This window comes from Nicotiana tabacum, chromosome 12, assembly GCF_000715075.1.
Source record: "Nicotiana tabacum cultivar K326 chromosome 12, ASM71507v2, whole genome shotgun sequence".
NCBI classification, from domain to species: domain Eukaryota; kingdom Viridiplantae; phylum Streptophyta; class Magnoliopsida; order Solanales; family Solanaceae; genus Nicotiana; species Nicotiana tabacum.
The window spans coordinates 125,350,112-125,422,200 of record NC_134091.1 but is presented as its reverse complement, the minus strand read 5'-3'; the positions used below and the strand labels follow the sequence as shown (position 1 = coordinate 125,422,200).

Below are 72,089 nucleotides of genomic sequence, written 5' to 3'. Positions count from 1 at the left end.
TCTTGGCTTTATCATACATGTCCTTAATCAATTCTAATGTAGGCTACTGGGACCCCTTTAGCCTCCAAGCGTCGCTAGAGCACCTCTATCAAGACTTTGCCATATGCTTTCTCTATATCAATGAACACCATGTGCAAGTCATTCTTCATCTCCCTATACCGCTTCACCAATCTCCTCACAATGTGAATGGCTTCCATAGTCGAACGCCCCGGCATGAAACCGAACTAGTTCTCAGAAATGTATACACTGGTCCTCACCCTCACTTCAACCACCCTCTCCCAAACTTTCATAGTATAGCTTAGCAGCTTAATCCCCTTATAATTATTGCAATTTTGAATATCACCCTTATTTTTATACAGAGGAATCATCGTACTCCACCTCTAATCATCAGCCTAAAAATGACGTTGAATAGCCCAGTGAGCCACTCCAAACCTGCCCTACCCGTATTCTTCCAAAACTCCACAGGTATTTCATCAGGCCCGGTAGCTCTACCCCTGTGCATCTTATGCATAGCCCCATCGACCTCCACTACTCTTATACGCCTACAATACCCGAAATCACGATGCATCTTGGAGTGCTCCAAGTCGCCCAGCTCAATGTCCCTATCACCCTCTTCGTTCAGGAGTTTATGAAAATATGTCTGCCATCTTCGTCTAATTTGAGCCTCTTCCATCAAAACTCTACCCTCCTAATCTTTGATATACTTAACTTGATCCAGATCACGAGCCTTCCTCTCTCTCACTTTGGCTAGCCTGTATAGATTCTTGTCCCTACTTTTGGCCCCAAGCTCTTCATACAAACGCCCAAACGCCGCAGTCTTAGCCGTAGTAACCACTAACTTCGCCTCCTTCTTAGCCCTCGTATACCCTTCCATGTTCATCCTCTTCGCCTCCTCGCCCATGCTCTCTATAAACGTCAAGTACGCCGCTTGCTTGGCTTCTATTTTCTCTTGTACTTCCTCACTCCACCACCAGTCACCTTTGTGACCGCCGGAGAAACCCTTCGAGCCCCCCTAACACTTCTCTCGCAGCTACTCTAATACACTCAGTTGTCGTGGTCCACATACAACTCGCATCCCTACTGCTCTTCTAGGCTCCCATAGCCAACAACTTCTCCCTCAACTCCTGCGCTTTTTCACTAGTCAAAGCACCCCACCTGATCCTGTGTTGACCATACATGACCCTCTTCCTCCTCTTCCTCACAATCTCTAAGTCCATCACCAATAATTTATGCTGAGTCGTGAGATTCTCGTTTGGTATAACCTTGAAATCCATGCACAGACTCCCTATCACACTTTCGGAGGAGTAGATAATCAATTTGAGTCTTGGCCAATTAACTCCGGAATGTAACCAAGTGCTCCTCCCTCTTCAGAAAACACGAGTTGACAATCGCCAAATCAAAGGCTTTATCACAGTCCAACAATGAAGTACCTCATCCGTTCCTAACTCCAAAGCCAAGTCTCCATGCACACCGTCATACCCCCCAGATGTTGCCCCAATGTGACCATTGAAGTCACATCCTAAGAATAACTTCTCGGTGAGCGGAATGCCATGTACCAACCCGTCAAATTATTCCCAGAAACGCCTCTTAATCTCCTCGTCCAAACCCACTTAAGGTGCGTAAGCACTAAACATATTTAAAGTAGACCCTCTCACAACCAGCTTAATAGACATCAGTCTGTCGTTCACCGTCCTAACTTCTACCACTAGCTCCCTACGATCTCTGTCAACCAAGATACCTACCCCATTCTTACCATGCCGCGTCCTGAGACCCACAATTTAAACCCATCAACATCTCGAGCCTTCGACCCCATCCATCTAGTCTCCTGGACACAAGCTATGTTGATCTTCCTCTTCTGGAGGATCTTCGCTAACTCTATAGACTTCCCCGTCGAAGTTCCTATATTCCAGGACCCCACTCTCAGCCCAGAGACCCCCGAACCGACCTTTGTCCCCCCCTCCCCCCCCCACTCACCCCATCCACTATAATCTACAAAAAATTACGCTAAAACTGTCGCTAAAACAGACAAAGGATTAAACTAAATGAGACATGTCTAACACTTGCAACTCTAACCACTAGAAATGTATATAGATAAGACAAACAGACAAGCAAGAATTAAACTAGTGATAACAATAGATATCTAAAAGAAGGCCAACAGAACAGCTACAAAGAAATCAAATTACAGTCTAAAAATTCCTAAACAGTCACTAGCAAGAAAAATATCCAGGCAGATGCACTAAAATAATTATAGGCAATCAAGAATTAGGCTTAAACTAATGCAAACTAATTGGATACTAACAAGGGAGACAGAGATATTAAACGATGAACAGGAAGTACCAACTCTCGGTTAGTGCGAAACCTGGGTGAATCGTCGTAAATGTCAAGGTCGCGCTTCCGTAGTAACCTTAGTCAATTTTCCGCTACCTCCAACCGATTTTGACGTTAAATCCAAAGAGGCCTTAAATTTATTTAATAATAAAATTTTATATATTATCTTAAGTTTATTCTTATGGATTTTTAAAATATAAAATAAAGTATTTTATTAATATTTTTGTAGTCAATATATTTGTAAGTTGATAATAATCAATTCTTGTAATCTTCCTTGAGATATTCTATATCTTAGGTAAGATTTTGTTAAATTTATCTTAGTTTATTAATATTTTTAGAAGAATTAACCCAAATAGCCGCCCACCCTACCATTTAAACTAAAAATAGCGGTGAATATATAATATATACATAATTTATGTATTACATGTGTATAATTAATGTATAATCTATGTAATGGCTAGAAAACGTAAATAATTAATCTGGCTGCTATTTGTGTAAAGATCCCATATTTTTGTAGTCAATTTATTTTTAAATTGACAATATAATCAATTCATGTAATCTTCCTTGAGATATTCCTTATCTTAGGTAAGATTTTGTTAAATTGATTTTGAAAACTTCTTTTTTTCAACTGAGACAGCTACGATAAAAACTATTAAAATTATTCTATAAGCAATATAAGTATTTAGAAAAGGAATTAAGACTTTACGTGATTAAGTATGCGAAATATAATTGTTCTTAGCGCATAAATTCCAATAATTAAGCTATAACCATCAATGTCATGGTTACAAATGGCCTTTAGAAAATATTCAAGGTTGAGACAATGCTTTAACAAATCATCGCTTAATAATCTAATTAGCGCGAGCTTGGAAAATATCTACAAAAGGCACTCAAAGAATGAAGAAAATATTATAAAATCAAACTTGTTAACAAGATTTATTCAATTTAGAGTGAATCAGACAAAAAGATAGGAAGTAACTGTAATTTTAATTGCCTACCATAATTACTTTAGTCATATTTCAAAATAACATAAATTTTAAAAATATATGCTTAATGATTGGTGAAAATTGGCAACAAATGATTAAAAAGATTTCATTTATCACAAGTACATAATTTCATACATATTATAGTAATATGAATAATATTGAGGCCTAAAATATATGCTTAGGGGTTATGTTATCCTGGCAATCATGGGTTAATTTTTTTTAAATATAAAAATGAGTGTATCAAATACTGATTTTTTTTCAGGCCAATTTAAAATTTTAAGGCGATATAAAAATCAAGAAAACTTAAAAAAGAAAGAAGAAATGCATAAAAAGAAGAAATAAACTTTGATTGTATAAGAGAATTCAATCGTCAAGTTATCTATAATACACACTTACAATTGTTATTGCAACATTAGAAAGAAATCTAAACGCGATCATTTTACGTTTCTTTATAATAGATTGAAGATCTAAACCAAACATGATTAAAAATTCCTAAAAAGTAATACAATAACTGTTATTGAAAGTTTTATCAGAACAAACTTAATTTCAAATCAATATTTATTAAAAAGAAACTTATTACAATTATGAAATATTGAATGATAAAGCTAGCCTAAACATCGTCGTCATAATTTAAAAAGAAAAAAAGAAAATTGAAATGTTTAGAGGTAGTAGAAGGGAAGAAGCACGTGAATGGCACGTTTCATAATTTATGATGCCACGGTTTTAAATCAAACGGTGAAATTCATCTTCGTTCAGTTCGGAACAGAAGAAAAGGCAAAACATAAACAATAAAGCTTTCAGTTGAGCCTCTGATATGGCAAACTTACCTCAGTCTTTCTCAATCGGCGTTGGCGGTTTCGGCAGCGGCGGAGCGGCAGCATCCTCTTCCCCTTCAGTCGGAGCTCCGGCCGATAAGGATCGCAAAATGCAATCCGCTGAACAGCTTGTGCTTGATCTCAGCAATCCTGATCTTCGAGAAAATGCTCTTCTAGAACTTTCCAAGGTTTATTTTTTTCCTCTCTTAAAAGTTTTTGCTTTCATGTTTTCGTTTTACCGACATATCGCGTGATTCTATCGACTCCGTGGGCATGATTTTTGTGTAATTCAGTTCTGGAACACCGTAAAATTTTATATAACTTAAGAGCTTAGGAGTTTTTTTTTTGATGTCCTAGGGCTAAAGTTTGAGAATTGTAGGAGAATGGAGATACTAGGTTTTGATGACTGCTTGTCTCTTCAGTGAGTTGAATTGTAAAAAGGAAAAAAAAAAGAGCAACTGGAATTTTTGGATTCACCGAGAATTGGGATGGAAAAGATGTTGATGACTACCAAATTTACCTATTAGATGTTTGTTGGGAATAGTAGGAGAAAGGAAATGGTAGGTTTTGATGAGTATACGCGGTGGCAGAGCGAGGAATTTATATACGGAGAAAAAATTACTAGTTGGGATTTGAATATGTAACCTAAAGCAACTTTTGAAACCCCCTTCACCACTACACTAGAACTTTATTTATAACCAAAATAAATTATTTTTACCCTATTTGCACGGTATAATTTTTCGCCGAAAGGATTCAATTGAACCCCTTTCTCTCTTACTAGCTCCACCCCTGAATGTATATGCTTGTTGCCTCATAAAGTTGAATTTTAAAACGTGGAAATTGGTATTTAAGTTTTTTGGCTTCTGGAAATTTGGGATGGGAAATGATGTCGCCCACTGCCAAATGTACCTATTAGATGCCTGTTAAGAATAGTAGCTGAAGGAGGAATATTGTAGGTTTTGGTAACTAATAGACGCTTGCCGCTTCAGAGAATTGAATTCTAAAATGAGCTTGGATTCGTTTAGATTCGGGAAATTTGGGATAGGGACTGATGTCGCTGACTGTCAATTCTACCTATTAGATGCCTGTTAAGGATAGTAGCTGAAGGATGAATATTGTAGGTTTTAGTAACTAATAGACACTTGTCGCTTCAGAGAATTGAATTCAATTATGAGCCATTGGTCTTCTGGATTCCGGAAATTTGGGATAGTAACTAATGTCGACAACTGCCAAATGTACTTATTAGATGCTTGTTGAGAATATTAGTAGAACAAAAATAGTAGGTTTTGATAACTTTTAGATACTTGGTCGAATTGTAAAAAGTGAGCAATTTGGATTCGGAAAATTTCTGATGCCAAATGACCCAGCGACTGCCAAATGTACCTTAAGGCATTTTTTTGTGTGCAAGCTGTTAGATTTTTTGTTTAACTTTATATGTTTCTTTCACAGCTCAAATAGCATCTACATGGCTGCTAGCTTCAGTAGCACAATTTGACAGTTGTCAGGCTAACAAGTTTGGGGTCATGAGTATTGTTGGAATTTTCCAATTGATAGATTTCTTGATTTGTTTGTTAGTAGGGGTTAGCAGCTAAACTATCCCACTTTGTATATTCTTGTCTTTGATTCAGATGATAGTCATTGCACACTTTCTCTAAAAGTAGTTTCTATTTTGGTAGTTTAAGATTCCAGATCAAGTGAGTGCTAATTAGGGCTATTACAGTCATTTCAACAGCTATCTAATGAGTTTAACTCAGTGAATGTTGATTCAAGTTGAGGGAACTCACTCATTCATAAGGAATAACGATACAAATCTGATGTTATGTATGGCCGTGCCTAAGGGCATACATAAATCTTTTTAAGGTTTACCTAAAAAGATTTGTTATTTTTCTTTTCTTTTTCCAGAAGAGGGAACTGTTCCAGGATTTGGCTCCCTTGTTGTGGAATTCATTTGGTACTATCGCTGCACTCCTACAGGTACTCCGAGAAATGTTCCATCATAATTCTAGAGTTGATCTCATTTCTCAGATGCACCTGCATGCTAAAAGTAACATTCCGTACTGTAATTCCAGATTTCTTCTCTGTTTGTGCACGTTTCTTCGGTGGTTACAAATGCTTCACACTGTGCACTATTAAAAGCGAGGACTGATGGAAACATCTGAATGACTTTTTACAGCAAAGCTGTCAATAAAACATCTTAATGACCTTTGATTGGGGTTTAGTGAGGAATTCAAATTGTTAAAATTTAAAGTATCCTGTAAAATCCTAGGCGCTTAGTTAAAAAGAAAGGGGGGGGGGGGGGGTTGTAGAGTCTTACGATGTTTGTGAAATTTTTCTGGCTGAGGAGGCGGTGGGAGCTAGTTCTTCATCGGCCCATGGGTTTCTTCCCCATTGTATTTGGACTCAGCTCATAGCAATTTCTGAAACTAGACAATGTATGACATTTTCTTTGTGCATGTTGGATTGGCTTATTATTGGTAGCTAAGTTGCGCAGACTCTTCGATTTTAGTGCCGTCCCGTCCCGATACGAGACGGGGACGGGATAAGTCCCGGATTCGGTCAACTGACTTCGGACACTTTGACCGGAGTCCATCGACAAATTTGGGAGAAAAATTGAGAATTTGATTTCTCAAAATCAAAAATAAAACAGATTTAGGATAATGAAAGAATAATGTCCATCTTGGAGAATGAAAGACTGAATTCTACAATATTCATGTAAGTTTTTCACAGAATATCTCTCAAAATTTACAATATTTTTGTAGCTCTATTTTTTATTAGCCGAATTCCTGCACCCGTATCCATATCCAGATCCGCACCCCCGAATCTTAAAATTTAGATTTTGCCGAATCCGATACTCGGATCCGTCCCCGTATCGGATACCCACACCCGAGTCCGTGCAACTTAGATTGGTAGGAATAGATATAAATGAAAATGATTGTGGGCTAAAAAATTGGAAATGAATATACAGGGGGGTTTAAAACTAGAATCCTAACGTGCTTTTCCTTGTTTGTTGTGGAGGTAGATGGAGAAGAGGGAGCCGAAACACCACTAGAAGGAGCCCCCTCCCCCCAAAAAATGCACCACTAGGAGGAGAAACTATTCTGTCTTGTGCTGGGATGTCATTTCAATTTACTCTCTATTTAACTGTTTTTGTACCTATGCCCAACCACATTATTGGTTCAGTTAAATTAGCTCTTTTACCATGGCGAGAAACCAGACTTGTATTCTCTGTCCAACCATTTAATTATTATTTGTTAAACTTCTGTTGTGGAATTTTTCAATCCAACTATTTGATTCTTATTTCTTAAACTTCTTTTGTGGAAGTCTCTAGCTTTTTCTATATCTTTTTTAAATGTTATTTTGCATGTTTGCAGGAGATAGTTTCCATCTACCCTGTTTTGTCACCACCAAACCTGTCTCCTGCTCAATCCAATAGAGTTTGTAATGCACTAGCACTTCTTCAGGTATAGAAACTTCTTTTCCTTGTGGTTTTTTTTCTTGATACTGTTTCTATTATTCATTCTTGTTGGTGATCTTTAAAGTAATGAGTTATTATCATTATATGATTTCTTAATAATGATTAGATCTCAGCAGTAGGATATAGAAAATTGTATAGGTGTGGGATTGTGGTTTATGTATCAAGAAAGGTGAAGGAGTGGTTATGCACTGGACTGGAAGGTGCTCAAATTTTCATTTTATTGACATGCTATAAATATTAGTTGGCAATACCTGTTAATAGTGAAGTAGTTTTAAGTTTTTATTATTTACCTGATCAAAGAAAAAGTTTTGAGTTTTATTATTATTACATGGAGCAAATTGCATGTCAAAGATCAGGTTTTAATAGTAGTGTAACTGCTTTTTCAGGGTAATCTTATTCACAGTATGCCTCCATTATTTAGTTTTTTTGCAAGTCAAATCTTATACTGTTTCCTAATGAAACTGCCTTCAATTGCTTTGTATTTTGCAGTGTGTAGCCTCTCACCCTGACACCAGAATGTTGTTCCTCAATGGTAAAGATTCTGTTTCTTCTTTTCTTTTTTCTTTTTTCTTTTAAATTGTTGTAGCTGTTTCTCAATTGCAATCAGCTTGGCCTTTTTGATATACAAAAAAAGCCTTTTCTGGCTGCTCTTTTAGGTGGAATGTCATTGGAGAGAAGATGACAATATCCATAAACATCCTATTGTATATGGATACATGATTGGCCTGTCTTTGCTTGATACGGATCATTAACCTGTTCAGTTGATATAATTCCTTGACAGCATTGTTATTGTCTTGTTTCTTATATTTGTTCAAGTGCAGGAACGCTAGAAGTTGTTTTATGTTGTTATGTAAATCGTTACTTCTGTTGATTTGCAGTTGTTCATGAATGCAAAGTGTTTCTCTTAACAATGTCACAGATACAATTCTTAAAACCCCTCATTTACCTTATCCCAAAACAAAAAAAAATATTCTTAAAACCCCTCATTTACCTTATCCCAAAACAAAAAAAAATATTCTTAAAACCCCTCATTTACCTTATCCCAAAACAAAAAAAAATATTCTTAAAACCCCTCATAGTTACATCTCTTATACACAGGCACTTGCTTCGTGCTTTTCACTTAATAAAATTCTTATTTACTTGTCAAACACAGACAGTCAAAAAATAAAACCCAAATAGTATCAAATTAGTATCACTTGACATTCACTTGATAAGTCTTTAGAGGAGAACTGGAATTTGATTTTCACATGAAAACACTATACTTGGATGTATGTTATCCATTACTCAGGAAAAAAATTATACATTTTTCTTGGAATTCACAGCTGTCAAGTTATAGAGACTGTCCTGCCTCGGCAGTCGCTGATGTCCATAAAGAGGAGGAAAATTACATGTTTGTGGCCTTAGGTTCATTGAAGCACTGGGTAGTGCAACACAGTCCTAGATATACTATCCCGGCCCCCATATTATTCATGTAAAATGCTTTGTAACCTTCAAAAACTAATACATATTGTAAAAAAGAACCAAATAGATGGAGTTTATATTGTTGATGTGTTTCCGAGATCTGGATCGACCTCAGTTCGATGATAATCATAATTGTGATCCATCATAGTTGTGATCTTTTGTTGCTTTCCTTGATAAATCCTTCTGACTGTTTCCTACTTTGCAGCGCATATTCCGTTGTATTTGTACCCTTTTCTTAATACAACAAGCAAGTCAAGACCTTTTGAATATCTGAGGCTTACTAGCTTAGGTGTCATTGGTGCCCTGGTGAAGGTAATAAGTCTGCTGAATTTCATGCATCTTTTTCTCTTTCAGTGTTAGTGTTATTAAGGTTTTGTTCATGATCATATCTACTGGGAATGACAGTCTATGAGAAGGAAACCGTGATTAGTTATAATTTCAGGAGCTCAAGATGCTGTTTATGGAATCTTTCCCTGCCTTAATCCATTATTGTTCTAAAGTTCAGGGTACTCTGTTTCTTTTGATTTTTTCTGTGCAGGTTGATGACACTGAAGTTATCAGCTTTCTCCTATCGACAGAGATAATTCCCCTGTGCTTGCGTACGATGGAGATGGGGAGTGAACTGTCAAAAACAGTGAGTGCTTCCTCAATGACAGTTTCCGACCATATCCTCCCTTGTTGATCAGATTTTCATGCATCTAATTTGCGCATGCTGACAGGTTGCAACTTTCATAGTGCAAAAAATCCTTCTAGATGATGTGGGTCTGGATTACATCTGTGCCACAGCTCAGAGGTTTTTTGCAGTAGCCCAAGTTTTAGGGAATATGGTTGGTGCACTCGCTGAACAGCCTTCATCAAGACTGCTGAAACACATAATTAGGTGCTATCTTCGCTTGTCAGATAATGTTAGGTTAGTTTTCTGTATATCACCATCCCAGTTTTCCTTTCAGCTTGCTTATGTGTAATATATCACAGCCCTCTCGTGTCTGCCCTTTTTTATGGGCTAAAACTGATATGCACTGGTTATGGTAGGGCATGTGATGCACTGAGAAATTGTCTTCCGGATATGCTTAGAGATACCACCTTCAGCAGTTGTCTTCGTGTACGTAATGCTTGTAATCTAAGTAGCTTCCCACCCCCAACCTGCTTCTCCCATAAAACATGAAGCATTCTTTTTCTGGTGTTAGACCTTTTCTTTTTCCTCGTATCGTTGATTGAGTGTGCCCATTGTGCTTGTCAGGAGGATCCAACAACGAGGAGGTGGCTACAGCAGTTGATCCATAATGTTAGTGTGTCTCGGGTTTCTTTGCAGGCTGGAGGTTTTGATCATATGCTGGTGAATTCACTGAGTTCACACAACTAGAACTTAATTGAGACTTCCTTGGATCTTTCACTGAGTCCCACATTGGTGGCTTGGTTGGAGTATTTAAGGTGTATAATAGGAATGCCTATCTTTACGCGTATTGCCATAGCGTATTTTGTGAATTTTGGAGATTGGCAACTTTATTATTTGCTACAAATAGGAGACCAACAATGTTATTAGACAATCTAGCAAACTTTATTTATGCAGATATGGATTTTATCCTCCTTGATGAGATATAAAGGTGAGAGAGCTCAGTGCATTTACTGAGTAGACTTCCCTGATTAAATTAATGAATTCCTTTCATTTAGCTCTAAGGGTGTATTTTGAAAAATATTTTCCAATTTTCTCATGTTTGGTTGGCTTAAATATTTTGAAAAATATTTTCCTCATGCACTCATTTTTGGGCCGAGGGTTTGTCGAAAACAACCTCTCTACCTTACAAACGTAGGGGTAAAATTACATACGCACTACCCTCTTCAGACCCCCCTTGTGTAATTTTATTGGATATGTTGTGTTGTTAAGCTTAGCAACAAAAGGTGGGGAATATCACCAGAGACGGAACTACGGAACTAGGATTTGATGTTTATGAGTTCTGAATTTATTACCGAACCCATAGTTTGTTTTAGTTATTGGATTTGCAATTAAATATTTATACATATTTTATGAATTTTCTAATACAAATATAAGATTTAAGCAAAAATTATTGGGTTCGTCCGAATCCGCAACTAATTCTCTCCCTCCGCCCCTGAATGTCATAGTACATAGTATAAAAACATGCCAACTCCATTCCTTACCTCGATGACCTTCAGGATAGACCAAATGTTTTTACTTACACTCGAGACTTAGATTATGTTTGTATTGCTATGTGGTCAAAATGGATTTCAACCTGATCTTAAATTGAAACTTAATTTTTTTTCTTAATCTTAGCTCTGTGCTATAAATTACTATAATACTATCAAATATATAAATAAAATTATTTGTTAACATATAAATTACCTCTTTTGTAGAAATTCAGAGGGAGAAGAAGATGCAATTTATGAAAAGTTACACTATCAAATATATAAATAAAATTATTTGTTAACATATAAATTACCTCTTTTGTAGAAATTCAGAGGGAGAAGAAGATGCAATTTATGAAAAGTTACAATTCCCACCACAAAATAGTATACCTATATTCCTTCATTTATATTATTTTTTTATCGGAAGACCGAGAACTAATTATCGATACTTTGGACTATTTGCACACATTCTTTGTGAAATGGTTCATGCATATTTGTTGTCAGGAACAACAAGATCAAGTTGACAAGTACAAAATTGACAAAGCTTCCATAACTTCAATTTCATAAACTAAGGTCGTTCAGTTGCAAAACGAGATATCTAGGAATTAAAAATCTCAAGATTATAATCTGGAGGTAGTTAATCCCACATCTAATATGTAATAGTTAATACCACTATATTGGTATAAAATTTTCACCGGTATTAGGTAATACCCATAACCAAACAATAGTATTAAAACAAAAAAAACAAAAAGCAGTTGCTATTACATTTCAGCTGTGACAGTCAATACTTGCGATCGCCGGAAAATTGCGCGATGATGACGGAAGCAAATAGGCTACCGGCGGAAGAAATCACAAACACGGCGACATACGTAACGGCAGTAGAGGAACTATTGAAGTATCGATTCAAGAACACGAAGCTTCTAGAAGAAGCTCTAACTCACACTTCCTGTAATTCTTCTTCAGCTTCTAATAATTACCAGCGGCTCGCTTTCGTCGGCGACGCAGCTCTCGGCTTAGCCATTTCCAGTTATTTCTTCTCGATTTACCCGGACGTCGACTGCGGTAAGCTCACTGACCTCCGCGCCGCCAACGTCAGCACCGAAAAGCTCGCTAGAGTCGCCGTCCGCCACGGTCTCTACAACTACCTCCGCCGCAATTCACCGATCCTCGATGAAAAGGTACATAAATACTCATTTTAAAAGTGTTTATTCCCTTTATTTTCATTTTATTTATTATTATTCTTAGTTTGATTGGGCATAGCGTTTAAAAATGTTAAAAAGTTTTTGAATCTTATGGTCTTAAACAAGACGTGTACAGGTCATTTCATTCCACAAGGAGTGTCATTAAGGAAATGAGAATATTGGAATTTAAAACTTATAAACTACTATATATAGAAATGTGATATTCTTTTCCAAACAGACTAAAAGGAAAGTACTACACGAAACAAAAAGAATAACTTATATGCATAATGTAGCAGATAGCCTGGAGTTATCTATTAAGCATCTTATAAAGAGTTAGAGTGTATAGAAATTAAAACTTTTTAAAAAACTTTTAACAAATCCACCTACTGATCAGACATTGTTTAGGGGGTAATTTATGTATGTCCCATAAAAACTTAAATACATGAAGGAAGGGAACATGACACTTTACCACTTCATATTATAAAAGAAGGGGAGACATGCCTTCCCCTTTTCGCTTTAAGGTCTTTAGATATATATATATACACACACACTCATCTAGATGAGTGCTCAAAGTACAGTTTAACCATCTAAGCTGTGAGGACTCCTCCACTTTACAAAGTAACTAGCTTTACAAAAGTAAAACAAAGTAGAAAACTAATAACTTGGGGGAACTCCTCCCAATTACTATATGGATATAAAACCAAGTTTCCGAAAATTTAAGTCCTTTGGTTTGGATTGTCTAGTTTTAAAATTGGGCTGTTGCATCTTGTCCAATATGTATGGCCCTTTTGCTTCCTTGTGCAAGTCTTCAAACTTTGAAAGCCGTACTTGTTTAAGATAGTGAAAATTCCAGTTAGCCATAGCATATGGCACTTCATTTGCCTTCAGTAACAGTGTGTCATTGCGCATTTCCTTGGCACAAGATCCATCGAACTAAGTACAATAGTTCTTTTGCGGAATTGTAATAGAGGGACTTTGAATTTGGGCATAGGTGAAAGAATTCGTGATAGCAGTGCAACATGAGGCGGAGATGGAGTTCTATGGAGGAGTGATGAAAGCGCCAAAAAATCTTGCAGACATTGTGGAGTCGGTCATGGGAGCTGTATATGTGGATTGTGGCTTCGATGTCAATGCTTTCTGGGTGGTCAGTCTCTTTCTTACTATTTAAGTTTGTGTTGGCCATGGATCTTGTAAAAGCTCTCTTTTCTTTTTCCTTTCTGTATGTAAAGTATTAACGAATTAATCAACTATGCCTAAAACCGAAATAGTTAGGTTGGCTATGCTCATTCTCTATATTTATTTCTCTGGATTTCTAATATAGCTTGAAAATGTAATTATGTGGAATTAAAGAGTTGAGTCTCACAGGCTTGTTGGCTATTAGCAAGTGCTTACGATTTACAGGCTCAATGTTAGTATACAAGGGGTTTTAACTGTTATTTATCGAACATGTTTTCACAAACACCTAGTTATCTTTGTAAACTTTGCATCGAACTGACTCAAGCCATACTCCTGTTTAATATTTGGTAATTTTGCTGCAGGCAGGAGTGATATTTGGTAATGCTTTTTATGTGTCATTCTCCAATGTTGAAAGAAACGATTAAGATGTATTCCTAAAACAAGAATTTTAATTGTAATTCTTTTGGGTGTTTTACTGAAACTCTTATCCGTGCAATTAAATGTTGTGCTGGTATTTGGAATGTCGTTTTATGTTTGTTCTGATGTATGATTACTCATTTGAATTAGCAAGGTTTTAAAGGGGTGTGTGTGTGTGTGTGTGAGAGAGAGAGAGAGAGAGAGAGCAAACAAGGTTACAAGTTGAAATTTGAATTTATACAGATATTGAGAAATAAAAAGTGAGTTTGCATGAAGAAAGGCTTCTCATATTTTGGGTTTGTATCATTGGAAATCAAATGGGGAAGGGAAGAAATAATGAGGTATTACATTGTGGAAATTTGGCAATTAATTCAAAATGAAAAATCATGAAAGCCAATTCGAAATTTGAGCGGTTAACGTTTTAGCTTCCACCTGACCCCACATCAGTAAACAGATGTAGCATTTCTTTCTGTCCTCCAATAGTAGACTTATTTCAGAGATTTCATCAAGGTCTTAGGAATTCAGTTTTATTTTCTTTACCTAAAAATGGTCCATTCTTGCCTTTCAAATAGAAATGATTTCGTGATGTTTAGATTTTTTAGTTGCCTTTTTGTGTTAGATCTTTAGAGGCCTACTCGAGCCTATCATCATGCTGAATATGTTGAAAGAACAACCACAGCCTGTAACAATGCTATTTGGACTTTGCAATAAGGATGGAAAACAAGTTGAGGTAGAACATCGGAAAGAGGGAGATAAAAACATTGCTAGCGTCTATGTTGATGGACAATTTATTGCATCAGCTTCTTCTGAGCACAAAGAGAATGCAAAGCTTCAAGTTGCAAAGGCTGCTCTTAAAGAGTTGTTCTATGACCCTTATGATAAGATGGACGTTGAACTTGTTCCATCTCAGAAAAAAAAGACAAATGTTGACTTTTCTCCATTTCAGAAAATAAAGATGGATGTCGAATTTGACCCAACAAAAGAGAGTGAAGGAGCAAAGCAGAAACTGAATGAGCTTTGTGGAAGAAAGAAATGGTCCAAACCAAGTTACAGGTTAACCTTTTACTTTGAGTGTAGTTGTTCTCATGAGTAAACTTAGTGCCATTTTTATCAGATATCTGTCCAGTGGAAAAAGTTAGTGCTCGTTGCACTTGTACTGAATCTGTAGCTGCAAGCACAAATTATATTATCAAGTTTAACATGCTTAACATGTTGTACCAGGGAATCCTAGTATTATATTCTTAATGTTGTCTGTATATCTGTTTGTCACTTCAGTATTGGAAATTAGGGCAAGAGATTGTTGCCGCAAGATCAAACTGTGACTTGATATTGAGCTGTGAAACTACCAATTTTCTCTACTAGAAATAACTTTAAGGTTTGATTGCATCTTGCATGGAATGGGTTAATAGATAAATAAGAGCACTAAGACAGATTTAGAATTACGTCATTCATCGACGTACACATATATGCTGCTTATACTTTTTGGACGGACAGCATAAAATGAATTTATTCAAGTATTGCTTTCTAAATATACCTTGAAATGTCTGAGGTTTAATATTTTGAGAAAATTTTTCTTTTGAGACCACTCCATATAAAATGGATTGTTTGGACTAGCAACAGGGTGTGCTTTTACAGCTATGAGCTATATAAAATGAAATGTAATCACCTAACAGAATATGCGTGCCGTTTCGTACAGGAAAGATCTTCATTTGGCAATTCTTTCTGAGGTTGTTTGTCTCAGTATCCAGCTGCCATGTTTTTCTGTTTCTGTTGCAGTCACATATAAATGTATGAATTTGGTCTCGTTAATATTTGCTTTCTGATGGTTGCAGAATAGAGAAAGAGATAGGTCCTGCTCACAATAGGAGCTTTACATGCTCTGTGCAAGTTTCAATTGGTGAAAGTGTGCTTTCTGTGACGGGAAACGAGAAGTCACGAGTAAAAGATGCAGAGAATTCAGCAGCTTTAGCAATGATTCAGGGTTTGCAAGAATCCAAGGTCAGTTAATTATAAATATCCCATGTTCCATTTCTGGATGAAGCAGACAGCACAAAGAGGAATGTATAGCTTATTCAGGTTCTATGTCGATGGTGGAATAGTCATCTTTGGTTGCTGCAAAGTGAATATATATTCAGGTTCTCTGTCGATGGTGCAATAATCATCTCTGGTTGCTGCAAAGTGAATATATATCCAGGTTCTTTGCCGATGTTGCAATAATCATCTTTGGTTGCCGCAAAGTGAATATATATATCAATCCATTTTGACCTGCCCAAAATTGACCCAACCCGCCCATTTGACATCCCTAGTTGAAATATTGTCATAAGTCTACCTGGAAAATATACAACAGTAGAGAGTGCATCACTTATTACGTGATAATGCAAAAGACATCAGCACCTACCACATCAGACTGAACTCTGGCCAATTCAGTGTCCATCTCCGAAGTAAGGCGGCGCTCTTACGTCCGTGGTTAGATCTTGTTCCCAAGAAATGCAGTATACATTCCTAATTTCCTATTTGCAGTGGGATTCCATGACCTATTAGGTGGAAAAGTTTTCCCATGTTAATATATATAGAAAACCATGCTGATCTATTCAATCTATCATTTGGAAATAAGGACAAATATGAACCATTAATGGCAAAGACACATCTGACCTAAACACTAAAACTTAAACCATGAAAATTTTCATATAATTCAACAGCAATTTTGACCTTTTTTCCATATGTAATATGATTTGGTGTAAAGATTCGGTAAGAACTAAAAACCAGTATATATAAAGTCATATTTTATGTATTCATTGAGTAACGTAGACACCAAATGTGAGCCAACTCAATTGATTCGGTCTAAAATGTGGATTAGTCCAAAGCAAAAAAAAGTTGTTCAACTTTTACAATGAAAAGAACATTCAGAGAGGAATATGACAATAACATTCCAATCAAATAGTCTAAAAGTGAATTAGTCCAATGGCAGGTGGGGCTACCTTTGATATGATATGTACAAATTACTACCAAAAGTTGACGATGTTCTGTTGCTATCAGTATTTGGATCATTCATTTTACACTTTGCGATAGATACCTTATCTTATCGTACTAATATAGAATTAAAGATTATTGTCAATCAACTTATTAAGAACCAGATTTAAAATTTTGAAGTTATAAATGCAAAGTACTATTGTAATCACCACTGTTTTGTTACAATGATTGCATACAAACGTGGAAAAAAGTAAACACGTATTTTCCTTTCTTTTATAATATGGTAGTGTTGTAGGAGAAACAAATAACAAAGTAAATATCAACACTATATTTTACTACATAAACACACATTCATGAAGTAATTAATTTGTATAACGATATCGACACGCCAAAAATGAACACCAGGCGTATTAAAATTCTATTATTACATATGCCAAGCTAACAAGCTTAATAAAATACATTAAATAATCACAAAATGAAGCATCCAAATTTCGGAAACAGCCTCTCTACCTTGATAAGATAGGGATAAAGTTTGCGTACACACTACCCTCCGCAGACCCCCTTGTAGAATTATACTGGGTTTGTTGTTGTAGTAAACACCTATTATACTTGGCGAGTCTTTGATGGATTGTCTGCCAGCCTTTTGCATGTAAAAATCACGACTATGCTTGTCCTTCCAAAATGGATAGAAGTCTCATCTTCAAATATAATGAGACTCGAATCTAAGATCTCTAGTTGCTTCGATATCATGTTGAAGATGTGATCATCTCAACTAAAACTTTAAGTTATTAAAGAGAGCATATTTTTATTTACTTAATTATTACTTCAACACTATATTCGCTGCTTAACAAGCTGTTTTGTGATAGAAATCATAAAGTCTTTTCCATGAATCTTCTCTCTGCATCTTCAACTGTTTGTAGAAGTTGCCAATAAATGTCTCTGCTTTATAAAATAGCTCCTCCTTACTAATCTCCCCCTTTATAACCTCCTCCTTTTCTTCACCTTTTTCTTCTTTAATTACAACCCCTTCCATTTCATTAATCTCCTCCCCACCCCCTATGAAAAACAAACTTGGTGTTGAAGGGCATTTCTTCACTCCAACTTCTTGCATTACAACATCAACAGTTTTCTCTGAAACACATTTTTCAACCGCTTTATTAAAATCAGTAATATTATTGGTCATAACACTAAGATTTTTATTGTTAGGGACAGTTTCTTGTTCATGACTAGTGGTTATGTTTGTGGCTGAAGGTAATTTCTTGTGATTTGGAGATTTGGAGAAGGAAATGAGTGCAATGATGAGAAGGTGAACAATGAAAGAGAGGTATGTAGTTCTTAGTGATGTGGATAACAGAGGGGTGATGATAAGAAGGGTAGCAATGAGCAAAAGCTTTAGAGCTTGGGAGATTTTGGTCATCATGTCCATAAACATCTCAATAGCTACAGGAAAAGAAAGCAAAAGCGATTCCCGTAATAGCAACAAGCAAAATAGGAGCAGCTTAAACCGTGAAAATGGAATTGTGGCAGAGAAATATAAGAGATTCTTTTGATCCTCTATTTGATGAATATAAAGATGTTGGGAGAGGGCTTGAGGGGAAGATAAATGGTAGGAATAGGAGTGATGATGTTCAAGCAGAGAAGTGGTAGTGGAGTTTTAGAACAATGGGGGCCAATTAATTCATATTTATAGATGAAAAGAGAAAAGTATGTGTATGTGGTAAATTGGTTGTCTTTATGTAACTAACAATATAAAAATATTTTTAGTGTAATTTATAAGGAAGATAATGAGATGCTTAAGTTGGTTATCTTCGGAAGCGGATCTTGGATTTAAATTTGATGGGTTGTTAATTAGCATTCAAAGACGGGATCCAGGAACTTTATGGGTTCGAGTTCAGGATTCTACCACAGCCCTCTTGATTTACTGGGTTAGAGATATATTATTTTTACTTATTTAGTGATTTTTTTAAACACATACAGGATCTGAGCCAAAGGTATTGGGTTTAGATGAATATAGAACTTATCCTCTATATTCACCCATATTGGCGCTGAACTTATTGTATCTTTAAAATTGTGGGTTCAAATTTAATATTTACTTAAATATTAGTGAATTGTCACATATATATTTATGTTTCACATGTGGTTTAAGAATTGTAAACCGCCACTAGTTGTCTTTATCCTATTCATTCGTACACCTACTAACAAAGATAATATTTATCAGCTACTCCTAAACCCTAAATTAACAAAACTATAAAAGAATAAACCAAATAAGAAAGCAAGAAAAATAGGAGTTGAAAATTATGGTAGACCAGTCGAATTTTGCTACCTTAATTTTCACTTAATAGTAAAAGTTCGACACCGAACCTTGTAATAGCACTTGTATGTAATGGTAAGTTGGTCTGTCTCAAGTTGCCTATTGTTTCATTGCATTGGCTGTGGCAGATTAATATAGCTTCTCGCAATATGCATAGGGACAGCCCAGTGCATTAAGCTCCCGCTATGCGCGGGTCTGGGAAAGGACCGAATTACAATGGGTCTATACTTTGTTTTATTGTTTATGAATGTCAATTAACAGAGGCGGATGTAGCTCACTGGCTACGGGTTCAAATGAACCCATAACTTTCGAAGCGGAGTAAAAATTTGTATGTAAAAATTCATTAAAATTGTAAAAATAGTAGATATGAACCCATAACTTTAAAAATATAATGGGTTCAATGTTAAAAATGTTAAAATTGAACCCATAAGATTTAAATTCTGAATCCGCCTCTGTCAATTAATAGATTTTGCTTGAGAAATCAGATTATTCAATGCGGCGGAAACAACAATAATTATGTCGCTGTCCCAAATAAGTTGAAATTGGCTATATGAATTCTTTATTAATTTAAGCTCAACTCATTTAATAATCTTACCAACTAACTACGCCTTTTGAGTTTTGATATATACATGTCATGGGGTGCTTGATTTCATGCTCTGAGTGTAGGAATGAAACTTGTGTTATCATATGATTTGGATATATATTAATACAAGAGAAGATGTTTAAAACCTCTTTGGACATAAATTATATCTTTCTCTTCTTCGAAAATCGAATTGAAATCGACCGAATATTATTTCGTTCCTTGGCCTAAATAATTCAACATAAAATTGTAACAGTCCAAGTCCAAGAAGTCAAGAGATCACAATTCGAATCATGTTTTGAAAATGTTCTACTCTATATAGATATCACAATTGTTTACTTGAACTTTCTCTTTCCCATAATTATATGTAGTGGTGGCAAAATGGTTAAAAGAAAATAGTTATCCATCCATATTATCCATTAAAAAATAAGTTGGATAAAGAACTTTTTAAAATAAGTCAAATATGGATAAGAACTATATTATCCACTTAGAAAATGAATAACGAATGGATAACTAATTAGTTTAACTTTTACATTTATAAAGTTTCAAATTGAGGGTTTCTCAAGTTTAGGAGACTAAAAATTCTCTCAAGATCATATTCAAGAAGTCATAGATAATATGGTTACCTATATTATTCGCCAGTTAACTCATTTTTTATCCGTATTAAATATGAATCGGGTCGGATAATTTATTCGTTTTTGCATTACCCATTTTAACCCGTCCATATCCGACACGCCCGTTTGCCCCCTAACTATACGTAAGCAAAATTCACACATAATAAAAAATACTTAAGCATGGCAAGTTTGTCATAAAGTACTAGTAGAGTCTAGCCAAAAAGACTTTGGATAATATAAATAAATTAATAAAAAAGAAACTTACACTATAAATTTTAATTGGACAAGTTGTGATAAGGTCGGTGGAGAAGACGATCCATCACATCTTTTCCCCTCATTTTTTCGTTTTGGAGAAAGCAACTGTGGCTGCTTCCTTTTAGGAATTTACGGCTGAACTACGCAAATATCCTCTTTTTAGGTTTTAGAAAGTTGTTTAACATAATAACTCTTGGGAAATTATTTTTTTAGACAATGTAGCTCTTGAGAAATTTTCCGGCTATTGTTTAAATAGGAGTCCTAAAACGGTTATTTGTGCACTCGCCGGTTCTTCTTGGTCGATTAGAACACGTACGATAGTTCGTGCTTGTTTCGCTTTTGCTGTTGTTTATGAAATTTTAGACAAGAGTGAGTTGCTTTAGTGGTGAGCACCCTCCACTTCCAATCAAGAGGTTGTGAGTTCGAGTCACCCCAAGAGCAAGGTGGGTAGTTCTTGGAGGGAAGAAGTCGAGGGTCTATCGGAAACAGTCTTTCTACCCTTGGGTAGGGGTAAGGTCTGTGTACACACTACCCTCCTTAGACACCACTAGTGGGATTATAATGGGTTGTTGTTGTTGTTTATGAAATTATTTTTATATAGCAAAAAACAGTAAAAAATAGTACGGACTAGCCAGTTTTCGGGCTGGTAATTGAAAAATAACCAGCATTTGTAAAGTCATTAAAAAATAGTCACTATTTTGCTGCAACACGGAAAGTTTCAGCATAATATACTGGAGATTGGTGCACCTGTGTATGAACTTCCAGCACATTATGCTAGAACTCTACCACATGGAAAGTTCAAGCATAATATACTGGAAGTTTACATGTAAAAAATTCGAATTCCAATATATTATGTTGGAATATTTTTCGAATTTTGAACAGTATTTTCGTTCAGATTTATCTTTACATGAAAAATGATTAAATTTCGATTACTTTTGAAACTATGGTTATTTTCCAACCACCACTTATAAATCTGGCTATTTTTTAATTTCACATGGTAGAAAAGGACTAAATTGTAATTTAGTATGCATGGTGATGTCGTTAAGATTAAAACTCGTGAAACTGTAACTTCAATTTTAATCGCTTCGTTCTTGGATTATTTCCTAGGAGGCATATTTTAGTTTTTGGCCAAAATAATATGCGGGCCCTAAACTTGTCCCGATTTTCCTCTCAAACACCTTATCAAAGGCATGTTTCAATTGAACACCTGTACTACTCAAGATTGTTCCTATTAGAGGAAAATTAACATTGAACGACTAAATTTTCCAGATTTTTCACGAGGAAAAAAAAAAATCAAAAGGGGAAAGGGACACATTTATTAGCTCCTCTTGTAGACCGTCTAAGCACATTTCATTCGTCTTGATCAATCAAGCGAATCGCTGTCACTCCTTGACGTTGTATGTCGTAATATACATTTCTTGAATACAGTCCAATGCTTCGTACCTCCTATTTCTTCTTAAGGTAAGATAAGGGCAAGTATGATGAGGTAGGAGCATTCCGTCAACACTCTTTTTGGCGTAATCAAGAAGTCTTATATCCTCCAAATCGCAAAGAATTTAAACTGAAAGAATCATCAGATGACAATGGTCATCATTGTTCGACTGATTTGGTGCTGGTCTACAGTAGTGGAGCTAGGGAGCGAAAGGGGATTCACCAAAAAAAATTATACGGTATATATTAGATTTTGAATTCCCTTAACTTCTTCACGAATTTACTTTTTTTATTTTTTCCTATTCATGACAATCCTGCCTCCCTACTGCTGGTCTATAGTACTACCATTCTCTAGCCTTTTCTAGTTGTCATCTTGTGGTCACACTAATTCTCAAATCTTATCAAGTTTATGATTTATTCGACTCACTCATGATTTAGTATAGACAATACAAACTCCAATTGAACAAATAATAGCAGATTGCGTGGACGAATGACACTTTCGACTTTTCACTTCAAGGACTCAGACGATGACTTTAGATTATTCACTACAAGGATTGGAATCGCTACCCAACTCTACCTATATAAAAGAAAAGGAATCGACCACTAGGTCCCGAGCAATTCTACCTTCTTTCAATTATCCATCGCTCATATCACTTTGTCTCTTGGACTCTTCAACCTGATTTCTACATTTATAGCTTGAAAAAAGCAAAAGAAGCCCTCTTTTAATGACTATTCTCAGCTTCCTTGCTTTGGTAGTAGGATAGATTCGACTATATGTATCTCCACTTTTCGCGTCACTCCATCTAAGCTCATCTTAGTCCAACATTATATAATAACTACAACAAGCCCTTTTATTCATTTGAAGTTACAAAATCATCAACTTGTCGAAAACAATCTTCAATTGTCTCAGCTTCATTTGATTTTACAAGTTCACTTGCTTTTCCTATTCACAAAAACGAATTCAATATTTGTCCTTCCTGTTCGAGATCTGAACACAATATATTGACACGGAAGACATGAAAGTTGTGGACAGGGGCAGAGCTACAATTCTTCTTATGGGTTCGGCACCAGTAGCTTTAGCCCAAATGATGTATTTGTATTTCAAAATCTACTTAACATGTATAAGTAACTTAACCAGAATCTAGTAAGCTTGACTTTTCTAGAATGCAGAACCCACAAACTCAAAATTCTAGCTCCGTCTCTGATTGTGAAATGTATCGAATGTGCAATTGTTTTCGTCTCAGATCCTAATTCATTTTAAAGATTGATTCATAAGTAAGCAAAACTATTCAACAAATAGAAAAAAATGGTTTGCAAGTTTCAATATAAATCAATAAAGTACAAGTAATTAATCGAGTCGCAATCACGAACAATCTACACCATTTCCCCACCACCCGACTTTTCCCTTTCATCCTTTTTTTCCCCTTTTACCAACGGGTTGAAGAAAGGATAAATCCACATGTAATTCTCCATAGTTACCTGGTGTGGCTTCGTAGTGACGTTGATTCCCGCTTTAATAGCTTGAAAGCTTTTGATATTTACTGTTTGAAGGGAAATAATAAAGATTACTCTAGATTGAGCTTCTCAACAGATATGGCACTATACATCCCAGCAAAGCACCAGCAAGAACCTGCATTCATCTCAATAACAATAACTTCCAGTTAAGGAAAACATAATTTACTCTGTTAACTTCCAGTCAAGGAATACATAGTTTACTTTGTTATCACACTAGTTTATTTTATTTGAATGGTTTTATCATGTTAGTTTCTCCCACGGCATTAAGTGACATATTGGTTGTAGATGTGTCCAAAAATGAGGTACATAAAAAATGCTATCTTTTCTCAGATTATTGCCGTCACCAAATGGAAATGAAGAATGGTAATCCTCAATTTCTTAAACTGCAAAAGAAAAGTATAAACCAGAATATCATGGCAATCATACCTGAAAGGGAGTGTGTCCAAGTGAATCTCGGAGAGGTCTAACATTGGCAACAGGGTGCTCAGGAGGCAATTCACAGACTATCTGATTCAACAACTGCATCAAACCACCAATTTTAACACTTATTGTGCATAAGTAGAAACTTCAAAGCAATTTTACTGCAAACCAGCAAGTGCCAATATCGACTACCACAACTATTTTACAACCACATAGTTGTAAAATACGGAAAAATCATCAGACGGTACCAACCAAATTGTTTAAGCATAGAATGAAGAATAACTTTGAAATACCGAGGCTGATTTAAAGAAAAAGTTCTTTCTAATCGGATAAATCATCCATCAGTAAAATAATAAAAACATGATAAACAAGGTGGGAAAGAAAAATTACTTCAGCTTGGCGACCAGCATGAAGCCTAACACCAGTAGCATCATACATTACCTGTAATAAAGGAAATTCATATAGGTTAATGAGGGAAAACTAAAAGTTCATTATGCAAAATATAAAGAAGAAAAACTGATACAAGAAGCGGCATCTGGATAAAGTTGTAGACATCTAAGGGCAATATACATAAATCCTTTATTTCGCTCTCTCCCACCCCCAGATAACACACATTTAAAGGCTAGGCGCTCTCTTCTGAAGAAGCATGCATGTTACACGTATATGTATGTATGCACGTGCATATGAATTCCCAGGCTATGCGCTCTCTTCCGAAGAAGCAAATAACCAGGATGTATGACATTTCATCTGCTTTCTTCTGTTCATACATCAAAATATTTAAGTAGCATTCAGATGCAAAAGAAGCTAATCAAGACAAGGAAGTTGCCAAAGGTAACAATAATTATGTGAAACAGGAATTTTTACTTGGATAAACAGAAAAAACTGTAACAGAAAATCATGTGATTCATCAAGATCAGGACAAAGTGTCAGCAAATAAAAAGCAAGTGAACACTGACTGTCTTTTTCTTTTTCTCCTTGTTCTCGTGTTGAGGTAAAATTGACTCATGTCTCTATAAGGAAAACATCAGCAGAGAAAATTTGAAAAAAAAAAAACAGGACAAAACCTGGTTAAGAATTACTCACAACACATGCCAAAACCACCGCAATTGCGAAGACAGATCCTCCAGCTCCTTCTTGTAAATAAACTGCCATTACCAGAGCAGTAACAGTTGCTGAATGTGATGATGGCATTCCACCTGAGCTAAGCATCCTTTTTGAATCCCATCTCCTCTCCTTGTACCTGCAAAATCTAACAGGGCATATTCAAAAATTAACCAAGAAATAGAAAGAAAAGGTAAGAGAAAACATGGTAATCATGAATAAGTAAGCTCTTGAAATTCAAAGCTCAATCCACACAAAGTCCATGTTTCTCTACTTTTTTTGTCAATAACAACCACCTGAATGAACATCTATCATAAGATCCGAGTACATGCTATCATGCACCTTCAATCTATGTTGTCATAACAAATAAAACTACGACTCACTCCACCCTTCATTTAGCTAGTTTAACATTATGTTTGTTTTGACGAAAGGGAAGCATAAGGGGCCTTGTTGATCTAATTTCCAAGGAAGTAGTTAACCTCCAACTAGCCTCAACAACAACAACCACCCAGTGGAATCCCACAAGTGGGGTTTTGGGAGGATAGTGTGTACGCAGACCTTACCCCTACCTATGAAGGTAGAGAGGTTGTTTCCGAAAAACCCTCGGGGCTCAAGAACGTTAAAAAAAAAAAAAAAAAAAAAGGTCCTTAGCCAATTAAAGGATAATAGTCCTTAGCGCTCTCTCTTACATCTTTCGTTTTTTCTTTTTCTGAAAGAACCACTCTCTTTTACATTTCTTCCAGGAACCCATCCTCTCACTCCAAGCAAAGACAGCTACAATAATTTTCAGTTTTACACATTAAAGATTGTGTTACATAATTTCAGCTTCTCCTACAACTGAGAAGAAGCTGTATTCTGAACCTAGACATCGATAAAACAGTAATTAAGTATCCCAGTTCAATTAGAAACAGACCAAAAATGACATTTAGATTTCACAGATATCCTCTTTTGCAGTTCTGCAATGTTAATTCAGATTACAAACTACTCTATCGTACTTCAACTATGTATTAGCAATTCAAATTTTTCCTTTAACAAAAAGAAGAGAACAGGGGGACTAGTCAACATTTTCTTTTGCAGTTATGTTCAGTAAAGTGACGTTATTCAACCAGTAATTCTCCACCCTCCTAATGGACCTTGATATATAATGATATGGGCTGCCATTGGCCCATATCACTTAATTTTTACGTTGAACATGCAATTCATCCCATGTGAGCCAATTTTCAGCATATCAATACTCATATAGACAACAAACATGCAAGTAGATTATTCACATACTTCCGCTGCAATTCCGTAAATCTTCATTATTGCATTTTGCACTGGAAGATCATCAGAGTTCCTTCTTTTCTATATAGGTTGTGTGGATGGTGAAGTTTAAAAGACACCTCCCTATTGTATTAAGTAAGCTAAAAGTCCTACTGTGACATTTGAAATTTTATCCTTCAGTTTCCCCAACCTATTCAACCGTTAAAATGTGAAACAAATGCACTTATAATTCTTACTAAGATAATAGGTGGAAAAATTAATCTCACAGTGCGCATAACAGTTCTTTTGTTCATGTAACATACACAATGGTGCTTTTATTTTGGTTAGGTCATGCCGTATTTTAAGTTCTGGGATACATGGTCCGCTGGCATTATCCTGCTCCTCCCCTTTTAAATATGACTTGTATATTTATCACTCTACTGCTTTTACAATACCAAAAGAAACTCAATATCGTTGGTATTGGCATATTAAGTGTTATGGAACTTTACCTTTAGCATTTGAAAGTTGATAGTAAAAGCAAATATTAGAATTATGTAGATCATGATGAGACTAGGTGATTTTAGCATGACAGAGAGGGAAATAAATATAATTAAGCCATGATCGCATAAAGGACCTGAATATAGGATCAGACACCTTTTCCAGCAGAGAAAAAGACCAGAAGTTTCGAAAAACACAAGTGGATCTTAACCTATTTCAACACTATAGGGAGGTAATCAAAATTCATCACCATGTGAAGGTAAAGGAAGAAATGTAACACTCCGTAAATTCGGACTAGGTGCGGACATGTTAAATGAGTATTAATGTTATATTTTAGACATATGAAGCCCTATCGGGATGAGTATGGGTGAAAATAGTCGTTTGGAATCAAGACGGAGAGTGAGGTGCATAAGATTCGATAAAATCGATTAAGTTTATGGAAGGTCTGTCTTTCAGCCTGATATCATGGATTTATGTTAGGAATTGGAGAAAACTCAAAACATGAAAGTTGTAGCCCTTTGAAATAGCTTTCCAACGATATATTGTGGAGCCCGAACGGATCCCTGTGCAAAAAGTTATGTGCATTTTACTAGACAAAGCGAAGTATGCGCGCCCAGATGGTCCCGTGCACAGCCGCGCACTTGTGGCAGTGCTACTTCCCTGTTGCGCGTCCAGGTGCGCGAGAGCGCACCCGGGGGGTCATTTTATAAGCCCTTCTTCGTCCCCCACACCCCAAAACACAAAAACTTGCTCTAGAAAGGGAAGCTCTCAAAAACCTAACTCCTAAGGTCCCTCCATCATCCAAGGTAAGTTCTAATGGTGATTCTAAGTTAATTCCAATTCTCCAATACCTTATTAACATGGGTAAACCCTTCAAATCATTAGATATTCGATTGGAACATCATGGTTGAGAAAAGAAACCCTAAAACTCGAATTCAAGAGGATTGAACGTCAAAAGGTAATATCTTCACCCTCTAATTGATTATAGCATTTGCTAAATGATTATGGACTCTAAGTTCATGAGATATGAGTTGATGGGTTTGATAGAAAAGCATAAACGGTTATAGATTTGGGTTGTTGGTTGTTGATTATTGATTAAGAGTGTTGTTTATCTTATGGGTGATGAACAATGATATTGATTATAACAATTTGAGATTTTAGAATTTAAAGAGAATGGGTTGTTAGGTATAGAAACACCATTAATGAGGGCTATGGAGCTTTATACCCACCAAGTGTTTGATAAAATGCTTAAGTGACCAAAACATGAGTATTATTGCTAATATGAAATCCCTTGGACTTGTATTGATATAGATTAAAGTTGAAAGGGTTGACGAATGTTGTATTACGCTCAAGAGTGGGAAGTTAAGGTATGTGAGGCTAACTCTCTATGTTTGGGAATGTTAATGATTCTCCCTACACTACGTTTCTTTTACAACATTACTAATTGCCTCTAAAATATAGCCAAGCTTAGTGCCTTGAATAGTTGCAGAACTTCTATTCTCTAGCTTCATAATTCATTCATGACTTTCATTCCAAACGTTGCGAGCTCATTGCGTAATCAATATAGACTTGTGTTTGATACCCATGAGTCTCAGTCTAGATTACTAAGCATGTCATAACCAGTTGAAACTTCAGTTCTCATAATCAGTTCATGAATACATGTCTCATTCTAGTTCTATTCAGCATTCCAGTATCATGTAACTCAGTATGGTTCAGTATTTCAGTATCATGTATTGCAGTATGATTCTCAATTCCTGATTTTAAATCCCTGAATGTTGAACACCTGTATTTGGGCCTGAGGCCGCAGTTTATGCTTTATGCATCTTTGGGCCTGAGGCCGCAGTTATGTATACGTATACTTGGGCCTGAGGCCGCAACTTGTGCACATATATATTGGGCCTGAAACCGCAGTTTATTTATTCACATTAAGGGTGGCATGTGGGCCGGTTAGGACCGGGACCAGCCCAGGACCGCAAGCCCACATGGGCGGTGGGCCTAAACGGTCCTAACCGGATAGGACCGGAACCGTGGGGTGGTGGGCCGGTCTCATAAGTGAGGCCCGCGAGACCGGGACCGGCTGAGAAGTGGGTCGGGCTGAGAAGTGGGCCGGTTCAAACGGTCCTAAACGGTCCTATCCGGGCCCAACGGATAATTTTTTTTAAAAAAAAATTTGACCGTTTGGCCATTTAAAAACTAGCCGTTTGGTCTGCCAAAATAGCCGTTGGCTATTTGCAAAATAGCCATTTAACCCCCCAAATTTTGTTTTAACCCCAAACTTTTTATAATTACACTTTTTCCCTATTTTCAACTATAAATACCCCCCCGTTCTTTCATTTTTCTCACAAAATCATCAATCTCTCTAATATTCTTCTATAATTGCTTACATAATTATTTTTCAACAAGTTGTTCGTCAATTCGGTAAACTCGTTCCAACTCTTAAGTTTTAATATTATAGTTTTGTTTGTTTTATTTACTTTGCTTGATTAATTAAGATGGCTTATTCCTTAAAAAAAATGTTTAGTAAAAATAAGGAAAAATCCAAGAGTGGTGAATCTAGTAGCCAATCTGTTCCTCCTCCACTTCCCCCGGCTCCCCGGCCCAAACGTGTTACCCGTCCTACACCTCCTATTCTTGATAGCGATAATAGTTTATTACAATTTACCAAGAGTCAATTTTGCCATAATATTGCACCCGGTGAACAATTAAACCATAAATATATGAATGCTCTTTATGGTAATCCAACTATTGATGAAAATGATGATGAAGAAATAGATTTTGATGAAACGCAACCGGATGACGATACACCCACTAGTCCTACTCCTGAAGTTAACCCAACTAATAATAATCCAAATGATCCCCGTCTGACCCTCCTATTACTGCCCCTACTTTTTCTAGACAACCTTCTAAACGGACAGAAACATCTCTTGTTTGGCCATTTTTTACTCAACTAAGAGAAAAAAATAGGGCTAAGTGTAAAACTTGTGGCAAAGAGTTAGTTTTTAAATATGTTGGAAGTCGGGGAGGGACGGGAAGTTTGACTAGACACATATTGCTACACCCTCAAGATAAAGCTAGATATTTTCGTATGAAAGCTTTGGCCGAGGGGACAAGTGCACCTAGTCAGGCTGACTTTAGTACCGGGTCAAATCAATTTCAACCGGGAATTAACACTGTTACCGGTGGTATTTTATATTATGATCCAAAAAAAAATCGGGAAGAATTGGCAAAAATGGTTACTGTTATGTGCTTACCTTATAGTTTTCCTTCTTACCCTCACTTTGTGCATTATATTAGAAAAGTTTATAATCCTACTTATAAAGGTTTTCCTCGCACAACTGTAAAGAGTGATATTTATAAATATAAACATGAATATGAACAATATTTGCGCTATTTATTTACTCATATAAATTGTCGTGTTGCTATTACAACTGATATTGGTAGAAGTGGTAATGACTGTGATTACCTTACTGTTACCAGTCATTGGATTGATGAGGATTGGATAATGCAAAAGCGCATTATTGCTTATAGAATAATTAATTCACGTCACACAGGGCAGTTTATTTCTAGCACGATTACGGATATTTGTAGATATTTTTGCATTAGTGATAAAATAATGTCAGTTTCAATGGATAATGCTATTAGTAACACAAATGTTGTAGCCTTGCTTACCACTACACTAAGTCTTGCATTTAGTAACATTTTTCATGTTAGATGTATTTGTCATATTTACCATTTAATTGTGGGTGATGGTATGTGAATTTTAAATGTTGAAATTGAAAAGGTTAAAATGGCTCTTAATTAGTTTTTTTATTCAAACCGTAGAAGTAGACTTAGAGAATATTTTAAAAGATGCGATGAATTTGGCCTAAGAGAAAGAAAGGTTCTTAAACCTTGTCCAACTAGATGGAATTACATGTATGAAAGTTTAGTTGTTGCATATGAATATAGAAACCCCATAAACTCAACGTTTAATGCTCATGTAAGTGATGATGATGAGCACCTTACAAATGCGGATTAGGCTAATGTTAAAATGCTTGTAGATTTTTTAGAAAAATTTCATATTGCTACAAATGAATTTTCTGGGCAATATTATCCTACTATTTCTAACTTTTTAGTTTATATTGCAGAACTTGCAAATTTGTTTGATCATTTTTCAGAGGGTGATAAAATTTATCAACTTGCTATTGATTCCATGAGAAAAAAATTTAAAAAATATTTTTTCCCTATTCCCCCTATTTATGGTGTTGCTGCATTGTTAAATCCTACTATGAAATTAGGAGGTCCTCAATTTTGGTATGAAACTGTTTATAATGGTTTAGCACTTGAAGATGAGGAGTTGTCTAAACTTGCGGACGCAATAGCCTCAATTAAAATAAATGTTCAAACTATTTATAATGCTTATCAAGTTGCATTAGATCATGCTAGACCAAATATTCCAACTCCTTCTTCTAGTTCTCAATCATCTAAAAGAACTGCGGGAGTAAGAGCACTTAGTGCTTGGGCAGGGTTCAGGGGTTCTCAAGGTTCTAGTACTAGTGATTTTTCACAACTAAATGAGCTTGAAGTTTATTTGTCACAGGGAATTGAGGAAGGGAATCCCGACGGCTCCTTTAATATTTTGGAATGGTAGAAGGACAAAGAAAAACACTTTCTGATTCTTTCAAGGATGGCCCGAGATATTTTAACTATTCAAGCTTCAACAGTGGCATCAGAGAGCGCTTTCAGTCAAGCAAGATTTCAACTCGATGATTATAAAGCGTCTATGAGGGAGAGCTTGGAAAAATCAATACTTTTCAGAGATTGGATCCGTTCGGAAAGAAGAAATTTTGGACTTGCTGAATCACAACCAGAGGTAGACGAAGCTTACGAAGAAATGCTAGCTGAACTTGCAGAGGATGATGCTTCGCCTGGAAGCGGTGATGACCAAGCTTCATTTCCGCCACCACCAACGGAAATTCCTCCGGACCTTGAAGGATTTATGAAATTTGTAAGAGATACCATGTAAATTAATATGTAACTTGTATTTTGGCACATCTTGATTAGTTTCTTTTTCTTCTCAATGGTGGTATTAGCACCTTGTTGTGCTCATTCCATAGGGGGAGGAAGACTAAGAAAGATATTGCCATGATTTTTTAATGCTATAATAAAAATATAACGCATTGCTTTGAATATCTCTTTACAATATTTTTGTCTTTTTATATATCTTAAGCTATACATATAGTATAATATAGTATATACTATACTATACTATATATATATATATATATATATCTTAAGCCATATTCGATAGTATATAAATATATATATCGAATATAGCTTATATATATACTATACTATATATACATCTTAAGATATATATATATATATATCCATAATTTTTAATGCTATAATAAAAATATAACACATTGATTTGAATATCTCTTTACAATATTTTTGTCTTTTTATATATCTTAAGCTATACATATAGTATAATATAGTATATACTATACTATACTATATATATATATATATATATATATATATATATACATCTTACTATATACATAGTATATAAGCCATATTCGATAGTATACATCTTACGATATACTATATATACATCTTAATATAGTAAGATGTATATATAGTATAGTATAGTATAGTATAGTATATATATATATATAAGCTTATATATATATATATATCGAATATAGCTTATATATATATATACTATATTATACTATATATACATTTTAAGATATATATATATATATATATATATATATATATATATATTATAACGCATTGCTTTGAATATCTCTTTACAATATTTTTGTCTTTAAATTTGAATTAAAAAATTTAAGTGACAATTCTATAATATAATTTACTAGGAATTGCCTTAGATATTTTTATTACCATTTTTTTCTCTAACTTGTATAAAAATAATTTAAAAAATAGAAAGTATCCACTTGGGCCCGCTTAGGACCGTTTGGGCCCAGGACCGGCCCACTTAACACGGGACCGTTAGTTCGTGGTCCCGGTCCCGGACCGGTTCCAACAAGAAGCCCGCGAAGCCCGGGCCCGCCTAGGACCGGCCTACTTAGGACCGGGCCTGTGCAGCCCACTTAGGACCGGGACCGGCCCACATGCCACCCCTAATTCATATAAACAGGTTGTTCATCATTCAGAAGAGGGAGTATTCATATCCTTACTTCCTTTGTTCAGTTCAGTTATCAGTTCCTTTATCATTTTAGTTATCAGGTATCATTTCAGTTTTTAGTTATCAGGTATCATTTCAGTTTCATTTTCAACAGTTATCGTTTCAGTTATCAGATATTAGTTATCACTTCAATTATCAGTACTCAATTTAGTTTCAGTTTCAGCATTTATAGTTCTTTCTTTCAGTTGTTTTACATACCAGTGCAATTCAAATGTACTGACGTCCCGTTTTGCCCGGGGCCCGATGCAGGTAATGATTTACAGGTTGACGATTTAGAGCGTTAGGATTCAAGCTATTTGGTGAGCCCCAGTTCTTTCGGTGCATTATCATTACTTTACAGTATTTTAGAAATTTACGAACAGTCAGTGTTTTCATTACTTCATTAGAGGCTTCATAGACTAGAGTAACAGTTAGACAGAGTCACAGGCTTTTCATGTTAAGCAATGTTGGCTACAATATACTTCAGACTTATGTTAGTGTTTCCGCATATTGATTTATATCATTCAGACTTTCAGTATATCAGCATTTGTTAATTTATCTTCCGTAATCAGTATGTTATGATATCACATGTTGATTCAGCCAGCCAGTTGGTTCGCCCGGCTGCATGTAGTCAGGCACCGGGTGTCGTGCTACGTCCAGGCCCAGATTCGGGGCGTGACAAGAAAAAACCAATTGTTTATATTTGAGTCAGGGGAGATGTATCCACCAAGCTAAAAGCTTTACTAAAGCTTAAACACTGAAATAACAACATACTAGATACAAAAGGATCATTATCACCAAGGGGATGGCTAGTGATTAAGACATAGGATAAAAACTTAGAGATCCCAACCCTGCTTCAATACTCAATGTGAGCCCATCCGCCCCAACTTAGATGGGCAAGTTTATCCAGCACCTATGCTTGCACACTCTAGCATGCTGTGCAGTGTATTAGTAGAGGTGTGCGTATTGATTGGACACCTACATCATTGGAAAAAAGATATGGAGGGGTCATTATCCTTTTATCTACCGTTCTTTTAACTGATTGTGTTAGCAGGTTTCAAAACCTTCCTATAAATTTTATTTTGATCTTCTCAAACAATCAATATCTTCGAACTTTCTTGAGGATCAGTATTTCACTATATCCTATTTTCTCTAGAAATTCAACAACCTAAACCTCAATCGCTCGCCCAGTCGGCGTCAATTTGCAGCAACTTCCAGTTTCAAAGGCAGTTTAAACAATATAATGACTGCTATAATATCAACAACTTTTTTTGAACATATCCACAGACAACAATATGAAAGGCATCATCTTTCTTTCTTTAATGAAACCTCATCTACTAACTCTTCCACTACATTTGATACTAGTCATTATGCCTAGAAATAAAATTTAAGAAGAAAGGCCGAATTAAAAGGCATAAGCAGCTAAAGACTAAAAAGACAATGCTCGACTTTGTCACTAAAGGCGATACACAGGCGAATCCAAGATTTGAACTTAATAGGTTCAAGTTCCGGATTTTACCACACCTCATTTAATTTACTGGGTTAGAGATCTATTACTCCTGCATCCCAATTTATGTGGTGCATTTTAACTGGACAACTGGTTTAAGAGAAAAAGAAAGACTTTAGAAACTTGTGGTCTAAAACAAGTCAGAAATATTTGGGAGGCTATAATTCATCTCATTAAGGGAAAATTAGGAAGTTTAAAGTTAAATTGTTTCTAAATATAGAAATATTTCTTTTCTGGAACACACTAAAAGGGAGATTATCACATAAATTGGAACAGAGTTTTAACGCATATACAACCGCTGAGCCAAAGCTACTGAGTTATAATGAAGCATAAGCAGATAAAGACTAAAAAGACAACCTTGATTCTGTCAATACAAGGCGGACAAAGGTTGAACTTTATAGGCTCGAGACCAGGATTTTACGACAGTTCGTTTAATTTACTAGGTTAGAGATCTATTATTCGTACTTATTAAATGAATTTTTTAACAGATATATTTTGAGCCAAAGCTACTAGGTTCCGACGAACTCATAAAATTAGCATTACATATCATAAGAAGTAAAAATATGACGGGCGTTTTTACCAGGTGGTGAAGAGCTTGAGGAACTGAGCAATAGCACAGGCAAGGAATGCTGAAACGAGGGGGACATTAGCAGGTGAAATCGACGGCTGCGATGAATACGACCGCGCACTCGAAGATGCATCAGCGGCTGTTAGCACTTCGTTCATTTGATGAGCTAATTTGAGATACAGAGACGAACGAAGATTGATAATTTTCAGGAAGCTTCTAGAACCAAAAAAAAAGGAGACAAATTTGCAAATTTGTGCAGAGGAAGCTTTGGTTTGGTGGATCTAAGGGGAGAAGGAATGGACCCCGTCGTCGACGTCGTCGGCGATCGGAGATTCGGAAGTTTACGACTTTGATAGGTTGCTGTGATTGGTGATTGTGGACGGCGAAGGCGTCGGCGGTGGACCCACTCGGGCTGTAAAGATCAGAACTTTGTGTACGAAATGGGTATTCTCATAAAAGCGGTATACATTTGGTGGGACCCACTTGACTTATTGCCTTGGGCTATCTCCAACTTGTTTTTTTGTTTTTTTTTTTTTTGATGAATTAATTGTCTGTACCTAACTAATTTATGGGATACACATTCAGCCATCATAGTTTGGGTAGATAAAAGAGAAGGAAAAATTATTAAATCTGTTATTGTATTATTCTAAATTAGGTTACTTTATCTTTCGTTAAAGTTCGATTCTAGTATTACTATTATACATTAGGAAATAGGACTTGATTGATATCATGTCTTATTTCATGTTTTAATTATATTTTTATATGCTTGAGCTGATAGTAAGTGTTAGTATCGATACTCGTTACTATTTCTTTGAGGTTAGACTTGAAACTTACTAAGTTAGGGAGGGATGCGAGGCTAGGCTTGATACTTACTAAGTCAGGGAGGAATGCACGTGGAACGAAGCAGTGTCGTTGGAAATTTTTACGAGATATATGTAGTAATATTATATGAAAATAATAAGGTAAAGTAAATGATACCACTTAACATATTTTGTTGTTTGACATGCTAGTTAAGTTCCTAATTTTGTTGCAAGAGGTCGGAGGTTCAAACCTCAACTAGATCATTTTTTTTGCTCAAATATTTGAGAGAGCCTCCATTGTTAACAATTGTAGATAGGTAGAATTGAACTCGTGACCTCTTCTAACTTAAAAGTCAATAGAATCAATGGACTAAGGCTATTTCTTGTTAGGTAATATGATAAATAATATTATTTATTCTTCGCACTTTTATAAATATTGACACCGCTTAAAAAAATCTTGTTTACGCCCCTATACTAAAATACTGTGCTCATACTACTCTTCAAGACATTCTTGTGAAGGTTTTGAGGCTATATTAGCAATACCCTTTGAGCTGAGTAGGAGTATTTTGTTGGAGATTTCGTGGTGAGTTGCATTACTCGCTTCAACCCGCAGCACATAGAGTCTCTCTTTCCTACTCGTTTATATCTGTCTATGTATTTTAATTTTCGAACAAATGTTGTTATTTGGTTGAGTTTACTTACTCTTGATAGATGCTCGTGACAATGCGACACTAGGTTTTGGGCGTTGTTTAGAAGTTGTGGTAGTAATTAGACCATGTCTTTGATTTATGTATATTGATTTTGATTTGAGGTTTATTCCGCGTTGTCATTTATGTCATGAATCAGTCAATGAATTAATAATTGGATCAAATTGTTGTTGTTGACTGATAGCTTGTCTAGCAAGCAAGTTGGGCGCCATCACGACCATTGGTAGAATTTTGGGCCGTGACAAAAGCATAAAAAGTGAATTTAGAGCAATTTATTGAGCGACATGCTTTGCAAGTAAGTCTGTTGCACGATTCTGCTCTATGTATATATATATATGGTAAGGATCACCTAGTTGCCCGAGCAAGTACCTCTCGAAAGGATCAAAGGTGAGTATAATCCACAAGGCATGCAATATATTATGAAAAAAAAATTGTAAAATTAATTTTCAATATTTTCAAGCTGGACGGATAAGTCTAGTACTAAGAAATATTTAAATTATCTCATACATATATGAGAAAAAATATATTAAATTATTTATTAAATTTTAATAAGTAGTAATGCATCTCTTTTGTATTTTGGTGTACTGGTGCATGTCCTGTTAGTATCAGCACCCCTAAAAGTCCTTGAAATTGTGATCCACGATAACTATATTAAATATTTGTATATCAATTATTTCACGTGGTACTGATCCTTTCATCAACCAGTATTCGATCAAACCAATAATCTTTAAATTTGTCGACACGTGATACGACATTAATTATCTTTTCGTAATTATCCAAGATAGTGACACTATTATATTTTTCACTATATTGTACAAATTGTGCATGTAGATGACAAATATAGCCAAACTGCAATCTGCATAAGTGAATGGATATAGTAATACCACATCTTTCTTAAAATCATGAATGACAAATTTAGCCAAACTGCAATTTGCATAAGTGAGCTGATCCTTCTTAAAATCATGATTTGCAAGGTATTCTAGTAAGTGTTGCATGTCTTTCATTTAATTATCGGCTCCAACAAACTCCTTTATTATAGTTATCAAACTGCATGTGGCAACATTCTAAGCATAGGCCGAGTACCAGACTAGGGTTACATTAGTTGTCAATGTCAATACAGTACGAAGCTTTATCTCGATTGAATAACTTGAAAAAGTATCTTATGATTTCACGAAGTACAATTCTTGCTTGCGAAGCAAGCCAATATTCAGTTGAAATTGTATCGCGCACTTTATGTATGTGTTTCACATGACCAATGATAGAACCGGTGGCAGGACGCCACTTCCTTGTGGAGGTGCTTCTTTTTTCTTGGAGATTTATTTCCCAACCCGAAAATCTCTTATATATTGCTATTGAAATACATTTTTGGTCCCAATAACCCTAGAAATTGATATGGTATATACAATTGAATAACTAGAAACTTACGTGTGAGCTTTTTGGCATTTATATTGATTTTTTAACGTTAGATTAGCTTTTTAAAAACTCATTAAGTGATAAGTATAAATGTATTTGATTATGTAATATTTTATGAGTCTAAAACATTTCGAAATCAATAGAGAGGAAGGACTTCTGCCTAAACCTAAATCAAATTTTACTTTGACGAAATCATTTTTTTTTGGATGAATTTAGTTTGCCTACACCTAACTCATTTATGGGATAAAAATCATTCTACATATAGATTTAGTAAAAAAAAGATTGAATCTATTATTGTAGTATTTAAAATTAATTAACTTTGTCTTTGGTTAAAGCTTGACTCTAACGTTACTATTATATGTTAGGCAATAGACCTCTAATAGTGCTCCAATTTAAGGTTAAATTTAACCATAGTTAAAACTTAAAACTTAGAACCTAAGAATAAATGTGGACCTCTTTTCACACTCGAGTTTCATTAGTAGAGCTCCAATTTAAGGTTAAATTTAATCATAGTTAAAACTTCCCCTAATTTGTTTCAAGGCCTTAAGTATATGCTGATCTACATGAGAATGTGGCAACAGTAAATGGCGCTCATATAGTAATAGTAACACTGATATAGTAATAGTACACTGATATGCACTTATATCAATGGTTACAGAATTTGCAGGAAAAAGCATATCATAACATTGGCCAAACCGTTGGCTTAATTTCAGTCAACACAGCTTCCACCCGGTCGGATGCGGATTCAGAACTTAATTTTTATGGGTTCAAATTTACAATTTTATTGCATTTTATCTAATTTAATGAGTTTAAAATTTATTATCTGTACATATTTGATAATCTTTTTGGCAAAAACATAAGGTACGAACGAAAGCTATGGGTTCAATTACATAGCTTCTGCATTAGATACGCCTCTGCATAATGTAGTGTTCTACTACACTAAGTAGACATTTATATATGATGGGATTTTACAAATGAGGGAGAAACTTGTTGCCTAGACGGTTAAAGGGGTGAAATTTAAAAATAGTCAGATTTATATGTGGTAATTGAAAAATAGCTACAGTTTCAAAAGTAATCGAAATTTCGCCACTTTTCATGTAAAGATAAATCTGAACAAAAACATTATACAAAATGCGAAAAATATTCCAGCATAATATGCTGGAGTTCGAATTTTTTACATGTGACCTTCCAACATAACATGCTGTTTCATAATGTGCTGGAGTTCCAACATAATATGTTGTAAGTTCATACACAGGTGTTCCAATCTCCAGTATATTATGCTGGAACTTTCCGTCTGCTGGATTTCCAGCATAATATGCCGGAAGTTCATACATAGATGCCCCAATCTCCAGTATATTATGCTGGAACTTTCTGTGTGCTGGAGTTCCAATATAATATGCTGGAAGTTCATACAGATGTGCTCTAATCTCCAGTATATTATGCTAGAAATTTCCGTATTGTACCGAAATAATAGCTATTTTTTAATGACTTTGCAAACGCTGGCTATTTTTCAATTACTAGTGTGAAAACTGGCTAGCCCGTGCTATTTTAATCTGTTAAAGGTACTACACTACCACTGTAACTATAGGGGTGGAGCTAGCCCTTCGGCTATGGGTCCGATTAAATTTGGTCCAAATTCTATATTTATGTTAAGAAATTCATTGAATATGCACAAATTATTATTAATAATAATTTAGAACCCAATAACTTAAAATAACTATAATTCCAAACTCATAAATTTCAAATTCTAGCTTCGCCTTTAAGCTTAAAGAGATCACATATTAACGCTGAAAGATGTCACAAACAAGAAGCACTAGTGATCTAGTAGTAGAATAGTACCTTGTCACGGTACACATCTGTGTTCGATTCCCGGCTGGTGCATTCCAATGGTTTTGCTATGATGATTTATCTGCGCTCAATGCGGTGATTTGGGTCTCCGCCCTTGTCCTATGGACGAAAACTTGCGCATCTGAGCTTTCCCTTTTTCCTTTTTCTTTCATTTTAATGTTAGTTTTAATTTACTAGATATAAAGCCTTATTATATCTAAGGTGGTGTTTGAGAATTCTCCATTAGTTAGTGTTCTCGTTTACTATTATTTTAAATATATTGGGCTTCATATAAACAATCTTGAGGTAAGCTTTTCAATATTTGAAGATAACGAGCCTTTTAGAAATAAACAAGAACGTATTTTTGTAGAAAATTTTAGAAAGGGTTCAAAAAATTTCGATAGCAAAGTGACTCATAAATAGGGAAAACTGCAATTACTCAGAAAGTTTTTTTTCTTTTGCATAAACGTTTCTTAAAAAAATTGTTTAACGAACATGGAGAAAATACGACAATAAGGATATTTTTGGCACAAAACTAAAAAATGCATATATATCGGAGATATTTTTTGGTAATTTATTAACGTTAATACTTTGAAACAACTAAAATTATACTTATTAAATCTTTCCTTATTTGAACTATATAGAGAATTTCAAGATTTAGGACTTTAAAATTCATTGAGTTTTTACCTTATATATATAAAATCCTTTACCTCAATTAAATTATGTAATAAAATTAAAATCCCTTACATTTTTTAAAAACCATTCTTTCAACATCTCTAACTCCTTTGGACTAAAGAGTTAGACTAAAAAAATAGCAAAATATCAGAAAACACTATTATTTACATCTCCATAGTTCCTCTACTACTTATAATATCAACTATTCATAGAGGAAAGCTATTCACTCCTTCTAAAATCTTCTTCCATTTAGTCTTTTGTTGCCCTTTGATATGAAGTTGGAGGACAATGTCACGAATTCTACTCTTGGTTTCAGTCTTTCTCCCCTGAAATCTGTGCATGTTTCTTTCTGTCCATGTATGGTATACCACTGCTGCAAACAGAAATGCCAATATGCTATTACGAGGTCTACCATTCTTTGCTCTTTTTGTCAACCATACGACTTCCTCTTCCCAAAGTCCAATTTGATGTCTCTCTCCCAACCAGTTGAGTAGTATACTCCAGATATTCCTTGAGTATTGACATTCAAAAAAGAGATGGGCCATTATTTCTGTTTTTCCACTACTGCACAATACACATCCACTTGCTACATGTATCCCCCAAGCTGCCAGCCTATCCACAGTGGTGATTCTATGGTGAAGTGCTAGCCATAAGATGAAGTTATATCTAGGTATAGTTGAACCCAGTATTAAGGCTTTCCAGTGAACCTTTTGAAATTGAGGCCTCGCTAAAGTGTAAGCCTTCTGAATATTGAACTGCCCTTTCCTACAATAGTTGTTAATGTTGGCAAAGGAGTCTATACTCAGGTACCAATCTCTTATGTCAAATACTTTCCTTACCAGCCAGCAAGCTTGACTAGGAGTGCTCATTGTAGTGAAGTCTTGCTTTTTTATATAAACTACATGAATTCATTTAATCCAAAGTGCATCCTTTTTTTCTATGTATAGCCCACATTAATTTACAAATTGCTGCTTTGTTCCACCATAAGAAATTAATGACATTTAGTCCACCAGTTGAAGTAGGCATACATATTTTATCCCATGAAATCAATGCTCTCTTTGAAGGGTTTTGATTGCCAGTCCATATAAATATTCTGCACACAGTATTCACTAGTTGTATGATCTTTTTTGGAAACAGAAACACCTGCCCCCAATATGTTTGCATTTCAAATAGGACACTCTTTATCAGTTGTAGTCTTCCACTGTAAGATAGAAACTTTGATGTCCAGCACTTTATTTTGTTGGTTATCTTCTCCACTAATGACATACATTGCTGAATTGTTAAATTTCTTGATGATAAAGGCACTCCCAAGTATTTGAATGGTAGGGCTTCCATCTTGAACTGATAATCTGCACTAATCATATTTTTAAATCCCTGAGACACTCCAGCTACATAGATAGAACTCTTGTCTAAGTTTGCTATGAGCCCAGTCACCTTCGAGAAATGGTTGAACTTATCCAGCATTAGTTGAATAGAAATCTTGTCAGATCTGCAACACATTATCAGATCATCTGCAAAACAGATATGAGTACGGTTCAACTTTGCACATCTTGGGTAGAAATTGAAGTCGGGGATGTCTTTAAGAGTCTTCAATGTTCTACTCAGATATTCCATCACTAGCACAAACAGGTAGGGGGACATTGGATCCCTTTGTCTCAGCCCCTTTCTTGCTTAAAATCTATTAGTGAGCCCACCATTAATTAGTATAGAATAGCTCACAGTAGTCACACATTCCATTATCCACTGCACCATTTTATTAGGTATCCCATATTCCAGCAAGACCATACGTAAGAAAGGCCATTCAACTGAATCATACGCCTTTCTTATGTCAACTTTTACAATGCACCTAGGCGAGACTCCTTTTTTGTTATACCCCTTAACCAACTCATGAGCAATAATTATATTGTCCAGTATGTTTCTTCCTTCTATAAAGGCTGACTGAGCTGGTCTTACTATGATATCCACCACTGTTTTTAACCTTGTTGTAAGAATTTTTTCCAATGAGCTTGTATATGGTGGTACAACATGCTATTGGTCGAAATTCTTTTACAAAAGAGGGACTAGTCACCTTTGGCACCAATGTAATAGTAATACTATTGACATTCTTTAATAGTTTCCCTGTCTCAAAGAATTCCTTGACTGCTTTCATAGTTTCTTGTCCAACAATATTCCAATATTTCTTGAAGAACTCAACTGGAAAACCATCAATGCCAGGTGCTTTATCACTTGGCATATTTTTAAGCCCCCGCTCAATCTCCATCTCAGTTATACTCTTGACAAGATGTTGTTGTTGTTCTCTATTCAAACAAGGTCCATTCCTGGCTATTGTAATATCAAGACAGGGCAATTCAGAAGCTCTTGTTCCTAGCAAGCCTTTGAAAAATGATATGAACTCTTGTTCTACCAATATAGGATCAGTCAGTTTTTGCCCAAGATCATTACAAATGGTAGACACTCTGTTTCTAGCCTGTCTTGCTTTCAGCTGAGCATAGAAAAACTTTGTGTTAGAATCCCATGCTGATATCCACATTGCCCTTGATTTCTACCTATATACCTTCTCTTGGATACCTTCCCATTTATCTACTTGCATTAATAACTCTTTCTCCTCTAGAATAAGTGTATTATTGAATACATCATCATCAATTTCCTTTTGCACCTTCTGCAGTTGCTCCTTGAGGTTTTCAATCCTCTTTTCCACTGAGTTATAAGCTCTGTTCATCACTTTTGCTTTGCTTCCTAGGACCTGCAATTTCTGCCAGACTGAATACATAGTATATCCAGTTATGTTTTGAGTCCACACCCCTTGAACCATCTTTCTGAATTCATCCTCCTGTAGAAGCACAGTAAGCAGCCTAAATGGCTTAGGCAAATAGTTTCTAGTGATCTCAGTACACACTATTATGGGTGAGTGATCAGAAACCCCGTAATTATCATACACTGCCTCTATGTTGCTATACTTCATGAACCAGTAAGGATTCCCCAAGGCCCAATCAATGTTGATGTAAATTCTATCAGTAGCTTCCCTTTTATTGCACCATGATCATTGGCAGCTTTTTCTATTCAACAATCCCAGTCTAGTGTCCTCAACACAAGCTTGGAAGTCTTCCACCTCATTCTGGCTGACAGGGTTTCCATTAATTCTATCAGTGACAGAGAGCATAGTATTAAAATCTCCTAGCACAAGCCAAGCCTCCACCATAGTATTGTTAATCTATCTTAGTTGACTCCATATTTCCTGTCTCTCTGCTATTGTATTATACCCATACACAAAAGTTAACCAACAATTAAAATTTGAGATTTTGTCCCAGACTTCACAGTGCACCAGTTGGGCTCCAGCATGTATTATTTTAATGTCTACTTGTTGAGTCTTTCACATTATCCATATTCTTCCACTAGGAGCATGTGTATAATTTGCAAACACTTCCCATTCATTTCCTATTTTCCTTCTAACTCTTTTTTCATTCCATATTTTCACTTTTGTCTCAAGGCACCCCAGCACTGTTATTTTATTTTGAAGCAAAAAAGTTTTGAGTTCTTTCTGCTTATAGGGCTTATTAAGCCCTCTAATATTCATGAGCTAATAATCATGGAGGGTGGGCAAGGGGTACTCTTCCTTCCTTAGATGCCTGACTAGCATCCTCTCTTTCCTGAATTCTTAGTGCACTGAATCTGTTTTGATGTAGCATAGCTTCAATATTCTCCTCAGACAGACCATTCCTTATTGATGTTTTTACCTTAGGGCTTTGCACCTGTTTCTCTTTAGATTTGGCTACCTAGAATTCAGCATTTTCATTCTGTACAATTTCACTAGAAACTACTTCTTGCCTTATCACTACTGATATAGTTGTATTTTCATTACTTGGTTTAGCCCTTACTTCTTGTTCCGGAGTTACCATGTCTGCCTTTGGCTTAGCAATCCACTTAGTGACTTGTTTCCTTCCCCTTCTATGTTGTTCACCTTGCTTCCTATTTCCTGCCTGACCTTTAGGAGCAGGGCCAGGTTGCTTTATTAATTCTGCTGGAGCACTACATTCCCATGTACCATGCCCAATTTGAAGGCAGTCTTGACAAAAAGATGGTTGCCAGTCATAACTCAATTTTTGCTCCCTATGTTTACCATCAACAGTTTCTATCAACATTGTTTCAGGCAATGGTTGAGACACATCCATTTCGATCAACATGCGTGCATATGATATCCTTGCTTCTTGAGCCGTTAATTTGTCTGTACAAATTGGATTCCCTATCGAGCTTGCAATTCTTCCCAGATTCTCCACCGTCCAGTATTGTATAGGCAACCCAGGGAAATTTACCCATACTGGGATATAGTTTGTAGTTTTCTTGCTCATTTGGAATTCTGGCTCCCATTGTTTCAAAATCATTGGCCTATTGTTGAAGGTGTATGGCCCATTTCGAAGCACTAGATCTCTATCATCATCAGAATCAAATTTAAAGATGAAGTAACCTTCGTCATGGAGTAATACCTGTGGAGTCGATACAAATTGCCATACCCCATAGACAAACTTCAGCATCTCCTTGAATTGAGGAGATCCGCCTATTACATATCCAATTAAGCTTGTCCTCCACTTCATATTCTGCTCATCCACTTTTATATAGTTCAGTCTAACCATTTTCGTTCCGTCCTTAATGATATGAGGATAATAATTCAACTTCAAACCTTGTTGTATAGATCTATTATCTTGGACAACTTCAGCTAAGGTTGGTTGTGGAACCCCTACACCCGTCGAGAAGGTTAATTTCCTTGCCGCTTTAGCCATATCAGTCTCATTTTGTACTAGATTTGTAGGTGTCTTTACCACCAGAGCTTGAATTTTCACCAGCTCCGTTGGTTCCTTCCTCTCCTGTCCGTGCAGTACAGTTGGAGCACTACCCATTCCTTTCATCCAATGGATCAGTTGAATCGACCCAAGAGTTTGGGGAATTCCTGTTTCCGGTGTAACCAGCCTAGTATCATCTTCATCTACCTTATCTTCTTCACCCATGCTCTTCATCTTAGCTATGGAGTTCCTCTTCTTCTGTCGAGCCATCCCTACCAGCGTATGTTAGCGATCCTTGCTTAACATGCGCCGAGAGAAGGAATCCTTGATTCAAAATCCTTGCTTAATATATTTTTACTTATTGTATTAGCTTTTACTTTTCTAAATCTTATGTTAGGAATTTAATTTATTATGAGCTATTATTTATATTTATTTAAAAAATAATTTGATAATATACGAATTTATGAAAATGAAACTTCATAAAATTATTTTTTTAATCAGATTCGAAATACGTTGGAGTTGGTTATACAAAGCCTTATTGATCATATTTTTTCAGTTAAAAAAATAAAAATAAAAATAAAAGAAATATATAATAAAAAATATTCTATTCTATTACGATAATTCATCATGAACTAGTAAATTTTACACTTGACTATCAATTTACTGCAAACAAAATATAATTAAGTTCAAACAAACGAAATGATTCTATTATTCAACGAGCAAAAAAAGAAATTAGTGTAAACAAATTTGGGAAATGGGAGCGTGGTGTTTCTTGACAGGTGTCAGATGACTGTGGCAAAATGGGACCCACTTCCCACGTCTTTCAAAGCGGGAAGATTGACTAGGGGGCTGAAGCATTCAGCACGTGAAATCGTGATGTGGGGCCAGGTCAGACCGATAGCTTTGACTCTGCGGCAGGTTCAGTCTAGTGGGTCCCATTTCCACTAACTGTTATGACCCCTTTGCCGTTAATCATTTTTATAATTTCTTAAACTACTCAATTACCCTTAAAAAACTATAATTTGACTAATCCACTTTCAAACTATATGAAGGTTCGTCAAAGAAAGGTCGAATTGATTATTACTTCCAAATTAAATAAGGAAACAATTCTTGCACATTTGTTCATGCCTGAAGAAAGGTCAAATGGTTGATTCATTTATATGTTTAATAATAAGGAATAATATTTAGGGTAATTAAGTGGTCTCTTAACATATTATTCGCATGTTTAACTTGTTTACCCTAAAAAACGGATAACAATTGAATTTATATGTGATTTTAAAGATATACAAATTAATTCAATACAAATGATAAATAACGTTAGATTAAACAGATAATGAATGTAATACATTGTCAAATTAATTAAGGGGAGTGATCCTGGACTCAGTAACAGCTTAATAAAATGTCTGCCTTCGATCCCATGCTCACAATAATGAAGAACTGATGAACAAAAGTAACAACTTTGAATAAGAGAGAAAATAAGAGTATATTGCCTTGATATATGTATTAGGATGTGTCTAATGAATAGTTAGGCTCCCCTTTATATAGTAGGAGATTTTACCCTAAGTACAATTTCATAAAAGGTAAAAATCTTTCGTTTTGCTAATCACTAATTTTTTGCCGATACGTGCCGAGATTCACACCGTGACATCTGACTGGGCACGGATATCACGACCCTTTGTTAGTCATTCTCGATTATCTGGTAATGCTCTCCGAAGTTTTGGGATTCGAATCGGACCTGAGGGACGTAGTCCCGATTCTTTCGAGGGCAGGTGTTTTGCCCGGACCCTTACTCGAGGGGGTCCTTGCCCCGATTTCGGTTCTTTACAATCACGTCTTTGCTCCGTTTACTTCATCGAGAACCGAGGTGTCCAATGGGCTCGGTTTCACCCATATAAAGATAGTCCCCTCGTTTCTCGGAGAGTAAGTTTATTGAAACGACGTGAAACGACATATGCACTGTCACACCTCCTTTTTCCCAGGGGATAGGGGTAGGGGGTTTTCTAATTAAAGTGATATTAATCGAAATTGGATTATTTATTTAATTTAGAGTCGCCACTTGGAATAAGTTATGGTGTCTCAAGTCACCGATTTATTTTAAAATTCCAAATTAAGAAAATTGACTCTATTTATGGTCCGCGGACACAGAAGACCAGGTAAGAAATTCTGTTAACCCGAGAGAAGGTGTGAGGTACTCCCGAGTTTCGTGGTTTTAGCACGGTCGTTTAACAATTAATACTTGGCCTAATTATCTGATTTTTTAACTTTTTAATTATATGATTTATTACCTGTTTTAAACCTATTGTGCATTTTACCTTTGACCGCTTTTAATTATGTATTTAAATCGATTTTTAGTATTTATGGAGTTATTTCTTAAACAAGTTCTGATGTCGTACACTTGCCGTTTGGTACACATTGCAAACCGCGCCACGTGAAACGCACGCGCGATTTACAACATATTTATTATTATTATTTGAAATTATGGTCAAGTCGCGTGAAACGCGCACTCGAATTGGGATTTACGTATCGTGACCATGCCACGTGAACCGTACCCATGGCCACGATAATTTATTAATCGCGCCTAAAGCAAGCTACGAAATTTATGAATTATTTGTCTTAAACTAATTTGAGATTTGTAAAGCCATAAGAGTATGTCATTGCATAAAAGCATGAAATAGATTAAATTAATTATTCAAAAACTACAAAATGGGGCCATTGTATGAGATTAATGGGCCTAGCAGATTTCAAGTTTTGGCCCAAAAATAAAATAACTTTCTTCATTAGCTTATAGTAACCTCACAACTCCACTTCCTTCAACAACCAATGTGTCTAGGCCCAAACATTGGATCTTCACCAGTGACATAATTCTAGTTAAACTTGTTTAACAACTTAACTCTATACTTTAGACAATTGACAGCTTAATTTAAAACAAAGATGGAACTACTAAAGCTCATTTATTAACACATGAATGACTAAATAACCAAATGGAGACATAACATTGCTTGAGCTTCCATTTCAATAAGATTTTTTTTTTATGAAGAATCACAACTCACTTATCAATTAGCAAATTTCATTAAACCATTCATGGATGAATCCTTTTTTAAGAGAACATGCTAAAATAAATATAAAAAGAGGAAGCTCAAAAATTGGCATGTTTAACAGAGAATAATTTCATTCATTCTAGATATAAATGAACACCAAAGAACACAGAAAAAAGAAGAAGCAACTTATATCATTAATCAAAACAAGATAAGAAGTGGACCTCAAAAGTTGAATCTGAAACTTTACGATTTTACAGCTTTGAATCTTAAACTCATTCAGACCGTACGCAAGATCTCAAACGGATCGGAGCATCGAAACTCGCTGACGATCTCAACTAAAAACCTCACTGTTTCGACTGGGTTTGGATGGTAGTTTATGGTATTAAAAGGGCTGTTCTATGGAGGTTTAAAGGTTGTTTTGGGGTGGTGAAGCTGCTGGTTTTTTCGAAAGAAAGACGAAAAAAGAATGACACAAGTAGAAATTCTCTTATCCTAAAAGAAGAAAATAAATTTCTCTCAATTCTCTCCTCCTTTTTTTTTCTCCCTCCTTTTTTCCCCTCACATTTCTCTTTTATTTATAGAAATAATTTTGGAATTTTCAGTTTTTTATTTTTATTTTTTAATTAAAAAGAATTCCCACTTCTCATTTTTTTTTAAAAAATAAAAAAATAATTCCCCACTTTCCTTCACTTTTATTTTTTAATTTGTCACTTTTTTTACTTTTAATATATTAAAAATCCCATTTTTTTTTACTTTTCTTTTTTTATTTCCCACTTATTTTACTTTTTTTTTTTAATTTCCACTTACTTTTAATTTTATTTAAAATAATCAGATACCTTTACTTTTATTTTTTAATTCCAAATTTATTTTACTTTTCATTTTTTTAAATTTCCACATTCTTTTACTTTTATTTTTTTTATTTTTCCACTTTATTTTACTTTTTTTTATTAAACAATTTCCACCTACTTTTACTTTTACTTTTTAATTTTATATTTATACTTTTCCTATTTTTTAATTCCCATCCAAAATTTGTTTTAAAATTAATTAAAAAATTTAATTAATTTTTATTTATTTTCGGTTTTTAATTTATTTTATTTAAAAATAAAGATAAAAATAAAATTATACTTATAGTAATAATTGACCTTTTAAATTATTATTAATTTTTACCATATATATATATATATAAATTTTACCATATATATATATAAGTGTAACAAAGCTAAAAAATATATATTAAATTTCTGAAAATATTTACATAGTAGAAGGTGATAAAAATTCAAATATAGTAAAAAATTAGGTGCTCACAGCTGGCCCTCTTTGCTTGGAAACATGAAGAGTTTTCAGGAAAAGACTAGGTGAGCCATGTGACTAATTTGTGACCAAACCATTATTCAAAAGGAAAAGAAATAAAAGATAGAGTGCAACCGAGTCCTGATTTTGACAACATACATATCCCGAGTTATAGGAGAATCGGGTCGCGTGTAGTTCAAGGAGAAATGGTGGAATGATGAGTTGAGGAGTCGAGTGAGGTTCCGTCGAGGCTCCGATCCGCGGTCCCGCTATTATATCAAAATAAAAAAGAAACTAAACAAGCCTATTAGTTATGAGTTACAAGATTTCTATCTATGAGTCTTCTGAAACTTGATCTTGAGTCTTGACTGGTTTTTCATACAGACTCTTATCTAAACCTTGATGCTCGCTAGCTGTAGGTTCTAGTTCATTGTTCTATAGCTTCTTCTAATCAAAACGAGACTCAAATCCTCGTGGCTTCAGTTATGTCTTGAGCATTCCACATCTTTTCAACTACTTTTGTATTTTGGATTCACTTTTTTTTTTTGAATTGGGACTTCTTCTTTTGGTCATCTCGAACCCTGTGCCTTGAGGTAAAACCTACTCAGATACCAAAACAAACAAACGGACGAAATTTTTCTGCCCCAGTTTGCACTAGGAAAATTTTGTGAGTTATTGTAACAAAATTCTAAACTACTTCTTTATTGAAAGCAATAAAAGGTCGGGAGTGGTGTACCCCAAAAAAGTCATGCTGATTTTTTTGGATGGTGTTCCTTTATTGTCAAAAGGATGTCTCAACTAAGGATTGTTGTACCTTATGTTGGAAAAATAAATGGGATACCCTATATTGGCAAAGATATCAGGGAGTGGTGTACCCTGCATTTAAGATCAAATCAACTAGGGAGTGAATACACTATGTTGGAAAAGAGACTATGAAGTGAAGACCCTATGTTGGAAAAGGCGACTAGGGAGTGGAGACCCTATGTCTAAAAATAAAATCAACTAGGGAGTGTAGACCCTATGTTGGAAAAGAGACTAGGGAGTGGAGACCCTATGTCTAAAATAGAATTAACTAGGGAGTGGATACCATATGTTAAAAAGGGCGACTAGGGAGTAGAGACCCTATGTCTAAAATAAAATCAACTAGAGAATGGAGACCCTATGTTGGAAAAGACGAGTAAGGAGTGGAGACCCTATTTCTAAAATAAAATCAACTAGGGAGTGGAGATCTTATGTTAGAAAAGACGACTAGGGAGTGGAGACCCTATGTCTAAAAATAAAATCAACTAAGGAGTGGAGACCCTATGTTGAAAAGGGCGACTGGGGAGTGGAGACCCTATGTCTAAAATAAAATCAACTAGGGAGTGGAGACCCTATGTTGGAAAACAGACTAGGGATTGGAGACCCTATGTCTAAAATATCATCAACTAGGGAGTGGAGACCCTATGTTAGAAAAGCAGACTAGGGAGTGGAGACCCTGTGTCTAAAAATATCAACTAGGAAGTGGAGACCCTATGTTGGAAAGGAGACTAGGGAGTGGAGACCCTATGTCTAAAATAAAATCAACTAGGGAGTGGAGACCCTATGTTGGAAAAGAAACTAGGGAGTGGAGACCTTATGTCTAAAATAAAATCAACTTGGGAGTGGAGACCCTATGTTGGAAAGGGTGACTGGGGAATGGAGACCCTATGTCTAAAATAAAATCAATTAGGGAGTGAAGACCCTATGTTGGAAAAGATACTAGAAAGTGGAGACCCTATGTCTAAAATAAAATCAACTAAGGAGTGGAGACCCTATGTTAGAAAAGAGACAAGGGAGTGGAGACCCTATGTCTAAAATAAAATCAACTAGGGAGTGGAGACCCTATGTCCAAAATAAATTCAACTAGGGAGTGGAGACCCTATGTTGGAAAAAATACTAGGGAGTGGAGACCCTATGTCTAAAAACATCAACTAGGGAGTGGCGACCCTATGTTGGAAAAGCGACTAGGGAGTGGAGACCCTATGTCTAAAAATATCAACTAAGGAGTGGAGACCCTATGTTGGAAAAGCGACTAGGGAGTGGAGACCCTATGTCTAAAACATCAACTAGGGAGTGGAGACCCTATATTGGAAAAGAGACTAGGGAGTGGAGACCCTATGTCTAAAATATCAACTAGGGAGTGGAGACCCTATGTTGGAAAAGAGACTAGGGAGTAGAGACCCTATGTCTAAAATAACATCAACTAGAGAGTGGAGACCCTATGCTGGAAAAGAGACTAGGGAGTGGAGACCCTATGTCCAAAAATCATCAACTAGGGAGTGGGGACCCTATGTTGGAAAAGTGACTAGGGATTGGAGACCCTATACTACCATGATTTTGAATTTCTTTTTTCTTTTATTTAATAGAATGAGTAAAATCCGGGAAAGAATTTGGAGAAGACTTCCTTTTTTTGGAGTGGTTGTTGCTGCAGAGCTATTTTAGTCTCCGCGCGGTTTATTTTTGGCTGACACCTGTTTCTTGCAAGGTTGCTTTGTATTGCACCTGTTTCCTATTTTTTCAAACAAAAAATAATTTGTCAGTTTGAAACGGTGGTTTGTTTTGTGGCCTTGGTTGTTTCAGTAACTTGGTCTCGGCCCTTTCAGCTACAGCTGGTTGTTTCCTGAATATCGATTGCACTTCTGACCCTGGAGAAACTTTGGCTTTTCCATACTTTGCCATGACGGTTAGTCACGTAGGACTTAACCTTTCAACTTTGTTTTGCCTTTGTGGGCATTCGACTTTGATTTTCCTTTCTTTTCAGGAGTTTTGATTTTGAAACATCGGCCATCATGACCAGTCGGAGTCGACTCGATGCACCTGCCGAGGCTGGGTGCCTTCTTGAATATTGGCTCGTATCAGACAAAAACCCTGTAAATATCAATCTTGCCATCCTTTCTTTGTCTTAGTTTCGGAACAGAGTTAGACCGAAAGGGATTCAAAGAAAAACAAGCAATGGAATAGACAAATGAATTTAAACAAGAGGTATCCCTTTCGGGGAGAGAGAAAAAAAAACGGACTTATCTGGAGTGCATGCGGACTTCAATGAACGTGACATGCCTCTTGGACTAGATGTCTGATCTGCGTAAACCGTCCAACTCTCAGAAATTCATCATAACTTATACCTCAAAATTGAGAAACCTTGCCAGGACTCTGTCGATGCCGATGGTTGTGAGGATCCCCTTTTCGATCAATGGCGCCCTTTGCGGGTTTTCACCAGCTGACCTCTCTCATTTATCTTCTTACCATCGCCTTATAGTGCTCTTTGCGATTTTTCACTAACAAGACTCTCATTTTAATTTTTCTATTTACCATCGCCTTACGGTGCCCGTGAAGGTTTTTACCATTAAGACTCTCTCATTTTATTTCTCTCATTTAGTTGTATCAGATCCAAGTGGTTGCATCCTTCAATTCTTGAATATTCTCGTTGCTTGATCGGAAGGACTTTGAAAAGGACTTGGGTGAAAAAGGATTTGGATTAAATTATAATTTTGGAACCTTTCAGTCAAAACCATCGCCAACCCATTATAACATCTGCCCCAGATTCACTTTTGGGGAATTGTGAATTTTTATTTTGGTGTGACTAAACCCCAGAGAGAGACTGCCTACGTATCCTTTCAGAATCAAGTCGAAGGTAGTTTAAGGAACATGAACTTGTTTGGATTTTTGTTTTGTTTTCTTTTTCTTCTTCTTTCTCTTTTTTTTTTCTTTGTTTTGTTTTTCTTCTCTTTTTTCTTTCTTGTTTTTTTAATAACTTCTTCAGTTTCCAGAGAGGGTAATCAAAGAAAGGTAACCAGCTCAAAATGGTTAGCAAAGGGTTAATGATGTTTGGATAGCGAGAATGAAAGCCTTCGTCATCCCAACCATAGAACATTAATACCACATAGAGGGTCAAACATAGTACCTTTTGACAGCATCTGCATTGACAGTTGTTTCATGGGCATTTCCTTTGTTGCTTCCCAGGTACAACACTCTCTTTTGCAGTACTCTCGTTACAATGTGTGGACCTTTCCAATTTGGAGCCAATTTCCTTTAGCTTCTTCATGAGGTGGGAGGATACGTCTCACAATGAGTTGTTCTATTTCAAATTTCCTGTGCCGCACTTTCTTGTTGTAGACACGAGCTATTCTTTGTTGGTACAACTGCCCGTGGCAAATTGCGGCCAATCGTTTTTTATCAATCAGTGTCAATTATTCCAATTGGTTCGTGACCCAATCTTTATCCTCAATCTCGGCTTCGACAATGACCCGGAGAGAGGGAATTTCAACTTCTGCAGGTTTCAATCGGGCTTGGCATATGCTTATTCTCATATTGTTCCGATTTTTTGTTTTATTTTCTTAACCTCATTTTTATTGCATTCTGCTTCTTGATTCATTATTTCGAAGTCTGATAGAGTTTTAGGATCTAGTCCGCAAGCATGTCATGTTATTAAAAAAATCTGCATGAATCAAAACTAAAAAGAGAATAAGAAAAGTGACAAGATTAAAAAAAAATAGAAATTCCTAGACAATGAAATATTAATTTCATTTGATTTTTTTTATTCTTTTTTTTTTTGCTTTTTTTTTTTTATAAAATTTTTTGAAGATAGAAGGGTTTACATCGAAAAGTAAGACAATAAAGTAAAACATCTCGATCACACCCTGAGATAATTGAGACGCAGAAAGGATAGCAATACTGGCTACCGAGACTCCCGTCTGATGGGAAACTTTAAGGCTTGGAGACCGCTTTTTGGGTTTTCTTTTGTCTCGGCAATGGCTGCAATGGCATTCCGTGCCGGATCAAAATCTTCATCTTCACAAATCATTCCGACTAATGGCACATTGGTGTGAGTAGAGAGAGGATTGTTCATCATATTAGGGTCCTTTTCTTCCACTTCTCTTTTGAGAGTCCAACAATCTTCAGTATCATGTCCCACTGCTCCGGAGTGGTATTTACATCTAGCATCAGCTCGGTGCAAGGGGACTCGGGGGTTGGCCTGTTCGGGGCTAATGGCTGCAGTAGACCTAGCCTGACTTGCTTTTAGAATAAGCTCGAGAATGATTCACCAACAGGGGTGAACTGATTCCATCTCAGGAGACTTTTTTTTTTGATGGTTTTTTTTTTTTTCTTATCTTGATTTCTTTTTCTTTCTCTTTTTTTTTCTCTGTTATTTTTTTGTTACTCTTTTCTTTCTTTTTCATTCAATTCTTTTTTTTTCGGTTTATTTTTTCACTCAATTTGTTTATGGCTATGATCGAATCCAATGGGTATTATCTACGTATCATGACGTCGCATGAATCAGATCTTTACGTAGTTTAGGAAAATTAAAAATGAAGTAAATAAACTAACTTTTTTTTTTACTTACTTTTTACAACACTCAAACTATGAAAGCGTTTAGAAAAAGAATATAATTTTTTTAATATATATATATATTTTTTGCATTTAATTTTTTTTCTTTTGGAATTTTCGAAGGAAAGGCTTTTAAAGAGGAAAGAAAGCATTTTTGGATTTTTGATTTTTGATTTTTTTTTTTGAATTTCTCGGCAAAAGACTTCTAAAAATGGTGGAAAATAATTTTTTGGATTTTGATTTGATTATTTTTTTTTCGAATGAAATTCTTCTACAAAGAAAAAATATTTTTGGGTTTAAAAAAATTTCTTATCTTTTATTTGTTTGGATTTTTCTAAGAAAAGACTCCTAAAGAATGAATTAAAGGAAATGTTTTTTGGATTTTTAAAAATTGGGGCCGGAACCAATGAGGTTTGCCTACGTATCTCACATCCGGTGAGAATCAGACCCGCGTAGTTCGGTCAGTTTAGGAATAAAATAAATAAACTAACTCGTTTTTTTTTTGGATTTTGAATTCCTTTTATTTTTTTGAAATAAAGGTTTATAATTGAAGAAAAAAAAAATTTTTAATTTTAATTTTTTTTTTTTTTGAAATTTTTTGAAAAGAAAGACTTCTAAAAAAGAAAGAAAAATACTTTTTTGATTTTTGATTTCTGATTTTTTTTTTAAAGAATATTTTGGAAAATACTTCTAAAAAGGTAGAAAATATATATTTTTTTTAATTTCGATTTTTTTTAATTTTTTTAATTTGGGAATTTCGAAAACAAAATTTCTAAAGAAGAAAGGAAATATTAAACTTTTGAAAATATTTTTGAATTTTTAGAAGAAAAGAAAATATTTTTGAATTTATTTTAAAATTGGAGTCTCAAAGAAAAACTTTTCTAAAGAACGAAGTAAAGGAAAATATTTTTGGATTTTTCACAAATTGTGGGTCGGAACCGATGAGGTTTGCCTACGTATCTCATATCCGTTGAGAATCAGACCCACGTAGTTCGGTTAGTTTTGACGGAACAAGAGAATCATGACTTTTGAAAACATTGGCTTATTTCCTTTCTCTGTTTTTTATTTTTCAAAATTTAGGCAGATTTTCAGATTTTCTTTTTAAAATACCTATCTCTCACTCTTGGTTTTTTTTCCTTTTTTTTTAAAAAATTTATTTTCTTTCCCTATTCTAGAAGCCGATCATCATGCAAGCCGACACAAACAAATGCGCAAGTAGCACGTAAGATGAATCAGGATGGTCTTTTTAAATTGGGTACATCTGTCCTAGACGGACCCAACCCCTGTGTTGAGTCCCCAAAGTCAAATGCACGTGATGCAAACAAACGTTCCTACTAGGGATTCGGCATGAGGCTATGTTATTCTAAGTTTAAATCCTAGGGTGTATTGTTCTAGACCTGGTTTACCCGAGCGGACAACTCGAGCCGAAGTGGGACAGGGTACCGAAAATACAGAAGCTTCACCGGCTTTGCAACTTGTTCGATCCTCGTTCAAAAATTAGGGTATGACCCTAACAGAAAAGAAGTCACGCGAAGCGCACGCTTCCCTGAAGATTTAGAAGATTCATAGAGAATAAAGGGTTTTCGTAACAGTTTATATACAATTCACGGCAATATTAAAGCGGTAAAGAGCAGCAATTAGCACATTAGGCTCAAACACGTAAAAAATCAGATAATAAATAAATACCAAGTATAAAAGTCATCTAAGCTCGAATTCTGAACCCTGAACCAGAAGTTCTGGGTTTGTTTTCCCAGCGGAGTTGCCAGAGCTGTCACACCTCCTTTTTCCCAGGGGATAGGGGTAGGGAGATTTTCCAATTAAAGTGACATTAATCGAAATAGAATTATTTATTTAATTTAGAGTCGCCACTTGGAATAAGTTATGGTGTCCCAAGTCACCGATTTATTTTAAAATTCCAAATCAAGGAAATTGACTCTATTTATGGTTCGCGAATACAGAAGACCGGGTAAGAAATTCTGTTAACCCGAGAGAAGGTGCGAGGCACTCCCGAGTTTCGTGGTTTTAGCACGGTCGCTTAACAATTAATACTTGGCCTAATTATCTGATTTTTTAAAATTATTTTTTTACTTTTTAATTATCTGATTTATTACTTGTTTTAAACCTATTGTGCATTTTACCTTTGACCGCTTTTAATTATGTATTTAAATCGATTTTTAGTATTTATGGAGTTATTTCTTAAACAAGTTACGATGTTGTACACTTATCGTTTGGTACACATTGCAAACCGCGCCACGTGAAACGTACGCGCGATTTACAACATGTTTATTATTATTATTTGAAATTATGGTCAAGTCGCGTGGAACGCGCACTCGAATTGGGATTTACGTATCATGACCATGCCACGGGAACCATACCCATGGCCATGGGAACCATACCCATGGCCACGATAATTTATTAATCGCGCCTAAAGCAAGCTACGAAGTTTATGAATTATTTGTCTTAAACTAATTTGAGATTTGTAAAGCCATAAGAGTATGTCATTGTAGAAAAACATGAAATGGATTAAATTAATTATTCAAGAACTACAAAAAGGGGCCATTGTATGAGATTAATGGGCCTAGCAGATTTCAAGTTTTGGCCCAAAAATAAAATAACTTTCTTCATTAGCTTATAGTAACCTCACTACTCCACTTCCTTCGACAACCAATGTGTCTAGGCCCAAACATTGGATCTTTACTAGTGACATAATTCTAGTTAAACTTGTTTAACAACTTAACTCTATACTTTAGACAATTGACAGTTTAATTTAAAATAAAGATGAAACTACTAAAGCTCATTTATTAACACATGAATGACAACCAAATAGAGACATAACATTGCTTGAGCTTCCATTTTAATAAGAGTTTTTTTATGAACAATCACAACTCACTTATCAATTAGCAAATTTAATTAAACCATTCATGGATGAATCTTTTTTTAAGAGAACATGCTAATGAACTAAAATAAATATAAAAAGAGGAAGCTCAAAAATTGGCATGTTTAACAGAGAATAATTTCATTCATTCAATATATAAATGAACACCAAAGAAAAAGAAGCAACTCATATCATTAATCAAAACAAGATAAGAAGTGGACCTCAAAAGTTGAATCTGAAACTTTACGATTTTACAGCTTTGAATCTTAAACTCATTCAGACCGCACGCAAGACCTCAAACGGAGCATCGAAACTCGCCGACGACCTCAACTAAAAACCTCACTGTTTCGACTGGGTTTGGATGGTAGTTTATGGTATTAAAAGGGCTGTTCTATGGAGGTTTAAAGGTTGTTTTTGGGTGGTGAAGCTGCTGGTTTTTTCGAAAGAAAGACGAAGAAAGAATGACACAAGTAGAAATTTCCTTATCCTAAAAGAAGAAAATAAATTTCTCTCAATTCCTTCCTCCCTTTTTTTTCTCCCTCTTTTTTTCCCATCACATTTCTCTTCTATTTATAGAAAAAATTTCGGAATTTTCAGTTTTTTATTTTTTATTTTTTTTAATTATTATTTTTTATTTAAAAAGAATTCCCACTTCTCATTTAAAAAAAATAAATAATAATAATTCTCCACTTTCTTTTACTTTTATTTTTTAATTTCTCACTTTTTTTACTTTTAATATATTAAAAATCCCACCTTTTTTACTTTTCTTTTTTTATTTCCCACTTATTTTACTTTTTTTTAATTTCCACTTACTTTTACTTTTATTAATAAAAAAAATCAGATACCCTTACTTTTATTTTTTAATTCCAAATTTATTTTACTTTTAATTTTTTTAAATTTTCACATTCTTTTACTTTTATTTTTTTTAATTTTCCACTTTCTTTTACTTTTTTTTATTAAATAATTTTCACCTACTTTTACTTTTACTTTTTAATTTTATATTTCTACTTTTCCTATTTTCTAATTCCCATCCGAAATTTGTTTTAAAATTAATTAAAAAATTTAATTAATTTTTATTTATTTTCGGTTTTTAATTCATTTTATTTAAAAATAAAGATAAAAATAAAAATAAAAACAATACTAATAGTAATAATTGACCTTTTAAATTATTATTAATCTTTACCATATATATATATATATATATATATATATATATATATATATATATATATATACTAATAGTAATAATTGACCTTTTAAATTATTATTAATCTTTACCATATATATATATATATATATATATATATATATATATATATATATATATATATATATATATATATATATATATATATATATATATATAAGTGTAACAAAGCTAAAAAATATATATATTAAATTTCTGAAAATATTTATATAGTAGAAGGTGATAAAAATTTAAATATAGTCAAAAATTAGGTGCTGAGATGCACTTTGATTCCTTCTTCAATACGTCGTGGCAGAAATGACAAAGAATCTGAAATGTCCCGTCAGTTGTGTCGTTATGATTTCAAACACGTGTCAGCCATCGACATGTCATCCCCGAATGCGAAACGGCGCGAAACCTCTATAAATACTTTCCCCATTTGTTCATTCTTTACCTTTTGGCCAAGCTTCTATGTCACGACCCAAAAACCCACTAGTCGCGATGGCACCTAACCCAACCCGTTAGGTAAGCCAATTTCTAACTATCCAATTCCAATGAAATTAATTAAAAGAAAATATCTAAAATCGATACATCTCCCCAAGAACTGGTAGTACAAATCATGAGCTTCTAAGAATAGAGTATACAAAGCGAAAATGAAATAAATACATAGTCTGTTTGAATAATACATAAACAGAGCTTTTATAAATCTAAGGCTACCCTGAACAAGAGGCAGCTACAACAGGAACGCAGGTATATCTTCAAGTCCCGCAACCATCGAGCACAGCAACAACAATAGCCAACATCTGCACGCAATGTGCAGAAGTGTAGTATCAGTACAACCGACCCCATGTACTGAGTAAGTAACAAACCTAGCCGTAGGTTAAAAGTAGTGACGAGCTTCCACCAAGTCGGGTCCAAAACCAATAGTTCACAACAATCCATAACAATATAAAGCAAATAATACCAGAAGTAACTCAGAGACAAAATGCTTAGCCAAATCATGATTTCAAAATAAAAGGTGAGAAAAAATGATGAAATCATAAACAGCCCCTCGGGCATAACATCACTCATATACAGCCCCTCGGGCAAACCTCACAATCACTCTTGCCACTCGGGCATACCTCATAATCACTCATGCCTCCCAGTCACTCAACACTCGGCACTCGGCACTCGCACTCAGTAGGTACATGCGCTCACTGGGGGTGTGTACAGACTCCGGAGGGGATCCTTCATCCCAAGCGCTATAATCTGCACGAACAACTCACGTTCCATTATATCAATACCTGGATCCGCATGGTTAACTCACGTGCTACGCGGATAACTCACGCGCTATGGTATAAATACCTGGACCCGCACGGTCAACTCACGTGCTACGCGGACAACTCACGCGCTATGGTATTAATATCCTCACAACCAGGACCTCGGCCGATATCAACATGCTGCGGCGTGCAGCCCGATCCCATAAATATGCAACATGCTGCGGCGTGCAGCCCGATCCCATAAATATGCATAATGCTGCAGCGTGCAGCCCGATCCCATAAATATGCAACATAAATCAGGCCCTCAGCCTCACTCAGTCATAAACCTCTCAAGCCACTCGGGCATCTCAGTAAAACAGGGCATTCGACCCAAAACATTTTTTATGCATCAAAATAGAGTCATAAAACTGAGTTATGATATGCAATGAAATGAATATGACTGAGTATGACTTTTCAATTTAACACAATAATTTACAGTAATATGACCTCTGTGGGTCCCAATAATAATGGCACATAGCCTCAACATGATTTGTAATATGCTTTTCAGCTCAATTTCTTTAACACATAAAACCGTATGGAAAATACTAAGGTTATTTAACTATAAAATTCTACACAAACAATTATGTTACAATTTCTATAGTGCACGCCCACACGCCCGTCACCTAGCATGTGCGTCACCTCCCAACAATTCACAAAATACATATATTCAGGGTTTATACCCTCAACTCTAAGATTAGAATAGTTACTTACCTCAATCCAAGCAAATTCTTTATTCCAATAAACCTTTTCCTCTTGATTCGGCCTCCGAACGCCTAGAATCTTAGTCAAAATAATTTGATACAATCAACACGAGGTATAAGAATCAATTCCCTATGAAAATGCTAATTTTCCATAAAAACCGAAATTTAGCTCAAAAATGGCCCATGATACCCAGATCTCGAAACATGACAAAAGTTACAAAATCCGAACACCCGTTCCGATACGAGTCCAACCATACAAAAATTATCAAATTCCGACATCGGATTGACCTTAAAATCTTTATTTTATATTTTTGAAATATTTTATAAAAATCTGATTTTTCTTCTATAAATTCATTAATTCATGATGTAAATGAGTATGGAATCATGAAATACAATCAATATAGGATAAGGAACACTTACCCCAATATTTTTCCGTGAAAATCGCCCAAATATCGCCTAAACCGAGCTCCATAAACTCAAAAATGAGTAAAAATGGCAAGAACCCCGTTTTATAGACCCTCAGCGGCTTCGAGCGTCACAGGTAGTGTGGGCGCTTCCTGTGGCGTAGTTTCCAGCATCCCAAAATTTCCAGCGCCAGGGCTAGCGCCCCACGCTACCCTGGGCGCTCCCGGCAATGAAAAATTATTCCCGACACGGAAATAGGCATAACTCTCACATACGATGTCCGAATTTAACGATTCTTTTTGCTATGGCTCCGTAATTTCAATACGGATCTAATACTTCAATAAAATAGGAATTTGGAGCTCATTTTCTTAATGTGATACCACATATTCATGAAGAATCGACATCCGGTCACTATTTTAACTTAAGCTTTAAACCTTGGAACTAGATGTTCCAATTCATTCCAAAATCTCACTGGACCCGAACCAATTGCCCCGGCAAGTCACACAACAACTGTAAAGCCCAATTTGAGAAGTAAATGGGGAAACTAGGTTGTAATACTCGAAACGACCAGTCGGGTCATTACATTAACCTTCGAGTTTTCAAGATATCACTACCCTTCTTCACACTCTAATGTTTTTTTTATCTCTGTTCTTCAAGACTTCTTAGTAAGTTGCAAGTTTTTACATGATTTTTACCCAAATCAGCGCACTTGACTTTTATTCTTTCAACCTTTCTTCATACTTTTCAAGCTTTTTCTAGATAACAATGGCTAAAATTTCCAAATCTATTCCCCAACAAGTCATTTCTTCTTCTTCGCAACTGACCGCTAAAATCGAGGAGACCACTCCCAATGTGGTCGTCCTCGAGAGGCCCGCTTCTGGCGTGGCTACCGATGAACCAACTGCTGAGCCTCCCTTGAAAATGTTCGTCCCCGGGGGTTGTTCGGTTACCTATGACTTTAAGGTTGAGAAGCCCTCGTCGGTACAAGGCCGGGGTGAAGGAGTATCAAGGTATATATGCTCCATTACCGAAGACGTCTTCCCCGCAGTCCAAGAGGATTGCAACTGGGCGGGTAAGGACGTAGTAGTCCCCGAGTCTGCAGACGCCATCATTACCCACATGGAGGGGTATCTAAGGGTTTACACTTATCCCTTCACATTAGGCCCGGTGGACCTGGTTATCTTGGGTTTCTGACAGAGGTACGACGTATGCCTCAGTCAAAACCACCCGTCGCTATTGAGGATCGTGATCCTCCTTCGTTATTTCGTAAACAAGACCGAATCCCGTCGGTTCACCATCGATCACTTACTCCGCCTATACAGTCCCCGAATCTTCCGAGGGGTACTAATAAAGCTCACACGTCAGGCCACCAAAGCTCCATTCTCTAGCATCGATGAGGACCGTAATCGGGGCTGACATGGATGTTTCGTTCGGGTGAAGACCGAAGACTTGGTTCCCTCCGAACTCATGCCATTATCCGAGAAGTGGAACACATCTCATAAGTATAGTTTCCCTTTGAACATTATTTTACCTTCATCTCCTCTTTTCTCACTGGTATTTGTGGTAGTGCAGCCGTCACTCGGGTCCCAAACGCTATCCTTCGGCTCAAGGAGTGGATCGAGGGCATATGTTCTTAGATGCCTTATTCCGAACGCTTATGGCGCAAACTATCGAGGGGCCGCTGGGAGGCTCGTTCTCACAGTAAGACCCTTCATCGAATAGGTAATATCTGGCTCTCCCATTCGCATCGTATTTACCCTTTTTTCTTCACTTTTCCTTTTGAAGGTTTGACTAAGACCATTGAGCTTAGGCCTTCAGTAGGGGACGAGGATCCGTCCATTGACCCCTCCGCTCTAGGGCAGCTTATGACTACAGTAGGAGGAAAGAAGAAAAGGAAGGCTCCGGGCTCCCCGAGCTCAGAGAAGAAGAAGCCAAAGAAAAGATTGGTCAGTAAGCCAATGAAAAGTTCTAGCTCTCGAGCTTTTCGGCTCAGAGATGAGCCCGAGGAAGATAAATTTTTCGTAGCCCACATGCCGATATCCCCCGAGGGTGAAATGAGAGGTCTAACGAAGGGACTCACGACGCGGGCGATCCCCTTCGTTCCTTTTTTGACGGTGTGGACTCGTCCGTCTTGGAGGATTTTTCTGAGCTGAGCGACTTGGAAGTGGCGAGAAAGAAGTTGTCTTCAGAAGTCGGTGGGCTGAATTTGAGCCCGAAGTTAGTCAACCAATTCCCTGCCCCAAGTGTAGATCCCGGCCGCAAGAGGTCAATAATCATCACTATCCCGGAGGATGCCCGGGTTATTTCTGCTCCCGTGGGAGTAGCAAGTCTCATGCCTAGTGACTGAAGAGGACCGGGCAAAGATTAAAGAGGTGGACGTACCATGCCTGCTCAACGAAGCGCAGCAGACCCTGAATCGGGTAAGGCATCATTATAACCCTTCGAGTCTTTACTTAGGTTTTTATACTTCTCATGTTTTTCATCCTTTTGTAGGCCTTTGACCTAATCACAAGAGCTTCCTTCGGTACCGGGTCGAGTTCAATCAAATCGAGTTCGAGATTAAGGAGTTTTCCCAGAAAAGGGACATGTACAAGCTTCTTAGCGAGCAACAGGAGGGGGTAGCAAAGAACCTCCAAGCCGATCTAGATGTGGATAAAAGGATCATGCCGACTTGGTGGAAAAGGTAAAAGTTTTTGAAGTTAGAAACGAAGGTCCGGTCGTAGAGGCTAACAACAATACTTCGCAGGTCCAACAAAAGATCGACCAGATCGACCAACTCCGTAGGGAGATGGATGAGATCCAAGTGATGGGCGACGGGTGGAAAAACAAAATGGACATGCTGGACTCGGAGAAGGAGACTAGGGGTATTCATGGTTCGGTTTGGGTCAGTTTTCCCCTAAAAAGAAACCAAGCCAAGTAAGTCAGTTTTTCAAATTTTGGAACCAAACCAAACCAATTAATTCGGTTTTTTATCGATTCGATTTTTGTCGATTTTTCGGTTTTTTTGGTTATTTATCGATTTTTTCTTAAATATGAGACATACACTACCAAACACATATTCCGGCGACTATATTTTCAACGTAACACTATCAAACTAATTGCTCTTTGAGAAATATATCATTTACCAAGTTATATTGATGATAATTGACTCAAATAGTGATGAATAATTTAAGTACTCAATTAAAAATCGATTATTTTTAACATGAAATAAATTCTTGTACTTAGCAAAAGAAAACTACCAATCAAACTAGAAGGCAAATAATTAGATTATTATAATAGCAAAGAACTAGACTAAAAATACAACTGACTAATATGTACCATAAAATTTCAGAAACTTTATATAAAATTATACATATATATAGTTGTAATAATAAATTTATATAGCTACTTTTATAGTCGGTTTGGTTCGGTTTTTTCGGTTATTTTTTTATTAAAACCAAAACCAAACTAAATTTGATCGGTTTTTAAAATTTAAAACCAAAACCAAACCAAACCTAAAAAGTATCGGTTTTTAGTCAGTTTGGTTCGGGTTTTTGGGTTTTTATAAACACCCATAATGGAAACTGCCCATATCAAGTTGTCTTCGGTGGAACTTCAGCTTCGAGTGGCAAAAGAGAAGGCCGATAAGTGATCCCAGCTGAACGTAGAACTCCGAGCTCAACTGAACTCGACCCTGTCAGAACAGGATGCCCTCGGTAGTGAATGTGAAGCTATAAAGGCTCAGATACGCACAACCTCCGCCGATGCTGAAGAGATGGTGGCCCAGTATAGGTCCAATATCGAGGCATCCGAGGCCCGCCTGAAAGACACTGTTGAGTACGTGAAGCGGTTGTCTCAAAGGGAGACACTCGAAGAGATCCATGCCCGAGGCTTCAACCTATTTGCCAAGATCAAGGAGGTAAAAATACTTGAGGTCGAGTCCTAAAAGCTAGATGAACCCAACGATGAAGAAGGCTCCGAAGAACCCGAAGATGAAGAAGGCGTCAACGGCTCTGGTGACGAGTCGGGTCCTGGTGAATATCAGGCGTAGATGCCTTAGGATTTTTTTTGTCTTTGTTTTTGTATCTTGTACATTTATTTTGTTGAGGTCATTTTTATTGGCCTTTGTAAAGACATTCCGGAATGTATAAAGTTTTTTCCCTTTTTGGCAATTTTGAAGTCAATTATTCTTAGCATCCTAATCACAAAGATTTCAAATAACTTAGCAAGGAATCAAACATGGTAATAAGTCATTTTTCGGAGCTCCGAACAAGACTTGTCCTCGAAACAAGTTTTGCTTGAAACTTATGGGGGCTCGGAGTGATCGGAAGCTTTCCCCGAGATGCTCGTTTAAATATTTTTAGACTATATCTTTGCCGAGGGTAACCTTTGAACATGTTTGGAATTTTGTTGAAGGCCTTATGTTTTGATTACGGGCTTCAGACATCTTTAAATCATTTTTAGGATGGTCGTAGCCTTTTAGGTCTGGGCATTGCCTAATAGGTTTTGTGCCTCCAGGTTTTGATAACCCGAGCTGTTTGAACTTATCAAGGATGGCAGTCCCCGAGTGGGGTTAGCCCTTTGGGCTCGGACAGGGGTGGCCCTTGGGCTCGATAGGTCTCAGGTAAGAGTAGCCCTTGGGCTCGATACTTTTAAGAAGCAAAGAGTGTTTGTTAGCAAAGTAGAAAGTTTCTTTCATTTATGTGTAATGTACAAGATTGTATAAAAGCTCGTATTATGACCGGGGTGACCTACGCGAGCACAGTTCATTTGACCGCTTAGCCCTTACAATGAATCCTAACCATCGAGCCTTGTTCAAGCATAAAGTTTCCTTCCTTGCTAAAAATCATGACCCGAGTGTGATGGCCTCCAGTATTCGAGATCGATCTTTGAGTGGACTTGGATACTATTGCTGTAACCATTGACTCCGATGTAAAACCGGTCTTCGACTCTAAGTTAGCACAATTTATTGTTGCCTCGTTAAAAACCTTGCCAGAAAACCCATTTGGGAAAAAACCGGTTCAAGGGAAAAAGAGTGTGACGTGTGCTTTCAGGCCTAACAACTACATCATCCTTTGGTTGTTGCCTGCAAGTGTTAGTCCAATTTGTAATATATTTAAAAAAAAAATGAATGAGGTTGTACCTTAGCAGTAGTATCGTTTTAAGTGGGTCACGTTCCAGTTATTCGGTAGTTGTGCATTGTTCCCTGCTTAGAGTTTGTACGAACCTTTACCGGTAATCCTGATAATTTGTTATGGACCTTTCCAATTCGGTTCCAACTTCCCTTCGCTCGTGTTTCAGGTGTTCAATGTCACTTTTCTTAACACTAAGTCCCCGATACTGAAGTGTTGGAGGTCGGCTCTTCGGTTGTAATACCTTTCGATCCGCTGTTTCTGGGCGGCCAACCAGAAGAGGGCAGCCTCGCACCTCTCATCCAATAGTTCCAGGCTCGTGCTCATAGCCTCACCATTTGACTCTTCGGTCGTATGTTGGAACCTGAGACTCGATTCTCCTACTTCGACTAGTATTAGTGCTTCAGTACCATAGACCAATAAACATAGGGTGGCCTCGGTACTAGACTTTGAGGTCGTACGGTATGCCCGCAGGTCAACCTTTTCTTAAGGTTCTGGAGTATGGTCTTGTTTTTAGACTCCGCGTGACCATTCTCATTAGGGTGATAGGGTGTTGACAAGATCCTTTTGATCTTATGGTCCTCGAAAATTCGCTTACCTTGCTGCCTATGAAGTGCTTACCGTTATCACATACTATCTCGGCCGGTATACCGAACCGGCATATGATGTGGTCCAAAATGAAGTTGATGACTTCTTTTTCTCTGACTTTCTCGAACGCTTGAGCTTCAACCCATTTAGAGAAATAGTCAGTCATAAATAGTATAAATTAAGACTTACCGGGTGCCCATAGTAGGGGACCGACGATATCCATTCCCCACTTCATGAACGGCTAGGGCGACATGACCGAGTGTAGTAACTCCTCGGGCTGATGGATCATTGGAGCATGCCTCTAATGGCCCTCAGATTTTTGCACAACTCCTTCGCATCTTTCTCTATGTCGATCCAATAATAACCGGTCTAATTATCTTATGAACCAACGATTCTGACCCCAAATGGTTTCCGTAGGTGCCTTCGTGAACTTCCCTCAAAATATATTCGATGTCTCCCGACCCCAAGCACATGGTGAGTGGGGCATCGAACGTTCTTCTAAATAGAGTATTATCTTTGGACATGCTAAATCTGGCTGCCTTCGTGCGCAGAGTTCTTGATTCTTTAGGATCCGAGGGAAGCTTCCCCGTCTTCAGGTAATCTATATACCTGTTTCTCTAGTCCCAGGTTAAACTTGTCGAGTTTATCTCGGCATGGCCTTCTTCCACTACCGATTTCATGAGTTTTACGATCGTTCCCGAGCTGCATTCATCGTCATCAACCAATGACCCCAAGTTAGCCAGAGCATCGGCTTCACTATTTTGATCTGGGGGCACATGCTGTAGAGTCTATTCCTTGAATCGATGTAGCGTCACTTGTAGTTTATCCAATTATCTTCGCATTCATTCCTCTTTTACTTCGAATGTCCCATTGACTTGATTTACCACAAGGAAGGAATCGCATTTAGCTTCGATCTCTTCGGCCCCAGGCTCTTAGCCAATTCGAGACCAACAATCATGGCCTTATACTTAGCCTCATTGTTAGTCAATTTCACAGTTCTAATAGATTGCCTAACTATGTTTCCCGTAGGCGGCTTCAACACGATGCTGAGTCTGGGTTCTTTTGCATTCGAGGAATCATCCGTAAAGAGGGTCCAGATCCTCGAGGAGGTCCCCGAGGTTAACAATAATTCCTTTTTGACTTCAGGTATTAAGACCGGCGTGAAGTCAGCCACGAAGTCTACAAAAATTTGAGATTTGATGGCGGTTCGGAGTCGATATTTGATATCGTACCTGCTAATTTCCACGGACCATTTGGCCAACCGTCTCGAGATCTCGATTTTGTTCATTATGTTCCTTAATGGGTAAGTAGTTACGACACATATGGGATGACATTGAAAATATGGCCTTAACTTCCTGGAGGCGCTTAGCAAAGCGAGTGCCAATTTCTCTAGGTGAGGATACCTCATTTTGGCCTCGCCTGGAGTCCTGCTAAGATAATATGTAGGAAATTGCGTACCTTCTTCTTCCTAGACTAAGACTCTACTTACCGCTATCTCGGATACCGCTAAGTACAAGTATAATTGCTCGTCTGCCTTCGGAGTATGAAGCAAATGTGGACTCGAAAAGTACCGTTTGAGTTCTTCCAAAGCTTGCTGGCACTCTGGGTCCACGAGAAGTTATTCTTCTTCTTCAATAACGAGAAGAACCAATGGATCTTATCGGAGGATCTTGAAATGAACTGACCCAGGGCGGCTATTCGCCCGGTTAGCCTTTGAACGACCTTGACATTGCCCACCACGGTGATGTCCTCTATAGCTTTGATCTTGTTGGGATTGATCTCGATCCCCCGGTTGGACACCATGAATCTGAGGAACTTCCCGATCTCGACCCGGAATGTGCATTTCATATTCTATTTCTTCAGTATGTGGAAGGTTTCCTGCAAATATTCTAAATGGTCCTCTGCTCGCAGGGACTTAGTTAACATGTCGTCAATGTAAACCTTCATTATTTTCCTATTTGATCTTCGAACATCCAAATTTACTAGGCGTTGGTAAGTGGTACCGGCGTTTTTAGTCCTAATGGCATTGCGTTATAACAATAGGTGCCATATTTAGTGACGAAGGAAGTCTTTTCTTGGTCTCCTAGGTCCATCCTGATCTGGTTGTACCCGGCGGCGTTGAGAAAGCTGAGTATCTCATGGCCGTTTATTTCTTCGATCATGCGATCCATGTTAAGCAAAGGAAAAGAGTCCTTAGGGTATGCCTTGTTCAAGTCTTTGTAATATACACACATTCTTAATTCATTTCCCTTTTTAGGCACTATTACTACGTTTTCTAACTTCCCGAATGGAATCTATTTTAAGGAGTTTGGATACCTCATCTTTGATGAATGCATGCTTGACTTCAGACTAAGGCCTCCTATTCTGTTTAACCAGGTGGAAATTCGGATCCAACCTCAGCTTGTGGGTAGTCATTTCTGGCGGGATCCAACCTCCTATTCAGGAATTCAATGAGTTTTTTCCTGAGTTCGGGAGTTAGCCTCGTACCCAGGTATACCTTCCGATCGGGCAAATGCTCGCTCAATCTGACTTGCTCCAGCTCTTCAACCGTTGACTTGGTGGCATCGGAATCATCAAGGGCTATGAACAACCTAGGGACTCCGTAATCACCATCCTCACTTGTCTTCTACTTTTCTAGTTTGGTCGGGGCCGGCGTCGGTGATTGCTATTTGGCTTCTTCCTTGGTAGCCGAATTCAGGTTCTTTGATGTTGAGAATGCGTATATCGGGGTCACCTCATCGACATTGAACATTTCCTTTGCGGCCAGTTATTCTCTGTGAACAGTCTTGACCCCTCCCGGTGTTGGGGAATTTCAACGCCTGATGTAGTGTCGAGGGTACTGCTCTCATGTTGTGAATCCATGGCCTTTCGAATAGAGTATTGTATCTTATATCTCATTCGATCACATAAAACTTTGTTTCTTGAACAGTTTCGACGGTGTTTACTGGCAGGGTTATATCCCCTTTAGTAGTCTTACATGCCATGTTAAATTCGTTTAAAACTCGGACTGCAGGCACTATCTGGTCTTGTAGACCCAGTTGTTCCACGACCCTTGATCTGATGATATTTGTCGTGCTACCTGGATCAATTAACACACGCTTAACTCGAGATTTATTTATGAGTACAGATATTATCAGTGCATCATTATGTGGTTACACGATGCCTTCAGCGTCCTCGTCGTTGAAAGATACGATTTCCTTTGGTACATAATCTTGAATCCGTTTCTCCCTTGTAATGGACACCTTAGTGCGCTTTAGCATCGATGCTTAAGGGACGTCAAATCCACCAATGATCATTTTAATGACGTACTGAAGTTCCTCTTGCTCGATCTGTTTGTTGGAGTCCCTGTTCCTGAAGTGATTTTTGGCTCGATCACTCAAAAATTCTCGGAGGTGCCCGTTATTGAATAACCGGTCTACTTCTTCTCTCAGTTGTCGGCAATCTTCGGTTCTGTGGCCGTGAGTGCCATGATACTTACATATTAGATTGGTGTCCCTTTGGGCAGGATCAGACTGCAATGGTTAAGGCCACTTAGTATCTTTGATGCGTCCGATGGCAGATACGATACCGATAACATCGACGCTGAAGTTGTATTCCGAAAACCTTGGTGCTTTCTTAGACCCGATTGGTCTGTCGAAACTGTTTTTACTCATGAATCCCCGGTTATTATGACCTCGGTTATTCCTTCTTTCACTTCTCATAGGGTTGAGTCCGGACCCATTAACCCTACGATCTCTATTTTATGGTTGATACCTATCTCTACTCGATCTTGGTTCATGATCACAACTTTTTTGGATATGTCACTAGTTTTGACGGGATAAACGGATCCGGAGGGCCCCCCGAGTAGATCATCTTCGACCTTGATTTTTGATTGGTACATGTTGTGGACGTCAGCCTAAGTTACCGTCGGGTATTCTATCATATTTTATTTCAACTGTTGCGAAGCCAATGAGCTTTGGGGGTTGAGTCCTTGGGTGAATGCCTGAACAGCCCAATACCCGCGACCGGAGGCAGATCCATCTGTGTCATTTGAAACCTCAACACGAATTCCCTGAGCATTTCGTTATCTCTTTGCTTTACTTTGAAAATTTCTGACTTTCTGGTCTCGACCTTGATGGCCCCGATGTGCGCTTTTACAAAGGCATCTGCAAGCATATCAAACAAGTCAATAGAATTATGAGGTAAGTTGTGATACCATATCATAGCTCCCTTCGACAAGGTTTCTTTGAACTTTTTAGCAGAACGGATTCGATTTCGTCATCTTCCAAGTCGTTCCCTTTGATGGAGCACGTGTAGGAGGTCACATGTTCAATTGGATCAGTTGTACCATTGTACTTCGGAATTTCAGGCATAGGGGACTTCTTTGGGATCTGCTTCAGATCTGCGCTCGGAGGGAAAGACTGTTGGACAAATTTCTTGGAATCCAGGTCCTTCAGTATTGGTGGTGTTCCTGAGATTTGATCAACCCTGGAGTTATAGGTCTCCACTTTTTTGTCGTTGGCTTCGATTTTGTTTTCTCCGAATTTCACTCATTTTGTCAGTTCCTCGAGCACCTTTATTATCTCGGGGTTGGTCCCGGGTTCAGCTTCAATCGGCCTTTTTGTGGCCGGTTCATTTCTGCGAGTGTTTTCCTGGGATGGTTCAGACTCAACTCCGCTGGGAGCACGACTTTGGTTCTGCAACTAGGCTATCGCTTCCTGTTGAGCCTGTAACATTTCGAAGATCACCCGCAAGTTGATCCCATCATCTTCGCCGTCGTGTGTAACTCCGGGCTATCGATTGGGCTCCCATGTGAATGTTGTTTTCGGGGTCAATAGGTAAATTTGCTTCGATAGCCACATGTGAGCTAGCATCCATCGGATCCGCGACTGGGACTCCGTTGGGGTCAA

General features: G+C 36.6%; 4 protein-coding genes across 6 annotated transcripts; 2 read left to right on the top strand and 2 right to left on the bottom strand.

The window, feature by feature from the left end:
- The first annotated feature begins 4,068 nt into the window (after positions 1–4,068).
- On the top strand, positions 4,069–10,732 carry LOC107807908 (uncharacterized). 2 transcript variants are annotated; one of them, XM_016632362.2, is made up of 9 exons: positions 4,069–4,314; positions 6,029–6,100; positions 7,498–7,587; positions 8,091–8,133; positions 9,268–9,374; positions 9,601–9,696; positions 9,782–9,972; positions 10,095–10,164; positions 10,303–10,732. In XM_016632362.2, the coding sequence occupies exons 1-9, from the start codon at positions 4,126–4,128 to the stop codon at positions 10,423–10,425; spliced, it is 981 nt and encodes a 326-aa protein (XP_016487848.1). In that variant the 5' UTR covers positions 4,069–4,125; the 3' UTR covers positions 10,426–10,732. The 2 variants fall into 2 exon arrangements, with proteins under 2 accessions (XP_016487848.1, XP_075083146.1); XM_075227045.1 differs by lacking the exon at positions 10,095–10,164.
- A 1,020-nt stretch (positions 10,733–11,752) lies between these two features.
- Positions 11,753–16,195, top strand: LOC107807910 (ribonuclease 3-like protein 2). 2 transcript variants are annotated; one of them, XM_016632365.2, is made up of 4 exons: positions 11,753–12,382; positions 13,377–13,529; positions 14,691–15,031; positions 15,811–16,195. In XM_016632365.2, exons 1-4 carry the CDS (start codon positions 12,017–12,019, stop codon positions 15,983–15,985), a joined length of 1,035 nt encoding a protein of 344 aa, XP_016487851.1. In that variant the 5' UTR covers positions 11,753–12,016; the 3' UTR covers positions 15,986–16,195. The 2 variants fall into 2 exon arrangements, with proteins under 2 accessions (XP_016487851.1, XP_016487850.1); XM_016632364.2 differs by having other exon boundaries at positions 11,755–12,382; positions 14,598–15,031.
- A 7,241-nt stretch (positions 16,196–23,436) lies between these two features.
- LOC107807911 (uncharacterized) lies at positions 23,437–35,706 on the bottom strand. The gene is made up of 5 exons (XM_016632366.2): positions 35,178–35,706; positions 25,158–25,314; positions 24,465–24,515; positions 24,081–24,173; positions 23,437–23,769 (listed from the first exon to the last, which is right to left on the bottom strand). Exons 1-5 carry the CDS (start codon positions 35,321–35,323, stop codon positions 23,710–23,712), a joined length of 507 nt encoding a protein of 168 aa, XP_016487852.1. The 5' UTR covers positions 35,324–35,706; the 3' UTR covers positions 23,437–23,709.
- Positions 35,707–40,793: 5,087 nt separating this feature from the next.
- LOC142167373 (uncharacterized) lies at positions 40,794–41,456 on the bottom strand. The gene has a single exon (XM_075227537.1). It carries the CDS (start codon positions 41,454–41,456, stop codon positions 40,794–40,796), a length of 663 nt encoding a protein of 220 aa, XP_075083638.1.
- Positions 41,457–72,089: the final 30,633 nt, after the last annotated feature.

What these genes read in the sequence shown, in the direction of transcription:
- LOC142167373 (XM_075227537.1), bottom strand. Translation starts at nt 41,456, where the DNA reads ATGAGCACTCCTAGTCAAGCTTGCTGGCTGGTAAGGAAAGTATTTGAC.
- LOC107807908 (XM_016632362.2), top strand. Translation starts at nt 4,126, where the DNA reads ATGGCAAACTTACCTCAGTCTTTCTCAATCGGCGTTGGCGGTTTCGGC. An exon ending in GGAGTGAACTGTCAAAAACA is followed by an intron (nt 9,697 to 9,781) that starts GTGAGTGCTTCC and finishes GCATGCTGACAG; the next exon opens with GTTGCAACTTTCATAGTGCA. An exon ending in CGCTTGTCAGATAATGTTAG is followed by an intron (nt 9,973 to 10,094) that starts GTTAGTTTTCTG and finishes TGGTTATGGTAG; the next exon opens with GGCATGTGATGCACTGAGAA.
- LOC107807911 (XM_016632366.2), bottom strand. Translation starts at nt 35,323, where the DNA reads ATGAACGAAGTGCTAACAGCCGCTGATGCATCTTCGAGTGCGCGGTCG. An exon ending in CTCAAGCTCTTCACCACCTG is followed by an intron (nt 25,315 to 35,177) that starts GTAAAAACGCCC and finishes TAGATTTTGCAG; the next exon opens with GTACAAGGAGAGGAGATGGG. An exon ending in TTGGACACACTCCCTTTCAG is followed by an intron (nt 23,770 to 24,080) that starts GTATGATTGCCA and finishes AGATGAATGCAG; the next exon opens with GTTCTTGCTGGTGCTTTGCT.
- LOC107807910 (XM_016632364.2), top strand. Translation starts at nt 12,017, where the DNA reads ATGATGACGGAAGCAAATAGGCTACCGGCGGAAGAAATCACAAACACG. An exon ending in CACCGATCCTCGATGAAAAG is followed by an intron (nt 12,383 to 13,376) that starts GTACATAAATAC and finishes ATTTGGGCATAG; the next exon opens with GTGAAAGAATTCGTGATAGC. An exon ending in ATGTCAATGCTTTCTGGGTG is followed by an intron (nt 13,530 to 14,597) that starts GTCAGTCTCTTT and finishes TTTTTGTGTTAG; the next exon opens with ATCTTTAGAGGCCTACTCGA.